Consider the following 70,288-nt stretch of genomic DNA (forward strand, 5'->3'; position numbering starts at 1 on the left):
CTGGGGCTCTAAGGACTTGCAGGGTCCTAGTTGCTGCCAGCTTTAATTTAGGGAAATCCAGCACAGTTTGCAAATTCCTCGCTTGGCACTGCCCTGCCTGCCAGGCCAAGTGGCCACAAAGGAAGGCCATTTTCCATGGGAAAAATGTCCTTTACCCAGGGTCTGGGTATCAGATGAAAGGTGGCATCTGGGGCTCTAAGGACTTGCAGGGTCCTAGTTGCTGCCAGCTTTAATTTAGGGAAATCCAGCACAGTTTGCAAATTCCTCGCTTGGCACTGCCCTGCCTGCCAGGCCAAGTGGCCACAAAGGAAGGCCATTTTCCATGGGAAAAATGTCCTTTACCCAGGGTCTGGGTATCAGATGAAAGGTGGCCTCTGGGGCTCTAAGGACTTACAGGGTCCGAGTTGCCGCCAGCTTTAGGTTTGGAAAAATCCAGCAAAGATTGCATCACTCTAGCTCTGCTGCCCACTTTCTGCAAGGGTGATTGGCTGCAAACCGAGGCCATTTCCCATGGGAAAAAGAAGTCCTTTCCCCACGGTCTGCAAATCAAATGAAAGGTGGCCTTTGGGGCTCTAAGGACATGCAGGGTATATCTTACTGGCAGCTTTAGATTGGAGAAATCCAGCAAAGATTGCAAATTTCTTGCTGGGCACCACCCTATTGGCCAGGGCAAGAGGCCAGAAATGGAGGCCATTTTCCATGGGGAAAATGAAGTCATTGGCCCAGGGTCTGGGTATCAGATGAAAGGTGGCATCTGGGGCTCAAAGCACTTGCAGGGACCGAGTTGCTGCCAGCTTTACTTTTATGGAAATCCAGGAGAATTTTCAAATTTCCTGCTTGGCACCCCACTTTCTGCCAGGGCAAGTGGCCGCACAGGGATACTTTTTGTATGGGAAAAAGAAGTAATTTCCCCATGATTTGGGTATCAGCAGAGCGGTGATGTTTGGGGCCCTAAGGAGCTGCAGGCTCCTCGTTGCCAGCAGCTTTAGTTTTGGAGAAAATCAGCCAAGTTTGCAAATTTCAGACAGGGAACGAAGCAGATGGCCAGGGCGAGTGGCCCCAAACTGACCCCATTTTCCACAGGGAAAAGAAGTCATGTCCCCAGGGTCTGGGTATCAGATGAAAGGTGGCATCTGGGGCTCTAAGGACTTGCAGGGTCCTAGTTGCTGCCAGCTTTACTTTTAGGGAAATCCAGCACAGTTTGCAAATTTCTCGCTTGGCACTGCCCTGCCTGCCAGGCCAAGTGGCCACAAATGGAGGCCATTTTCCATGGGGAAAATGAAGTCATTGGCCCAGGGTCTGGGTATCAGATGAAAGGTGGCATCTGGGGCTCTACGGACTTGCAGGGTCTGAGTTGCTGCCAGCTTTACTTTATGGAAATCCAGCAGAATTTTCAAATTTCCTGCTCGGCACCCCACTTTCTGCCAGGGCAAGCGGCCACACAGGGATACTATTTGTATGGGAAAAAGAAGTAATTTCCCCATGATCTGGGTATCAGCAGAGCGGTGATGTTTGGGGCCCTAAGGAGCTGCAGGCTCCTCGTTGCCAGCAGCTTTAGTTTTGGAGAAAATCAGCCAAGTTTGCAAATTTCAGACAGGGAACGAAGCAGATGGCCAGGGCGAGTGGCCCCAAACTGACCCCATTTTCCACAGGGAAAAGAAGTCTTCTCCCCAGGGTCTGGGTATCAGATGAAAGGTGGCATCTGGGGCTCAAAGGACTTGCAGGGTCCTAGTTGCTGCCAGCTTTACTTTACGGAAATCCAGCAGAATTTTCAAATTTCCTGCTCGGCACCCCACTTTCTGCCAGGGCAAGCGGCCGCACAGGGATACTATTTGTATGGGAAAAAGAAGTAATTTCCCCATGATTTGGGTATCAGCAGAGCGGTTATGTTTGGGGCCCTAAGGAGCTGCAGGCTCCTCGTTGCCAGCAGCTTTAGTTTTGGAGAAAATCGGCCAAGTTTGCAAATTTCAGACAGGGAACGAAGCAGATGGCCAGGGCGAGTGGCCCCAAACTGACCCCATGTTCCATGGGGAAAAGAAGTCATGTCCCCAGGGTCTGGGTATCAGATGAAAGGTGGCATCTGGGGCTCTAAGGACTTGCAGGGTCCTAGTTGCTGCCAGCTTTAATTTAGGGAAATCCAGCACAGTTTGCAAATTTCTCGCTTGGCACTGCCCTGCCTGCCAGGCCAAGTGGCCACAAAGGAAGGCCATTTTCCATGGGAAAAATGTCCTTTACCCAGGGTCTGGGTATCAGATGAAAGGTGGCCTCTGGGGCTCTAAGGACTTACAGGGTCCGAGTTGCCGCCAGCTTTAGGTTTGGAAAAATCCAGCAAAGATTGCATCACTCTAGCTCTGCTGCCCACTTTCTGCAAGGGTGATTGGCTGCAAACCGAGGCCATTTCCCATGGGAGAAAGAAGTCCTTTCCCCACGGTCTGCAAATCAAATGAAAGGTGGCCTTTGGGGCTCTAAGGACATGCAGGGTATATCTTACTGGCAGCTTTAGATTGGAGAAATCCAGCAAAGATTGCAAATTTCTTGCTGGGCACCACCCTATTGGCCAGGGCAAGAGGCCAGAAATGGAGGCCATTTTCCATGGGGAAAATGAAGTCATTGGCCCAGGGTCTGGGTATCAGATGAAAGGTGGCATCTGGGGCTCTAAGGACTTGCAGGGACCGAGTTGCTGCCAGCTTTACTTTTATGGAAATCCAGGAGAATTGTCAAATTTCCTGCTCGGCACCCCACTTTCTGCCAGGGCAAGTGGCCGCACAGGGATCCTTTTTGTATGGGAAAAAGAAGTAATTTCCCCATGATTTGGGTATCAGCAGAGAGGTGATGTTTGGGGCCCTAAGGAGCTGCAGGCTCCTCGTTGCCAGCAGCTTTAGTTTTGGAGAAAATCAGCCAAGTTTGCAAATTTCAGACAGGGAACGAAGCAGATGGCCAGGGCGAGTGGCCCCAAACTGACCCCATGTTCCATGGGGAAAAGAAGTCATGTCCCCAGGGTCTGGGTATCAGATGAAAGGTGGCATCTGGGGCTCTAAGGACTTGCAGGGTCCTAGTTGCTGCCAGCTTTAATTTAGGGAAACCCAGCACAGTTTGCAAATTTCTCGCTTGGCACTGCCCTGCCTGCCAGGCCAAGTGGCCACAAATGGAGGCCATTTTCCATGGGGAAAATGAAGTCATTGGCCCAGGGTCTGGGTATCAGATGAAAGGTGGCCTCTGGGGCTCTAAGGACTTACAGGGTCCGAGTTGCCGCCAGCTTTAGGTTTGGAAAAATCCAGCAAAGATTGCATCATTCTAGCTCTGCTGCCCACTTTCTGCAAGGGTGATTGGCTGCAAACCGAGGCCATTTCCCATGGGAAAAAGAAGTCCTTTCCCCACGGTCTGCAAATCAAATGAAAGGTGGCCTTTGGGGCTCTAAGGACTTGCAGGGTACTTTTTACTGGCAGCTTTAGATTTGGAGAAATCCGGCAAAGATTGCAAATTTCTTGCTGGGCACCACCCTATTGGCCAGGGCGAGAGGCCACAAATGGAGGCCATTTTCCATGGGGAAAATGAAGTCATTGGCCCAGGGTCTGGGTATCAGATGAAAGGTGGCATCTGGGGCTCTACGGACTTGCAGGGTCCTAGTTGCTGCCAGCTTTAGTTTTGGAAGAATCCAGCACAGTTTGCAAATTTCTCGCTTAGCACTGCCCTGCCTGCCAGGCCAAGTGGCCACAAATGAAGGCCATTTCCCATGGGAAAAATGTCCTTTACCCAGGGTCGCAGTAATATATTCAAGGTGGCCTTTCAGGCTCTAAGGACTTACAGGGTCCCAGTTGCTGCCAGCTTTAGGTTTGGAAAAAAACAGCAAAGATTGCATCACTCTAGCTTGGCTGCCCACTTTCTGCCAGCGTGAGTGGCTGCAAACGGAGGCCATATGCCATGGGAAAAAGAAGTCCGTTCCCCACGGTCTGCCAATCCAATGAAATGTGGCCTTTGGGGCTCTAAGGACATGCAGGGTACTTCTTACTGGCAGCTTTAGATTTGGAGAAATCCAGCAAAGGTTGCAAATTTCTTGGTGGGCACCACCCTATTGGCCAGGGCGAGAGGCCACAAATGGAGGCCATTTTCCATGGGGAAAATGAAGTCATTGGCCCAGGGTCTGGGTATCAGAAGAAAGGTGGCATCTGGGGCTCTACGGACTTGCAGGGTCCTAGTTGCTGCCAGCTGTACTTTTATGGAAATCCAGGAGAATTTTCAAATTTCCTGCTTGGCACCCCACTTTCTGCCAGGGCAAGTGGCCGCACAGGGATACTTTTTGTATGGGAAAAAGAAGTAATTTCCCCATGATTTGGGTATCAGCAGAGCGGTGATGTTTGGGGCCCTAAGGAGCTGCAGGCTCCTCGTTGCCAGCAGCTTTAGTTTTGGAGAAAATCAGCCAAGTTTGCAAATTTCAGACAGGGAACGAAGCAGATGGCCAGGGCGAGTGGCCCCAAACTGACCCCATGTTCCATGGGGAAAAGAAGTCATGTCCCCAGGGTCTGGGTATCAGATGAAAGGTGGCATCTGGGGCTCTAAGGACTTGCAGGGTCCTAGTTGCTGCCAGCTTTAATTTAGGGAAATCCAGCACAGTTTGCAAATTCCTCGCTTGGCACTGCCCTGCCTGCCAGGCCAAGTGGCCACAAAGGAAGGCCATTTTCCATGGGAAAAATGTCCTTTACCCAGGGTCTGGGTATCAGATGAAAGGTGGCATCTGGGGCTCTAAGGACTTACAGGGTCCGAGTTGCCGCCAGCTTTAGGTTTGGAAAAATCCAGCAAAGATTGCATCACTCTAGCTCTGCTGCCCACTTTCTGCAAGGGTGATTGGCTGCAAACCGAGGCCATTTCCCATGGGAAAAAGAAGTCCTTTCCCCACGGTCTGCAAATCAAATGAAAGGTGGCCTTTGGGGCTCTAAGGACATGCAGGGTATATCTTACTGGCAGCTTTAGATTGGAGAAATCCAGCAAAGATTGCAAATTTCTTGGTGGGCACCACCCTATTGGCCAGGGCAAGAGGCCAGAAATGGAGGCCATTTTCCATGGGGAAAATGAAGTCATTGGCCCAGGGTCTGGGTATCAGATGAAAGGTGGCATCTGGGGCTCAAAGCACTTGCAGGGACCGAGTTGCTGCCAGCTTTACTTTTATGGAAATCCAGGAGAATTTTCAAATTTCCTGCTTGGCACCCCACTTTCTGCCAGGGCAAGTGGCCGCACAGGGATACTTTTTGTATGGGAAAAAGAAGTAATTTCCCCATGATTTGGGTATCAGCAGAGCGGTGATGTTTGGGGCCCTAAGGAGCTGCAGGCTCCTCGTTGCCAGCAGCTTTAGTTTTGGAGAAAATCAGCCAAGTTTGCAAATTTCAGACAGGGAACGAAGCAGATGGCCAGGGCGAGTGGCCCCAAACTGACCCCATGTTCCATGGGGAAAAGAAGTCATGTCCCCAGGGTCTGGGTATCAGATGAAAGGTGGCATCTGGGGCTCTAAGGACTTGCAGGGTCCTAGTTGCTGCCAGCTTTAATTTAGGGAAATCCAGCACAGTTTGCAAATTTCTCGCTTGGCACTGCCCTGCCTGCCAGGCCAAGTGGCCACAAAGGAAGGCCATTTTCCATGGGAAAAATGTCCTTTACCCAGGGTCTGGGTATCAGATGAAAGGTGGCCTCTGGGGCTCTAAGGACTTACAGGGTCCGAGTTGCCGCCAGCTTTAGGTTTAGAAAAATCCAGCAAAGATTGCATCATTCTAGCTCTGCTGCCCACTTTCTGCAAGGGTGATTGGCTGCAAACCGAGGCCATTTGCCATGGGAAAAAGAAGTCCTTTCCCCACGGTCTGCAAATCAAATGAAAGGTGGCCTTTGGGGCTCTAAGGACATGCAGGGTATATCTTACTGGCAGCTTTAGATTTGGAGAAATCTGGCAAAGATTGCAAATTTCTTGCTGGGCACCACCCTATTGGCCAGGGCGAGAGGCCACAAATGGAGGCCATTTTCCATGGGGAAAATGAAGTCATTGGCCCAGGGTCTGGGTATCAGATGAAAGGTGGCATCTGGGGCTCTAAGCACTTGCAGGGTCCTAGTTGCTGCCAGCTTTAGTTTTGGAAGAATCCAGCACAGTTTGCAAATTTCTCGCTTAGCACTGCCCTGCCTGCCAGGCCAAGTGGCCACAAATGAAGGCCATTTCCCATGGGAAAAATGTCCTTTACCCAGGGTCGCAGTAATATATTCAAGGTGGCCTTTCAGGCTCTAAGGACTTACAGGGTCCCAGTTGCTGCCAGCTTTAGGTTTGGAAAAAAACAGCAAAGATTGCATCACTCTAGCTTGGCTGCCCACTTTCTGCCAGCGTGAGTGGCTGCAAACGGAGGCCATATGCCATGGGAAAAAGAAGTCCGTTCCCCACGGTCTGCCAATCCAATGAAATGTGGCCTTTGGGGCTCTAAGGACATGCAGGGTACTTCTTACTGGCAGCTTTAGATTTGGAGAAATCCAGCAAAGGTTGCAAATTTCTTGGTGGGCACCACCCTATTGGCCAGGGCGAGAGGCCACAAATGGAGGCCATTTTCCATGGGGAAAATGAAGTCATTGGCCCAGGGTCTGGGTATCAGATGAAAGGTGGCATCTGGGGCTCTACGGACTTGCAGGGTCCTAGTTGCTGCCAGCTGTACTTTTATGGAAATCCAGGAGAATTGTCAAATTTCCTGCTCGGCACCCCACTTTCTGCCAGGGCAAGTGGCCGCACAGGGATACTATTTGTATGGGAAAAAGAAGTAATTTCCCCATGATTTGGGTATCAGCAGAGCGGTTATGTTTGGGGCCCTAAGGAGCTGCAGGCTCCTCGTTGCCAGCAGCTTTAGTTTTGGAGAAAATCAGCCAAGTTTGCAAATTTCAGACAGGGAACGAAGCAGATGGCCAGGGCGAGTGGCCCCAAACTGACCCCATGTTCCATGGGGAAAAGAAGTCATGTCCCCAGGGTCTGGGTATCAGATGAAAGGTGGCATCTGGGGCTCTAAGGACTTGCAGGGTCCTAGTTGCTGCCAGCTTTAATTTAGGGAAATCCAGCACAGTTTGCAAATTCCTCGCTTGGCACTGCCCTGCCTGCCAGGCCAAGTGGCCACAAAGGAAGGCCATTTTCCATGGGAAAAATGTCCTTTACCCAGGGTCTGGGTATCAGATGAAAGGTGGCATCTGGGGCTCTAAGGACTTACAGGGTCCGAGTTGCCGCCAGCTTTAGGTTTGGAAAAATCCAGCAAAGATTGCATCACTCTAGCTCTGCTGCCCACTTTCTGCAAGGGTGATTGGCTGCAAACCGAGGCCATTTCCCATGGGAAAAAGAAGTCCTTTCCCCACGGTCTGCAAATCAAATGAAAGGTGGCCTTTGGGGCTCTAAGGACATGCAGGGTATATCTTACTGGCAGCTTTAGATTTGGAGAAATCCGGCAAAGATTGCAAATTTCTTGCTGGGCACCACCCTATTGGCCAGGGCGAGAGGCCACAAATGGAGGCCATTTTCCATGGGGAAAATGAAGTCATTGGCCCAGGGTCTGGGTATCAGATGAAAGGTGGCATCTGGGGCTCTAAGCACTTGCAGGGTCCTAGTTGCTGCCAGCTTTAGTTTTGGAAGAATCCAGCACAGTTTGCAAATTTCTCGCTTAGCACTGCCCTGCCTGCCAGGCCAAGTGGCCACAAATGAAGGCCATTTCCCATGGGAAAAATGTCCTTTACCCAGGGTCGCAGTAATATATTCAAGGTGGCCTTTCAGGCTCTAAGGACTTACAGGGTCCCAGTTGCTGCCAGCTTTAGGTTTGGAAAAAAACAGCAAAGATTGCATCACTCTAGCTTGGCTGCCCACTTTCTGCCAGCGTGAGTGGCTGCAAACGGAGGCCATATGCCATGGGAAAAAGAAGTCTGTTCCCCACGGTCTGCCAATCCAATGAAATGTGGCCTTTGGGGCTCTAAGGACATGCAGGGTACTTCTTACTGGCAGCTTTAGATTTGGAGAAATCCAGCAAAGGTTGCAAATTTCTTGGTGGGCACCACCCTATTGGCCAGGGCGAGAGGCCACAAATGGAGGCCATTTTCCATGGGGAAAATGAAGTCATTGGCCCAGGGTCTGGGTATCAGATGAAAGGTGGCATCTGGGGCTCTACGGACTTGCAGGGTCTGAGTTGCTGCCAGCTTTACTTTATGGAAATCCAGCAGAATTTTCAAATTTCCTGCTCGGCACCCCACTTTCTGCCAGGGCAAGCGGCCACACAGGGATACTATTTGTATGGGAAAAAGAAGTAATTTCCCCATGATCTGGGTATCAGCAGAGCGGTGATGTTTGGGGCCCTAAGGAGCTGCAGGCTCCTCGTTGCCAGCAGCTTTAGTTTTGGAGAAAATCAGCCAAGTTTGCAAATTTCAGACAGGGAACGAAGCAGATGGCCAGGGCGAGTGGCCCCAAACTGACCCCATTTTCCACAGGGAAAAGAAGTCTTCTCCCCAGGGTCTGGGTATCAGATGAAAGGTGGCATCTGGGGCTCAAAGGACTTGCAGGGTCCTAGTTGCTGCCAGCTTTACTTTACGGAAATCCAGCAGAATTTTCAAATTTCCTGCTCGGCACCCCACTTTCTGCCAGGGCAAGCGGCCGCACAGGGATACTATTTGTATGGGAAAAAGAAGTAATTTCCCCATGATTTGGGTATCAGCAGAGCGGTTATGTTTGGGGCCCTAAGGAGCTGCAGGCTCCTCGTTGCCAGCAGCTTTAGTTTTGGAGAAAATTGGCCAAGTTTGCAAATTTCAGACAGGGAACGAAGCAGATGGCCAGGGCGAGTGGCCCCAAACTGACCCCATGTTCCATGGGGAAAAGAAGTCATGTCCCCAGGGTCTGGGTATCAGATGAAAGGTGGCATCTGGGGCTCTAAGGACTTGCAGGGTCCTAGTTGCTGCCAGCTTTAATTTAGGGAAATCCAGCACAGTTTGCAAATTTCTCGCTTGGCACTGCCCTGCCTGCCAGGCCAAGTGGCCACAAAGGAAGGCCATTTTCCATGGGAAAAATGTCCTTTACCCAGGGTCTGGGTATCAGATGAAAGGTGGCCTCTGGGGCTCTAAGGACTTACAGGGTCCGAGTTGCCGCCAGCTTTAGGTTTGGAAAAATCCAGCAAAGATTGCATCACTCTAGCTCTGCTGCCCACTTTCTGCAAGGGTGATTGGCTGCAAACCGAGGCCATTTCCCATGGGAGAAAGAAGTCCTTTCCCCACGGTCTGCAAATCAAATGAAAGGTGGCCTTTGGGGCTCTAAGGACATGCAGGGTATATCTTACTGGCAGCTTTAGATTGGAGAAATCCAGCAAAGATTGCAAATTTCTTGCTGGGCACCACCCTATTGGCCAGGGCAAGAGGCCAGAAATGGAGGCCATTTTCCATGGGGAAAATGAAGTCATTGGCCCAGGGTCTGGGTATCAGATGAAAGGTGGCATCTGGGGCTCTAAGGACTTGCAGGGACCGAGTTGCTGCCAGCTTTACTTTTATGGAAATCCAGGAGAATTGTCAAATTTCCTGCTCGGCACCCCACTTTCTGCCAGGGCAAGTGGCCGCACAGGGATCCTTTTTGTATGGGAAAAAGAAGTAATTTCCCCATGATTTGGGTATCAGCAGAGAGGTGATGTTTGGGGCCCTAAGGAGCTGCAGGCTCCTCGTTGCCAGCAGCTTTAGTTTTGGAGAAAATCAGCCAAGTTTGCAAATTTCAGACAGGGAACGAAGCAGATGGCCAGGGCGAGTGGCCCCAAACTGACCCCATGTTCCATGGGGAAAAGAAGTCATGTCCCCAGGGTCTGGGTATCAGATGAAAGGTGGCATCTGGGGCTCTAAGGACTTGCAGGGTCCTAGTTGCTGCCAGCTTTAATTTAGGGAAACCCAGCACAGTTTGCAAATTTCTCGCTTGGCCCTGCCCTGCCTGCCAGGCCAAGTGGCCACAAATGGAGGCCATTTTCCATGGGGAAAATGAAGTCATTGGCCCAGGGTCTGGGTATCAGATGAAAGGTGGCCTCTGGGGCTCTAAGGACTTACAGGGTCTGAGTTGCCGCCAGCTTTAGGTTTGGAAAAATCCAGCAAAGATTGCATCATTCTAGCTCTGCTGCCCACTTTCTGCAAGGGTGATTGGCTGCAAACCGAGGCCATTTCCCATGGGAAAAAGAAGTCCTTTCCCCACGGTCTGCAAATCAAATGAAAGGTGGCCTTTGGGGCTCTAAGGACTTGCAGGGTACTTTTTACTGGCAGCTTTAGATTTGGAGAAATCCGGCAAAGATTGCAAATTTCTTGCTGGGCACCACCCTATTGGCCAGGGCGAGAGGCCACAAATGGAGGCCATTTTCCATGGGGAAAATGAAGTCATTGGCCCAGGGTCTGGGTATCAGATGAAAGGTGGCATCTGGGGCTCTAAGCACTTGCAGGGTCCTAGTTGCTGCCAGCTTTAGTTTTGGAAGAATCCAGCACAGTTTGCAAATTTCTCGCTTAGCACTGCCCTGCCTGCCAGGCCAAGTGGCCACAAATGAAGGCCATTTCCCATGGGAAAAATGTCCTTTACCCAGGGTCGCAGTAATATATTCAAGGTGGCCTTTCAGGCTCTAAGGACTTACAGGGTCCCAGTTGCTGCCAGCTTTAGGTTTGGAAAAAAACAGCAAAGATTGCATCACTCTAGCTTGGCTGCCCACTTTCTGCCAGCGTGAGTGGCTGCAAACGGAGGCCATATGCCATGGGAAAAAGAAGTCTGTTCCCCACGGTCTGCCAATCCAATGAAATGTGGCCTTTGGGGCTCTAAGGACATGCAGGGTACTTCTTACTGGCAGCTTTAGATTTGGAGAAATCCAGCAAAGGTTGCAAATTTCTTGGTGGGCACCACCCTATTGGCCAGGGCGAGAGGCCACAAATGGAGGCCATTTTCCATGGGGAAAATGAAGTCATTGGCCCAGGGTCTGGGTATCAGAAGAAAGGTGGCATCTGGGGCTCTACGGACTTGCAGGGTCCTAGTTGCTGCCAGCTGTACTTTTATGGAAATCCAGGAGAATTGTCAAATTTCCTGCTCGGCACCCCACTTTCTGCCAGGGCAAGTGGCCGCACAGGGATACTATTTGTATGGGGAAAAAGAAGTAATTTCCCCGTCATCTGGGTATCAGCAGAGCGGTGATGTTTGGGGCCCTAAGGAGCTGCAGGCTCCTCGTTGCCAGCAGCTTTAGTTTTGGAGAAAATCAGCCAAGTTTGCAAATTTCAGACAGGGAACGAAGCAGATGGCCAGGGCGAGTGGCCCCAAACTGACCCCATTTTCCACAGGGAAAAGAAGTCATGTCCCCAGGGTCTGGGTATCAGATGAAAGGTGGCATCTGGGGCTCTAAGGACTTGCAGGGTCCTAGTTGCTGCCAGCTTTACTTTTAGGGAAATCCAGCACAGTTTGCAAATTTCTCGCTTGGCACTGCCCTGCCTGCCAGGCCAAGTGGCCACAAATGGAGGCCATTTTCCATGGGGAAAATGAAGTCATTGGCCCAGGGTCTGGGTATCAGATGAAAGGTGGCATCTGGGGCTCTACGGACTTGCAGGGTCTGAGTTGCCGCCAGCTTTAGGTTTGGAAAAATCCAGCAAAGATTGCATCACTCTAGCTCTGCTGCCCACTTTCTGCAAGGGTGATTGGCTGCAAACCGAGGCCATTTCCCATGGGAAAAAGAAGTCCTTTCCCCACGGTCTGCAAATCAAATGAAAGGTGGCCTTTGGGGCTCTAAGGACATGCAGGGTACTTCTTACTGGCAGCTTTAGATTGGAGAAATCCAGCAAAGATTGCAAATTTCTTGCTGGGCACCACCCTATTGGCCAGGGCAAGAGGCCAGAAATGGAGGCCATTTTCCATGGGGAAAATGAAGTCATTGGCCCAGGGTCTGGGTATCAGATGAAAGGTGGCATCTGGGGCTCAAAGCACTTGCAGGGACCGAGTTGCTGCCAGCTTTACTTTTATGGAAATCCAGGAGAATTTTCAAATTTCCTGCTTGGCACCCCACTTTCTGCCAGGGCAAGTGGCCGCACAGGGATACTTTTTGTATGGGAAAAAGAAGTAATTTCCCCATGATTTGGGTATCAGCAGAGCGGTGGTGTTTGGGGCCCTAAGGAGCTGCAGGCTCCTCGTTGCCAGCAGCTTTAGTTTTGGAGAAAATCAGCCAAGTTTGCAAATTTCAGACAGGGAACGAAGCAGATGGCCAGGGCGAGTGGCCCCAAACTGACCCCATGTTCCATGGGGAAAAGAAGTCATGTCCCCAGGGTCTGGGTATCAGATGAAAGGTGGCATCTGGGGCTCTAAGGACTTGCAGGGTCCTAGTTGCTGCCAGCTTTAATTTAGGGAAATCCAGCACAGTTTGCAAATTTCTCGCTTGGCACTGCCCTGCCTGCCAGGCCAAGTGGCCACAAAGGAAGGCCATTTTCCATGGGAAAAATGTCCTTTACCCAGGGTCTGGGTATCAGATGAAAGGTGGCCTCTGGGGCTCTAAGGACTTACAGGGTCCGAGTTGCCGCCAGCTTTAGGTTTAGAAAAATCCAGCAAAGATTGCATCATTCTAGCTCTGCTGCCCACTTTCTGCAAGGGTGATTGGCTGCAAACCGAGGCCATTTGCCATGGGAAAAAGAAGTCCTTTCCCCACGGTCTGCAAATCAAATGAAAGGTGGCCTTTGGGGCTCTAAGGACATGCAGGGTATATCTTACTGGCAGCTTTAGATTTGGAGACATCTGGCAAAGATTGCAAATTTCTTGCTGGGCACCACCCTATTGGCCAGGGCGAGAGGCCACAAATGGAGGCCATTTTCCATGGGGAAAATGAAGTCATTGGCCCAGGGTCTGGGTATCAGATGAAAGGTGGCATCTGGGGCTCTAAGCACTTGCAGGGTCCTAGTTGCTGCCAGCTTTAGTTTTGGAAGAATCCAGCACAGTTTGCAAATTTCTCGCTTAGCACTGCCCTGCCTGCCAGGCCAAGTGGCCACAAATGAAGGCCATTTCCCATGGGAAAAATGTCCTTTACCCAGGGTCGCAGTAATATATTCAAGGTGGCCTTTCAGGCTCTAAGGACTTACAGGGTCCCAGTTGCTGCCAGCTTTAGGTTTGGAAAAAAACAGCAAAGATTGCATCACTCTAGCTTGGCTGCCCACTTTCTGCCAGCGTGAGTGGCTGCAAACGGAGGCCATATGCCATGGGAAAAAGAAGTCCGTTCCCCACGGTCTGCCAATCCAATGAAATGTGGCCTTTGGGGCTCTAAGGACATGCAGGGTACTTCTTACTGGCAGCTTTAGATTTGGAGAAATCCAGCAAAGGTTGCAAATTTCTTGGTGGGCACCACCCTATTGGCCAGGGCGAGAGGCCACAAATGGAGGCCATTTTCCATGGGGAAAATGAAGTCATTGGCCCAGGGTCTGGGTATCAGATGAAAGGTGGCATCTGGGGCTCTACGGACTTGCAGGGTCCTAGTTGCTGCCAGCTGTACTTTTATGGAAATCCAGGAGAATTGTCAAATTTCCTGCTCGGCACCCCACTTTCTGCCAGGGCAAGTGGCCGCACAGGGATACTATTTGTATGGGAAAAAGAAGTAATTTCCCCATGATTTGGGTATCAGCAGAGCGGTTATGTTTGGGGCCCTAAGGAGCTGCAGGCTCCTCGTTGCCAGCAGCTTTAGTTTTGGAGAAAATCAGCCAAGTTTGCAAATTTCAGACAGGGAACGAAGCAGATGGCCAGGGCGAGTGGCCCCAAACTGACCCCATGTTCCATGGGGAAAAGAAGTCATGTCCCCAGGGTCTGGGTATCAGATGAAAGGTGGCATCTGGGGCTCTAAGGACTTGCAGGGTCCTAGTTGCTGCCAGCTTTAATTTAGGGAAATCCAGCACAGTTTGCAAATTCCTCGCTTGGCACTGCCCTGCCTGCCAGGCCAAGTGGCCACAAAGGAAGGCCATTTTCCATGGGAAAAATGTCCTTTACCCAGGGTCTGGGTATCAGATGAAAGGTGGCATCTGGGGCTCTAAGGACTTACAGGGTCCCAGTTGCTGCCAGCTTTAGGTTTGGAAAAATCCAGCAAAGATTGCATCACTCTAGCTCTGCTGCCCACTTTCTGCAAGGGTGATTGGCTGCAAACCGAGGCCATTTCCCATGGGAAAAAGAAGTCCTTTCCCCACGGTCTGCAAATCAAATGAAAGGTGGCCTTTGGGGCTCTAAGGACATGCAGGGTATATCTTACTGGCAGCTTTAGATTGGAGAAATCCAGCAAAGATTGCAAATTTCTTGCTGGGCACCACCCTATTGGCCAGGGCAAGAGGCCAGAAATGGAGGCCATTTTCCATGGGGAAAATGAAGTCATTGGCCCAGGGTCTGGGTATCAGATGAAAGGTGGCATCTGGGGCTCAAAGCACTTGCAGGGACCGAGTTGCTGCCAGCTTTACTTTTATGGAAATCCAGGAGAATTTTCAAATTTCCTGCTTGGCACCCCACTTTCTGCCAGGGCAAGTGGCCGCACAGGGATACTTTTTGTATGGGAAAAAGAAGTAATTTCCCCATGATTTGGGTATCAGCAGAGCGGTGGTGTTTGGGGCCCTAAGGAGCTGCAGGCTCCTCGTTGCCAGCAGCTTTAGTTTTGGAGAAAATCAGCCAAATTTGCAAATTTCAGACAGGGAACGAAGCAGATGGCCAGGGCGAGTGGCCCCAAACTGACCCCATGTTCCATTGGGAAAAGAAGTCATGTCCCCAGGGTCTGGGTATCAGATGAAAGGTGGCATCTGGGGCTCTAAGGACTTGCAGGGTCCTAGTTGCTGCCAGCTTTAATTTAGGGAAATCCAGCACAGTTTGCAAATTTCTCGCTTGGCACTGCCCTGCCTGCCAGGCCAAGTGGCCACAAATGGAGGCCATTTTCCATGGGGAAAATGAAGTCATTGGCCCAGGGTCTGGGTATCAGATGAAAGGTGGCCTCTGGGGCTCTAAGGACTTACAGGGTCCGAGTTGCCGCCAGCTTTAGGTTTGGAAAAATCCAGCAAAGATTGCATCATTCTAGCTCTGCTGCCCACTTTCTGCAAGGGTGATTGGCTGCAAACCGAGGCCATTTCCCATGGGAAAAAGAAGTCCTTTCCCCACGGTCTGCAAATCAAATGAAAGGTGGCCTTTGGGGCTCTAAGGACTTGCAGGGTACTTCTTACTGGCAGCTTTAGATTTGGAGAAATCTGGCAAAGATTGCAAATTTCTTGCTGGGCACCACCCTATTGGCCAGGGCGAGAGGCCACTAATGGAGGCCATTTTCCATGGGGAAAATGAAGTCATTGGCCCAGGGTCTGGGTATCAGATGAAAGGTGGCATCTGGGGCTCTTCGGACTTGCAGGGTCCTAGTTGCTGCCAGCTTTAGTTTTGGAAGAATCCAGCACAGTTTGCAAATTTCTCGCTTAGCACTGCCCTGCCTGCCAGGCCAAGTGGCCACAAATGAAGGCCATTTCCCATGGGAAAAATGTCCTTTACCCAGGGTCGCAGTAATATATTCAAGGTGGCCTTTCAGGCTCTAAGGACTTACAGGGTCCCAGTTGCTGCCAGCTTTAGGTTTGGAAAAAAACAGCAAAGATTGCATCACTCTAGCTTGGCTGCCCACTTTCTGCCAGCGTGAGTGGCTGCAAACGGAGGCCATATGCCATGGGAAAAAGAAGTCCGTTCCCCACGGTCTGCCAATCCAATGAAATGTGGCCTTTGGGGCTCTAAGGACATGCAGGGTACTTCTTACTGGCAGCTTTAGATTTGGAGAAATCCAGCAAAGGTTGCAAATTTCTTGGTGGGCACCACCCTATTGGCCAGGGCGAGAGGCCACAAATGGAGGCCATTTTCCATGGGGAAAATGAAGTCATTGGCCCAGGGTCTGGGTATCAGATGAAAGGTGGCATCTGGGGCTCTACGGACTTGCAGGGTCCTAGTTGCTGCCAGCTGTACTTTTATGGAAATCCAGGAGAATTGTCAAATTTCCTGCTCGGCACCCCACTTTCTGCCAGGGCAAGTGGCCGCACAGGGATACTATTTGTATGGGAAAAAGAAGTAATTTCCCCATGATTTGGGTATCAGCAGAGCGGTTATGTTTGGGGCCCTAAGGAGCTGCAGGCTCCTCGTTGCCAGCAGCTTTAGTTTTGGAGAAAATCGGCCAAGTTTGCAAATTTCAGACAGGGAACGAAGCAGATGGCCAGGGCGAGTGGCCCCAAACTGACCCCATGTTCCATGGGGAAAAGAAGTCATGTCCCCAGGGTCTGGGTATCAGATGAAAGGTGGCATCTGGGGCTCTAAGGACTTGCAGGGTCCTAGTTGCTGCCAGCTTTAATTTAGGGAAATCCAGCACAGTTTGCAAATTTCTCGCTTGGCACTGCCCTGCCTGCCAGGCCAAGTGGCCACAAAGGAAGGCCATTTTCCATGGGAAAAATGTCCTTTACCCAGGGTCTGGGTATCAGATGAAAGGTGGCATCTGGGGCTCTAAGGACTTACAGGGTCCGAGTTGCCGCCAGCTTTAGGTTTGGAAAAATCCAGCAAAGATTGCATCACTCTAGCTCTGCTGCCCACTTTCTGCAAGGGTGATTGGCTGCAAACCGAGGCCATTTCCCATGGGAGAAAGAAGTCCTTTCCCCACGGTCTGCAAATCAAATGAAAGGTGGCCTTTGGGGCTCTAAGGACATGCAGGGTATATCTTACTGGCAGCTTTAGATTGGAGAAATCCAGCAAAGATTGCAAATTTCTTGCTGGGCACCACCCTATTGGCCAGGGCGAGAGGCCACAAATGGAGGCCATTTTCCATGGGGAAAATGAAGTCATTGGCCCAGGGTCTGGGTATCAGATGAAAGGTGGCATCTGGGGCTCAAAGCACTTGCAGGGACCGAGTTGCTGCCAGCTTTACTTTTATGGAAATCCAGGAGAATTTTCAAATTTCCTGCTTGGCACCCCACTTTCTGCCAGGGCAAGTGGCCGCACAGGGATACTTTTTGTATGGGAAAAAGAAGTAATTTCCCCATGATTTGGGTATCAGCAGAGCGGTGGTGTTTGGGGCCCTAAGGAGCTGCAGGCTCCTCGTTGCCAGCAGCTTTAGTTTTGGAGAAAATCAGCCAAATTTGCAAATTTCAGACAGGGAACGAAGCAGATGGCCAGGGCGAGTGGCCCCAAACTGACCCCATGTTCCATGGGGAAAAGAAGTCATGTCCCCAGGGTCTGGGTATCAGATGAAAGGTGGCATCTGGGGCTCTAAGGACTTGCAGGGTCCTAGTTGCTGCCAGCTTTAATTTAGGGAAATCCAGCACAGTTTGCAAATTTCTCGCTTGGCACTGCCCTGCCTGCCAGGCCAAGTGGCCACAAATGGAGGCCATTTTCCATGGGGAAAATGAAGTCATTGGCCCAGGGTCTGGGTATCAGATGAAAGGTGGCCTCTGGGGCTCTAAGGACTTACAGGGTCCGAGTTGCCGCCAGCTTTAGGTTTGGAAAAATCCAGCAAAGATTGCATCATTCTAGCTCTGCTGCCCACTTTCTGCAAGGGTGATTGGCTGCAAACCGAGGCCATTTCCCATGGGAAAAAGAAGTCCTTTCCCCACGGTCTGCAAATCAAATGAAAGGTGGCCTTTGGGGCTCTAAGGACTTGCAGGGTACTTCTTACTGGCAGCTTTAGATTTGGAGAAATCTGGCAAAGATTGCAAATTTCTTGCTGGGCACCACCCTATTGGCCAGGGCGAGAGGCCACTAATGGAGGCCATTTTCCATGGGGAAAATGAAGTCATTGGCCCAGGGTCTGGGTATCAGATGAAAGGTGGCATCTGGGGCTCTACGGACTTGCAGGGTCCTAGTTGCTGCCAGCTTTAGTTTTGGAAGAATCCAGCACAGTTTGCAAATTTCTCGCTTAGCACTGCCCTGCCTGCCAGGCCAAGTGGCCACAAATGAAGGCCATTTCCCATGGGAAAAATGTCCTTTACCCAGGGTCGCAGTAATATATTCAAGGTGGCCTTTCAGGCTCTAAGGACTTACAGGGTCCCAGTTGCTGCCAGCTTTAGGTTTGGAAAAAAACAGCAAAGATTGCATCACTCTAGCTTGGCTGCCCACTTTCTGCCAGCGTGAGTGGCTGCAAACGGAGGCCATATGCCATGGGAAAAAGAAGTCCATTCCCCACGGTCTGCCAATCCAATGAAATGTGGCCTTTGGGGCTCTAAGGACATGCAGGGTACTTCTTACTGGCAGCTTTAGATTTGGAGAAATCCAGCAAAGATTGCAAATTTCTTGCTGGGCACCACCCTATTGGCCAGGGCGAGAGGCCAGAAATGGAGGCCATTTTCCATGGGGAAAATGAAGTCATTGGCCCAGGGTCTGGGTATCAGATGAAAGGTGGCATCTGGGGCTCTTCGGACTTGCAGGGTCCTAGTTGCTGCCAGCTTTAGTTTTGGAAGAATCCAGCACAGTTTGCAAATTTCTCGCTTAGCACTGCCCTGCCTGCCAGGCCAAGTGGCCACAAATGAAGGCCATTTCCCATGGGAAAAATGTCCTTTACCCAGGGTCGCAGTAATATATTCAAGGTGGCCTTTCAGGCTCTAAGGACTTACAGGGTCCCAGTTGCTGCCAGCTTTAGGTTTGGAAAAAAACAGCAAAGATTGCATCACTCTAGCTTGGCTGCCCACTTTCTGCCAGCGTGAGTGGCTGCAAACGGAGGCCATATGCCATGGGAAAAAGAAGTCCATTCCCCACGGTCTGCCAATCCAATGAAATGTGGCCTTTGGGGCTCTAAGGACATGCAGGGTACTTCTTACTGGCAGCTTTAGATTTGGAGAAATCCAGCAAAGATTGCAAATTTCTTGCTGGGCACCACCCTATTGGCAAGGGCGAGAGGCCAGAAATGGAGGCCATTTTCCATGGGGAAAATGAAGTCATTGGCCCAGGGTCTGGGTATCAGATGAAAGGTGGCATCTGGGGCTCTACGGACTTGCAGGGTCCTAGTTGCTGCCAGCTTTACTTTTAGGGAAATCCAGCACAGTTTGCAAATTTCTCGCTTGGCACTGCCCTGCCTGCCAGGCCAAGTGGCCACAAATGGAGGCCATTTTCCATGGGGAAAATGAAGTCATTGGCCCAGGGTCTGGGTATCAGATGAAAGGTGGCATCTGGGGCTCTACGGACTTGCAGGGTCTGAGTTGCTGCCAGCTTTACTTTATGGAAATCCAGCAGAATTTTCAAATTTCCTGCTCGGCACCCCACTTTCTGCCAGGGCAAGCGGCCACACAGGGATACTATTTGTATGGGAAAAAGAAGTAATTTCCCCATGATCTGGGTATCAGCAGAGCGGTGATGTTTGGGGCCCTAAGGAGCTGCAGGCTCCTCGTTGCCAGCAGCTTTAGTTTTGGAGAAAATCGGCCAAGTTTGCAAATTTCAGACAGGGAACGAAGCAGATGGCCAGGGCGAGTGGCCCCAAACTGACCCCATTTTCCACAGGGAAAAGAAGTCTTCTCCCCAGGGTCTGGGTATCAGATGAAAGGTGGCATCTGGGGCTCAAAGGACTTGCAGGGTCCTAGTTGCTGCCAGCTTTACTTTACGGAAATCCAGCAGAATTTTCAAATTTCCTGCTCGGCACCCCACTTTCTGCCAGGGCAAGCGGCCGCACAGGGATACTATTTGTATGGGAAAAAGAAGTAATTTCCCCATGATTTGGGTATCAGCAGAGCGGTTATGTTTGGGGCCCTAAGGAGCTGCAGGCTCCTCGTTGCCAGCAGCTTTAGTTTTGGAGAAAATCGGCCAAGTTTGCAAATTTCAGACAGGGAACGAAGCAGATGGCCAGGGCGAGTGGCCCCAAACTGACCCCATGTTCCATGGGGAAAAGAAGTCATGTCCCCAGGGTCTGGGTATCAGATGAAAGGTGGCATCTGGGGCTCTAAGGACTTGCAGGGTCCTAGTTGCTGCCAGCTTTAATTTAGGGAAATCCAGCACAGTTTGCAAATTTCTCGCTTGGCACTGCCCTGCCTGCCAGGCCAAGTGGCCACAAAGGAAGGCCATTTTCCATGGGAAAAATGTCCTTTACCCAGGGTCTGGGTATCAGATGAAAGGTGGCCTCTGGGGCTCTAAGGACTTACAGGGTCCGAGTTGCCGCCAGCTTTAGGTTTGGAAAAATCCAGCAAAGATTGCATCACTCTAGCTCTGCTGCCCACTTTCTGCAAGGGTGATTGGCTGCAAACCGAGGCCATTTCCCATGGGAGAAAGAAGTCCTTTCCCCACGGTCTGCAAATCAAATGAAAGGTGGCCTTTGGGGCTCTAAGGACATGCAGGGTATATCTTACTGGCAGCTTTAGATTGGAGAAATCCAGCAAAGATTGCAAATTTCTTGCTGGGCACCACCCTATTGGCCAGGGCAAGAGGCCAGAAATGGAGGCCATTTTCCATGGGGAAAATGAAGTCATTGGCCCAGGGTCTGGGTATCAGATGAAAGGTGGCATCTGGGGCTCAAAGCACTTGCAGGGACCGAGTTGCTGCCAGCTTTACTTTTATGGAAATCCAGGAGAATTTTCAAATTTCCTGCTCGGCACCCCACTTTCTGCCAGGGCAAGTGGCCGCACAGGGATACTATTTGTATGGGGAAAAAGAAGTAATTTCCCCGTCATCTGGGTATCAGCAGAGCGGTGATGTTTGGGGCCCTAAGGAGCTGCAGGCTCCTCGTTGCCAGCAGCTTTAGTTTTAGAGAAAATCAGCCAAGTTTGCAAATTTCAGACAGGGAACGAAGCAGATGGCCAGGGCGAGTGGCCCCAAACTGACCCCATTTTCCACAGGGAAAAGAAGTCATGTCCCCAGGGTCTGGGTATCAGATGAAAGGTGGCATCTGGGGCTCTAAGGACTTGCAGGGTCCGAGTTGCCGCCAGCTTTAGGTTTAGAAAAATCCAGCAAAGATTGCATCATTCTAGCTCTGCTGCCCACTTTCTGCAAGGGTGATTGGCTGCAAACCGAGGCCATTTCCCATGGGAAAAAGAAGTCCTTTCCCCACGGTCTGCAAATCAAATGAAAGGTGGCCTTTGGGGCTCTAAGGACATGCAGGGTATATCTTACTGGCAGCTTTAGATTTGGAGAAATCTGGCAAAGATTGCAAATTTCTTGCTGGGCACCACCCTATTGGCCAGGGCGAGAGGCCACTAATGGAGGCCATTTTCCATGGGGAAAATGAAGTCATTGGCCCAGGGTCTGGGTATCAGATGAAAGGTGGCATCTGGGGCTCTAAGCACTTGCAGGGTCCTAGTTGCTGCCAGCTTTAGTTTTGGAAGAATCCAGCACAGTTTGCAAATTTCTCGCTTAGCACTGCCCTGCCTGCCAGGCCAAGTGGCCACAAATGAAGGCCATTTCCCATGGGAAAAATGTCCTTTACCCAGGGTCGCAGTAATATATTCAAGGTGGCCTTTCAGGCTCTAAGGACTTACAGGGTCCCAGTTGCTGCCAGCTTTAGGTTTGGAAAAAAACAGCAAAGATTGCATCACTCTAGCTTGGCTGCCCACTTTCTGCCAGCGTGAGTGGCTGCAAACGGAGGCCATATGCCATGGGAAAAAGAAGTCCGTTCCCCACGGTCTGCCAATCCAATGAAATGTGGCCTTTGGGGCTCTAAGGACATGCAGGGTACTTCTTACTGGCAGCTTTAGATTTGGAGAAATCCAGCAAAGGTTGCAAATTTCTTGGTGGGCACCACCCTATTGGCCAGGGCGAGAGGCCACAAATGGAGGCCATTTTCCATGGGGAAAATGAAGTCATTGGCCCAGGGTCTGGGTATCAGATGAAAGGTGGCATCTGGGGCTCTACGGACTTGCAGGGTCCTAGTTGCTGCCAGCTGTACTTTTATGGAAATCCAGGAGAATTGTCAAATTTCCTGCTCGGCACCCCACTTTCTGCCAGGGCAAGTGGCCGCACAGGGATACTATTTGTATGGGAAAAAGAAGTAATTTCCCCATGATTTGGGTATCAGCAGAGCGGTTATGTTTGGGGCCCTAAGGAGCTGCAGGCTCCTCGTTGCCAGCAGCTTTAGTTTTGGAGAAAATCGGCCAAGTTTGCAAATTTCAGACAGGGAACGAAGCAGATGGCCAGGGCGAGTGGCCCCAAACTGACCCCATGTTCCATGGGGAAAAGAAGTCATGTCCCCAGGGTCTGGGTATCAGATGAAAGGTGGCATCTGGGGCTCTAAGGACTTGCAGGGTCCTAGTTGCTGCCAGCTTTAATTTAGGGAAATCCAGCACAGTTTGCAAATTCCTCGCTTGGCACTGCCCTGCCTGCCAGGCCAAGTGGCCACAAAGGAAGGCCATTTTCCATGGGAAAAATGTCCTTTAATCAGGGTCTGGGTATCAGATGAAAGGTGGCATCTGGGGCTCTAAGGACTTACAGGGTCCGAGTTGCCGCCAGCTTTAGGTTTGGAAAAATCCAGCAAAGATTGCATCACTCTAGCTCTGCTGCCCACTTTCTGCAAGGGTGATTGGCTGCAAACCGAGGCCATTTCCCATGGGAGAAAGAAGTCCTTTCCCCACGGTCTGCAAATCAAATGAAAGGTGGCCTTTGGGGCTCTAAGGACATGCAGGGTATATCTTACTGGCAGCTTTAGATTGGAGAAATCCAGCAAAGATTGCAAATTTCTTGCTGGGCACCACCCTATTGGCCAGGGCAAGAGGCCAGAAATGGAGGCCATTTTCCATGGGGAAAATGAAGTCATTGGCCCAGGGTCTGGGTATCAGATGAAAGGTGGCATCTGGGGCTCAAAGCACTTGCAGGGACCGAGTTGCTGCCAGCTTTACTTTTATGGAAATCCAGGAGAATTTTCAAATTTCCTGCTTGGCACCCCACTTTCTGCCAGGGCAAGTGGCCGCACAGGGATACTTTTTGTATGGGAAAAAGAAGTAATTTCCCCATGATTTGGGTATCAGCAGAGCGGTGGTGTTTGGGGCCCTAAGGAGCTGCAGGCTCCTCGTTGCCAGCAGCTTTAGTTTTGGAGAAAATCAGCCAAATTTGCAAATTTCAGACAGGGAACGAAGCAGATGGCCAGGGCGAGTGGCCCCAAACTGACCCCATGTTCCATTGGGAAAAGAAGTCATGTCCCCAGGGTCTGGGTATCAGATGAAAGGTGGCATCTGGGGCTCTAAGGACTTGCAGGGTCCTAGTTGCTGCCAGCTTTAATTTAGGGAAATCCAGCACAGTTTGCAAATTTCTCGCTTGGCACTGCCCTGCCTGCCAGGCCAAGTGGCCACAAATGGAGGCCATTTTCCATGGGGAAAATGAAGTCATTGGCCCAGGGTCTGGGTATCAGATGAAAGGTGGCCTCTGGGGCTCTAAGGACTTACAGGGTCCGAGTTGCCGCCAGCTTTAGGTTTGGAAAAATCCAGCAAAGATTGCATCATTCTAGCTCTGCTGCCCACTTTCTGCAAGGGTGATTGGCTGCAAACCGAGGCCATTTCCCATGGGAAAAAGAAGTCCTTTCCCCACGGTCTGCAAATCAAATGAAAGGTGGCCTTTGGGGCTCTAAGGACTTGCAGGGTACTTCTTACTGGCAGCTTTAGATTTGGAGAAATCTGGCAAAGATTGCAAATTTCTTGCTGGGCACCACCCTATTGGCCAGGGCGAGAGGCCACTAATGGAGGCCATTTTCCATGGGGAAAATGAAGTCATTGGCCCAGGGTCTGGGTATCAGATGAAAGGTGGCATCTGGGGCTCTACGGACTTGCAGGGTCCTAGTTGCTGCCAGCTTTAGTTTTGGAAGAATCCAGCACAGTTTGCAAATTTCTCGCTTAGCACTGCCCTGCCTGCCAGGCCAAGTGGCCACAAATGAAGCCATTTCCCATGGGAAAAATGTCCTTTACCCAGGGTCGCAGTAATATATTCAAGGTGGCCTTTCAGGCTCTAAGGACTTACAGGGTCCCAGTTGCTGCCAGCTTTAGGTTTGGAAAAAAACAGCAAAGATTGCATCACTCTAGCTTGGCTGCCCACTTTCTGCCAGCGTGAGTGGCTGCAAACGGAGGCCATATGCCATGGGAAAAAGAAGTCCATTCCCCACGGTCTGCCAATCCAATGAAATGTGGCCTTTGGGGCTCTAAGGACATGCAGGGTACTTCTTACTGGCAGCTTTAGATTTGGAGAAATCCAGCAAAGATTGCAAATTTCTTGCTGGGCACCACCCTATTGGCCAGGGCGAGAGGCCAGAAATGGAGGCCATTTTCCATGGGGAAAATGAAGTCATTGGCCCAGGGTCTGGGTATCAGATGAAAGGTGGCATCTGGGGCTCTACGGACTTGCAGGGTCCTAGTTGCTGCCAGCTTTACTTTTATGGAAATCCAGGAGAATTTTCAAATTTCCTGCTCGGCACCCCACTTTCTGCCAGGGCAAGTGGCCGCACAGGGATACTATTTGTATGGGGAAAAAGAAGTAATTTCCCCGTCATCTGGGTATCAGCAGAGCGGTGATGTTTGGGGCCCTAAGGAGCTGCAGGCTCCTCGTTGCCAGCAGCTTTAGTTTTGGAGAAAATCAGCCAAGTTTGCAAATTTCAGACAGGGAACGAAGCAGATGGCCAGGGCGAGTGGCCCCAAACTGACCCCATGTTCCATGGGGAAAAGAAGTCATGTCCCCAGGGTCTGGGTATCAGATGAAAGGTGGCATCTGGGGCTCTAAGGACTTGCAGGGTCCTAGTTGCTGCCAGCTTTAATTTAGGGAAACCCAGCACAGTTTGCAAATTTCTCGCTTGGCCCTGCCCTGCCTGCCAGGCCAAGTGGCCACAAATGGAGGCCATTTTCCATGGGGAAAATGAAGTCATTGGCCCAGGGTCTGGGTATCAGATGAAAGGTGGCATCTGGGGCTCTACGGACTTGCAGGGTCTGAGTTGCTGCCAGCTTTACTTTATGGAAATCCAGCAGAATTTTCAAATTTCCTGCTCGGCACCCCACTTTCTGCCAGGGCAAGCGGCCACACAGGGATACTATTTGTATGGGAAAAAGAAGTAATTTCCCCATGATCTGGGTATCAGCAGAGCGGTGATGTTTGGGGCCCTAAGGAGCTGCAGGCTCCTCGTTGCCCGCAGCTTTAGTTTTGGAGAAAATCGGCCAAGTTTGCAAATTTCAGACAGGGAACGAAGCAGATGGCCAGGGCGAGTGGCCCCAAACTGACCCCATTTTCCACAGGGAAAAGAAGTCTTCTCCCCAGGGTCTGGGTATCAGATGAAAGGTGGCATCTGGGGCTCAAAGGACTTGCAGGGTCCTAGTTGCTGCCAGCTTTACTTTACGGAAATCCAGCAGAATTTTCAAATTTCCTGCTCGGCACCCCACTTTCTGCCAGGGCAAGCGGCCGCACAGGGATACTATTTGTATGGGAAAAAGAAGTAATTTCCCCATGATTTGGGTATCAGCAGAGCGGTTATGTTTGGGGCCCTAAGGAGCTGCAGGCTCCTCGTTGCCAGCAGCTTTAGTTTTGGAGAAAATCGGCCAAGTTTGCAAATTTCAGACAGGGAACGAAGCAGATGGCCAGGGCGAGTGGCCCCAAACTGACCCCATGTTCCATGGGGAAAAGAAGTCATGTCCCCAGGGTCTGGGTATCAGATGAAAGGTGGCATCTGGGGCTCTAAGGACTTGCAGGGTCCTAGTTGCTGCCAGCTTTAATTTAGGGAAATCCAGCACAGTTTGCAAATTTCTCGCTTGGCACTGCCCTGCCTGCCAGGCCAAGTGGCCACAAAGGAAGGCCATTTTCCATGGGAAAAATGTCCTTTACCCAGGGTCTGGGTATCAGATGAAAGGTGGCCTCTGGGGCTCTAAGGACTTACAGGGTCCGAGTTGCCGCCAGCTTTAGGTTTGGAAAAATCCAGCAAAGATTGCATCACTCTAGCTCTGCTGCCCACTTTCTGCAAGGGTGATTGGCTGCAAACCGAGGCCATTTCCCATGGGAAAAAGAAGTCCTTTCCCCACGGTCTGCAAATCAAATGAAAGGTGGCCTTTGGGGCTCTAAGGACATGCAGGGTACTTCTTACTGGCAGCTTTAGATTGGAGAAATCCAGCAAAGATTGCAAATTTCTTGCTGGGCACCACCCTATTGGCCAGGGCAAGAGGCCAGAAATGGAGGCCATTTTCCATGGGGAAAATGAAGTCATTGGCCCAGGGTCTGGGTATCAGATGAAAGGTGGCATCTGGGGCTCAAAGCACTTGCAGGGACCGAGTTGCTGCCAGCTTTACTTTTATGGAAATCCAGGAGAATTTTCAAATTTCCTGCTTGGCACCCCACTTTCTGCCAGGGCAAGTGGCCGCACAGGGATACTTTTTGTATGGGAAAAAGAAGTAATTTCCCCATGATTTGGGTATCAGCAGAGCGGTGGTGTTTGGGGCCCTAAGGAGCTGCAGGCTCCTCGTTGCCAGCAGCTTTAGTTTTGGAGAAAATCAGCCAAGTTTGCAAATTTCAGACAGGGAACGAAGCAGATGGCCAGGGCGAGTGGCCCCAAACTGACCCCATGTTCCATGGGGAAAAGAAGTCATGTCCCCAGGGTCTGGGTATCAGATGAAAGGTGGCATCTGGGGCTCTAAGGACTTGCAGGGTCCTAGTTGCTGCCAGCTTTAATTTAGGGAAATCCAGCACAGTTTGCAAATTTCTCGCTTGGCACTGCCCTGCCTGCCAGGCCAAGTGGCCACAAAGGAAGGCCATTTTCCATGGGAAAAATGTCCTTTACCCAGGGTCTGGGTATCAGATGAAAGGTGGCCTCTGGGGCTCTAAGGACTTACAGGGTCCGAGTTGCCGCCAGCTTTAGGTTTAGAAAAATCCAGCAAAGATTGCATCATTCTAGCTCTGCTGCCCACTTTCTGCAAGGGTGATTGGCTGCAAACCGAGGCCATTTGCCATGGGAAAAAGAAGTCCTTTCCCCACGGTCTGCAAATCAAATGAAAGGTGGCCTTTGGGGCTCTAAGGACATGCAGGGTATATCTTACTGGCAGCTTTAGATTTGGAGAAATCTGGCAAAGATTGCAAATTTCTTGCTGGGCACCACCCTATTGGCCAGGGCGAGAGGCCACAAATGGAGGCCATTTTCCATGGGGAAAATGAAGTCATTGGCCCAGGGTCTGGGTATCAGATGAAAGGTGGCATCTGGGGCTCTAAGCACTTGCAGGGTCCTAGTTGCTGCCAGCTTTAGTTTTGGAAGAATCCAGCACAGTTTGCAAATTTCTCGCTTAGCACTGCCCTGCCTGCCAGGCCAAGTGGCCACAAATGAAGGCCATTTCCCATGGGAAAAATGTCCTTTACCCAGGGTCGCAGTAATATATTCAAGGTGGCCTTTCAGGCTCTAAGGACTTACAGGGTCCCAGTTGCTGCCAGCTTTAGGTTTGGAAAAAAACAGCAAAGATTGCATCACTCTAGCTTGGCTGCCCACTTTCTGCCAGCGTGAGTGGCTGCAAACGGAGGCCATATGCCATGGGAAAAAGAAGTCCGTTCCCCACGGTCTGCCAATCCAATGAAATGTGGCCTTTGGGGCTCTAAGGACATGCAGGGTACTTCTTACTGGCAGCTTTAGATTTGGAGAAATCCAGCAAAGGTTGCAAATTTCTTGGTGGGCACCACCCTATTGGCCAGGGCGAGAGGCCACAAATGGAGGCCATTTTCCATGGGGAAAATGAAGTCATTGGCCCAGGGTCTGGGTATCAGATGAAAGGTGGCATCTGGGGCTCTACGGACTTGCAGGGTCCTAGTTGCTGCCAGCTGTACTTTTATGGAAATCCAGGAGAATTGTCAAATTTCCTGCTCGGCACCCCACTTTCTGCCAGGGCAAGTGGCCGCACAGGGATACTATTTGTATGGGAAAAAGAAGTAATTTCCCCATGATTTGGGTATCAGCAGAGCGGTTATGTTTGGGGCCCTAAGGAGCTGCAGGCTCCTCGTTGCCAGCAGCTTTAGTTTTGGAGAAAATCAGCCAAGTTTGCAAATTTCAGACAGGGAACGAAGCAGATGGCCAGGGCGAGTGGCCCCAAACTGACCCCATGTTCCATGGGGAAAAGAAGTCATGTCCCCAGGGTCTGGGTATCAGATGAAAGGTGGCATCTGGGGCTCTAAGGACTTGCAGGGTCCTAGTTGCTGCCAGCTTTAATTTAGGGAAATCCAGCACAGTTTGCAAATTCCTCGCTTGGCACTGCCCTGCCTGCCAGGCCAAGTGGCCACAAAGGAAGGCCATTTTCCATGGGAAAAATGTCCTTTACCCAGGGTCTGGGTATCAGATGAAAGGTGGCCTCTGGGGCTCTAAGGACTTACAGGGTCCGAGTTGCCGCCAGCTTTAGGTTTAGAAAAATCCAGCAAAGATTGCATCACTCGAGCTCTGCTGCCCACTTTCTGCAAGGGTGATTGGCTGCAAACCGAGGCCATTTCCCATGGGAAAAAGAAGTCCTTTCCCCACGGTCTGCAAATCAAATGAAAGGTGGCCTTTGGGGCTCTAAGGACATGCAGGGTATATCTTACTGGCAGCTTTAGATTGGAGAAATCCAGCAAAGATTGCAAATTTCTTGCTGGGCACCACCCTATTGGCCAGGGCAAGAGGCCAGAAATGGAGGCCATTTTCCATGGGGAAAATGAAGTCATTGGCCCAGGGTCTGGGTATCAGATGAAAGGTGGCATCTGGGGCTCAAAGCACTTGCAGGGACCGAGTTGCTGCCAGCTTTACTTTTATGGAAATCCAGGAGAATTTTCAAATTTCCTGCTTGGCACCCCACTTTCTGCCAGGGCAAGTGGCCGCACAGGGATACTTTTTGTATGGGAAAAAGAAGTAATTTCCCCATGATTTGGGTATCAGCAGAGCGGTGGTGTTTGGGGCCCTAAGGAGCTGCAGGCTCCTCGTTGCCAGCAGCTTTAGTTTTGGAGAAAATCAGCCAAATTTGCAAATTTCAGACAGGGAACGAAGCAGATGGCCAGGGCGAGTGGCCCCAAACTGACCCCATGTTCCATTGGGAAAAGAAGTCATGTCCCCAGGGTCTGGGTATCAGATGAAAGGTGGCATCTGGGGCTCTAAGGACTTGCAGGGTCCTAGTTGCTGCCAGCTTTAATTTAGGGAAATCCAGCACAGTTTGCAAATTTCTCGCTTGGCACTGCCCTGCCTGCCAGGCCAAGTGGCCACAAATGGAGGCCATTTTCCATGGGGAAAATGAAGTCATTGGCCCAGGGTCTGGGTATCAGATGAAAGGTGGCCTCTGGGGCTCTAAGGACTTACAGGGTCCGAGTTGCCGCCAGCTTTAGGTTTGGAAAAATCCAGCAAAGATTGCATCATTCTAGCTCTGCTGCCCACTTTCTGCAAGGGTGATTGGCTGCAAACCGAGGCCATTTCCCATGGGAAAAAGAAGTCCTTTCCCCACGGTCTGCAAATCAAATGAAAGGTGGCCTTTGGGGCTCTAAGGACTTGCAGGGTACTTCTTAATGGCAGCTTTAGATTTGGAGAAATCTGGCAAAGATTGCAAATTTCTTGCTGGGCACCACCCTATTGGCCAGGGCGAGAGGCCACTAATGGAGGCCATTTTCCATGGGGAAAATGAAGTCATTGGCCCAGGGTCTGGGTATCAGATGAAAGGTGGCATCTGGGGCTCTACGGACTTGCAGGGTCCTAGTTGCTGCCAGCTTTAGTTTTGGAAGAATCCAGCACAGTTTGCAAATTTCTCGCTTAGCACTGCCCTGCCTGCCAGGCCAAGTGGCCACAAATGAAGGCCATTTCCCATGGGAAAAATGTCCTTTACCCAGGGTCGCAGTAATATATTCAAGGTGGCCTTTCAGGCTCTAAGGACTTACAGGGTCCCAGTTGCTGCCAGCTTTAGGTTTGGAAAAAAACAGCAAAGATTGCATCACTCTAGCTTGGCTGCCCACTTTCTGCCAGCGTGAGTGGCTGCAAACGGAGGCCATATGCCATGGGAAAAAGAAGTCCATTCCCCACGGTCTGCCAATCCAATGAAATGTGGCCTTTGGGGCTCTAAGGACATGCAGGGTACTTCTTACTGGCAGCTTTAGATTTGGAGAAATCCAGCAAAGATTGCAAATTTCTTGCTGGGCACCACCCTATTGGCCAGGGCGAGAGGCCAGAAATGGAGGCCATTTTCCATGGGGAAAATGAAGTCATTGGCCCAGGGTCTGGGTATCAGATGAAAGGTGGCATCTGGGGCTCTACGGACTTGCAGGGTCCTAGTTGCTGCCAGCTTTACTTTTAGGGAAATCCAGCACAGTTTGCAAATTTCTCGCTTGGCACTGCCCTGCCTGCCAGGCCAAGTGGCCACAAATGGAGGCCATTTTCCATGGGGAAAATGAAGTCATTGGCCCAGGGTCTGGGTATCAGATGAAAGGTGGCATCTGGGGCTCTACGGACTTGCAGGGTCTGAGTTGCTGCCAGCTTTACTTTATGGAAATCCAGCAGAATTTTCAAATTTCCTGCTCGGCACCCCACTTTCTGCCAGGGCAAGCGGCCACACAGGGATACTATTTGTATGGGAAAAAGAAGTAATTTCCCCATGATCTGGGTATCAGCAGAGCGGTGATGTTTGGGGCCCTAAGGAGCTGCAGGCTCCTCGTTGCCAGCAGCTTTAGTTTTGGAGAAAATCGGCCAAGTTTGCAAATTTCAGACAGGGAACGAAGCAGATGGCCAGGGCGAGTGGCCCCAAACTGACCCCATTTTCCACAGGGAAAAGAAGTCTTCTCCCCAGGGTCTGGGTATCAGATGAAAGGTGGCATCTGGGGCTCAAAGGACTTGCAGGGTCCTAGTTGCTGCCAGCTTTACTTTACGGAAATCCAGCAGAATTTTCAAATTTCCTGCTCGGCACCCCACTTTCTGCCAGGGCAAGCGGCCGCACAGGGATACTATTTGTATGGGAAAAAGAAGTAATTTCCCCATGATTTGGGTATCAGCAGAGCGGTTATGTTTGGGGCCCTAAGGAGCTGCAGGCTCCTCGTTGCCAGCAGCTTTAGTTTTGGAGAAAATCGGCCAAGTTTGCAAATTTCAGACAGGGAACGAAGCAGATGGCCAGGGCGAGTGGCCCCAAACTGACCCCATGTTCCATGGGGAAAAGAAGTCATGTCCCCAGGGTCTGGGTATCAGATGAAAGGTGGCATCTGGGGCTCTAAGGACTTGCAGGGTCCTAGTTGCTGCCAGCTTTAATTTAGGGAAATCCAGCACAGTTTGCAAATTTCTCGCTTGGCACTGCCCTGCCTGCCAGGCCAAGTGGCCACAAAGGAAGGCCATTTTCCATGGGAAAAATGTCCTTTACCCAGGGTCTGGGTATCAGATGAAAGGTGGCATCTGGGGCTCTAAGGACTTACAGGGTCCGAGTTGCCGCCAGCTTTAGGTTTGGAAAAATCCAGCAAAGATTGCATCACTCTAGCTCTGCTGCCCACTTTCTGCAAGGGTGATTGGCTGCAAACCGAGGCCATTTCCCATGGGAGAAAGAAGTCCTTTCCCCACGGTCTGCAAATCAAATGAAAGGTGGCCTTTGGGGCTCTAAGGACATGCAGGGTATATCTTACTGGCAGCTTTAGATTGGAGAAATCCAGCAAAGATTGCAAATTTCTTGCTGGGCACCACCCTATTGGCCAGGGCAAGAGGCCAGAAATGGAGGCCATTTTCCATGGGGAAAATGAAGTCATTGGCCCAGGGTCTGGGTATCAGATGAAAGGTGGCATCTGGGGCTCAAAGCACTTGCAGGGACCGAGTTGCTGCCAGCTTTACTTTTATGGAAATCCAGGAGAATTTTCAAATTTCCTGCTCGGCACCCCACTTTCTGCCAGGGCAAGTGGCCGCACAGGGATACTATTTGTATGGGGAAAAAGAAGTAATTTCCCCGTCATCTGGGTATCAGCAGAGCGGTGATGTTTGGGGCCCTAAGGAGCTGCAGGCTCCTCGTTGCCAGCAGCTTTAGTTTTGGAGAAAATCAGCCAAGTTTGCAAATTTCAGACAGGGAACGAAGCAGATGGCCAGGGCGAGTGGCCCCAAACTGACCCCATTTTCCACAGGGAAAAGAAGTCATGTCCCCAGGGTCTGGGTATCAGATGAAAGGTGGCATCTGGGGCTCTAAGGACTTGCAGGGTCCGAGTTGCCGCCAGCTTTAGGTTTAGAAAAATCCAGCAAAGATTGCATCATTCTAGCTCTGCTGCCCACTTTCTGCAAGGGTGATTGGCTGCAAACCGAGGCCATTTGCCATGGGAAAAAGAAGTCCTTTCCCCACGGTCTGCAAATCAAATGAAAGGTGGCCTTTGGGGCTCTAAGGACATGCAGGGTATATCTTACTGGCAGCTTTAGATTTGGAGAAATCTGGCAAAGATTGCAAATTTCTTGCTGGGCACCACCCTATTGGCCAGGGCGAGAGGCCACAAATGGAGGCCATTTTCCATGGGGAAAATGAAGTCATTGGCCCAGGGTCTGGGTATCAGATGAAAGGTGGCATCTGGGGCTCTAAGCACTTGCAGGGTCCTAGTTGCTGCCAGCTTTAGTTTTGGAAGAATCCAGCACAGTTTGCAAATTTCTCGCTTAGCACTGCCCTGCCTGCCAGGCCAAGTGGCCACAAATGAAGGCCATTTCCCATGGGAAAAATGTCCTTTACCCAGGGTCGCAGTAATATATTCAAGGTGGCCTTTCAGGCTCTAAGGACTTACAGGGTCCCAGTTGCTGCCAGCTTTAGGTTTGGAAAAAAACAGCAAAGATTGCATCACTCTAGCTTGGCTGCCCACTTTCTGCCAGCGTGAGTGGCTGCAAACGGAGGCCATATGCCATGGGAAAAAGAAGTCCGTTCCCCACGGTCTGCCAATCCAATGAAATGTGGCCTTTGGGGCTCTAAGGACATGCAGGGTACTTCTTACTGGCAGCTTTAGATTTGGAGAAATCCAGCAAAGGTTGCAAATTTCTTGGTGGGCACCACCCTATTGGCCAGGGCGAGAGGCCACAAATGGAGGCCATTTTCCATGGGGAAAATGAAGTCATTGGCCCAGGGTCTGGGTATCAGATGAAAGGTGGCATCTGGGGCTCTACGGACTTGCAGGGTCCTAGTTGCTGCCAGCTGTACTTTTATGGAAATCCAGGAGAATTGTCAAATTTCCTGCTCGGCACCCCACTTTCTGCCAGGGCAAGTGGCCGCACAGGGATACTATTTGTATGGGAAAAAGAAGTAATTTCCCCATGATTTGGGTATCAGCAGAGCGGTTATGTTTGGGGCCCTAAGGAGCTGCAGGCTCCTCGTTGCCAGCAGCTTTAGTTTTGGAGAAAATCAGCCAAGTTTGCAAATTTCAGACAGGGAACGAAGCAGATGGCCAGGGCGAGTGGCCCCAAACTGACCCCATGTTCCATGGGGAAAAGAAGTCATGTCCCCAGGGTCTGGGTATCAGATGAAAGGTGGCATCTGGGGCTCTAAGCACTTGCAGGGTCCTAGTTGCTGCCAGCTTTAATTTAGGGAAATCCAGCACAGTTTGCAAATTTCTCGCTTGGCACTGCCCTGCCTGCCAGGCCAAGTGGCCACAAAGGAAGGCCATTTTCCATGGGAAAAATGTCCTTTACCCAGGGTCTGGGTATCAGATGAAAGGTGGCATCTGGGGCTCTAAGGACTTACAGGGTCCGAGTTGCCGCCAGCTTTAGGTTTGGAAAAATCCAGCAAAGATTGCATCACTCTAGCTCTGCTGCCCACTTTCTGCAAGGGTGATTGGCTGCAAACCGAGGCCATTTCCCATGGGAGAAAGAAGTCCTTTCCCCACGGTCTGCAAATCAAATGAAAGGTGGCCTTTGGGGCTCTAAGGACATGCAGGGTATATCTTACTGGCAGCTTTAGATTGGAGAAATCCAGCAAAGATTGCAAATTTCTTGCTGGGCACCACCCTATTGGCCAGGGCAAGAGGCCAGAAATGGAGGCCATTTTCCATGGGGAAAATGAAGTCATTGGCCCAGGGTCTGGGTATCAGATGAAAGGTGGCATCTGGGGCTCAAAGCACTTGCAGGGACCGAGTTGCTGCCAGCTTTACTTTTATGGAAATCCAGGAGAATTTTCAAATTTCCTGCTTGGCACCCCACTTTCTGCCAGGGCAAGTGGCCGCACAGGGATACTTTTTGTATGGGAAAAAGAAGTAATTTCCCCATGATTTGGGTATCAGCAGAGCGGTGGTGTTTGGGGCCCTAAGGAGCTGCAGGCTCCTCGTTGCCAGCAGCTTTAGTTTTGGAGAAAATCAGCCAAATTTGCAAATTTCAGACAGGGAACGAAGCAGATGGCCAGGGCGAGTGGCCCCAAACTGACCCCATGTTCCATTGGGAAAAGAAGTCATGTCCCCAGGGTCTGGGTATCAGATGAAAGGTGGCATCTGGGGCTCTAAGGACTTGCAGGGTCCTAGTTGCTGCCAGCTTTAATTTAGGGAAATCCAGCACAGTTTGCAAATTTCTCGCTTGGCACTGCCCTGCCTGCCAGGCCAAGTGGCCACAAATGGAGGCCATTTTCCATGGGGAAAATGAAGTCATTGGCCCAGGGTCTGGGTATCAGATGAAAGGTGGCCTCTGGGGCTCTAAGGACTTACAGGGTCCGAGTTGCCGCCAGCTTTAGGTTTGGAAAAATCCAGCAAAGATTGCATCATTCTAGCTCTGCTGCCCACTTTCTGCAAGGGTGATTGGCTGCAAACCGAGGCCATTTCCCATGGGAAAAAGAAGTCCTTTCCCCACGGTCTGCAAATCAAATGAAAGGTGGCCTTTGGGGCTCTAAGGACTTGCAGGGTACTTCTTACTGGCAGCTTTAGATTTGGAGAAATCTGGCAAAGATTGCAAATTTCTTGCTGGGCACCACCCTATTGGCCAGGGCGAGAGGCCACTAATGGAGGCCATTTTCCATGGGGAAAATGAAGTCATTGGCCCAGGGTCTGGGTATCAGATGAAAGGTGGCATCTGGGGCTCTAAGCACTTGCAGGGTCCTAGTTGCTGCCAGCTTTAGTTTTGGAAGAATCCAGCACAGTTTGCAAATTTCTCGCTTAGCACTGCCCTGCCTGCCAGGCCAAGTGGCCACAAATGAAGGCCATTTCCCATGGGAAAAATGTCCTTTACCCAGGGTCGCAGTAATATATTCAAGGTGGCCTTTCAGGCTCTAAGGACTTACAGGGTCCCAGTTGCTGCCAGCTTTAGGTTTGGAAAAAAACAGCAAAGATTGCATCACTCTAGCTTGGCTGCCCACTTTCTGCCAGCGTGAGTGGCTGCAAACGGAGGCCATATGCCATGGGAAAAAGAAGTCCATTCCCCACGGTCTGCCAATCCAATGAAATGTGGCCTTTGGGGCTCTAAGGACATGCAGGGTACTTCTTACTGGCAGCTTTAGATTTGGAGAAATCCAGCAAAGATTGCAAATTTCTTGCTGGGCACCACCCTATTGGCCAGGGCGAGAGGCCAGAAATGGAGGCCATTTTCCATGGGGAAAATGAAGTCATTGGCCCAGGGTCTGGGTATCAGATGAAAGGTGGCATCTGGGGCTCTACGGACTTGCAGGGTCCTAGTTGCTGCCAGCTTTACTTTTAGGGAAATCCAGCACAGTTTGCAAATTTCTCGCTTGGCACTGCCCTGCCTGCCAGGCCAAGTGGCCACAAATGGAGGCCATTTTCCATGGGGAAAATGAAGTCATTGGCCCAGGGTCTGGGTATCAGATGAAAGGTGGCATCTGGGGCTCTACGGACTTGCAGGGTCTGAGTTGCTGCCAGCTTTACTTTATGGAAATCCAGCAGAATTTTCAAATTTCCTGCTCGGCACCCCACTTTCTGCCAGGGCAAGCGGCCACACAGGGATACTATTTGTATGGGAAAAAGAAGTAATTTCCCCATGATCTGGGTATCAGCAGAGCGGTGATGTTTGGGGCCCTAAGGAGCTGCAGGCTCCTCGTTGCCAGCAGCTTTAGTTTTGGAGAAAATCGGCCAAGTTTGCAAATTTCAGACAGGGAACGAAGCAGATGGCCAGGGCGAGTGGCCCCAAACTGACCCCATTTTCCACAGGGAAAAGAAGTCTTCTCCCCAGGGTCTGGGTATCAGATGAAAGGTGGCATCTGGGGCTCAAAGGACTTGCAGGGTCCTAGTTGCTGCCAGCTTTACTTTACGGAAATCCAGCAGAATTTTCAAATTTCCTGCTCGGCACCCCACTTTCTGCCAGGGCAAGCGGCCGCACAGGGATACTATTTGTATGGGAAAAAGAAGTAATTTCCCCATGATTTGGGTATCAGCAGAGCGGTTATGTTTGGGGCCCTAAGGAGCTGCAGGCTCCTCGTTGCCAGCAGCTTTAGTTTTGGAGAAAATCGGCCAAGTTTGCAAATTTCAGACAGGGAACGAAGCAGATGGCCAGGGCGAGTGGCCCCAAACTGACCCCATGTTCCATGGGGAAAAGAAGTCATGTCCCCAGGGTCTGGGTATCAGATGAAAGGTGGCATCTGGGGCTCTAAGGACTTGCAGGGTCCTAGTTGCTGCCAGCTTTAATTTAGGGAAATCCAGCACAGTTTGCAAATTTCTCGCTTGGCACTGCCCTGCCTGCCAGGCCAAGTGGCCACAAAGGAAGGCCATTTTCCATGGGAAAAATGTCCTTTACCCAGGGTCTGGGTATCAGATGAAAGGTGGCATCTGGGGCTCTAAGGACTTACAGGGTCCGAGTTGCCGCCAGCTTTAGGTTTGGAAAAATCCAGCAAAGATTGCATCACTCTAGCTCTGCTGCCCACTTTCTGCAAGGGTGATTGGCTGCAAACCGAGGCCATTTCCCATGGGAGAAAGAAGTCCTTTCCCCACGGTCTGCAAATCAAATGAAAGGTGGCCTTTGGGGCTCTAAGGACATGCAGGGTATATCTTACTGGCAGCTTTAGATTGGAGAAATCCAGCAAAGATTGCAAATTTCTTGCTGGGCACCACCCTATTGGCCAGGGCAAGAGGCCAGAAATGGAGGCCATTTTCCATGGGGAAAATGAAGTCATTGGCCCAGGGTCTGGGTATCAGATGAAAGGTGGCATCTGGGGCTCAAAGCACTTGCAGGGACCGAGTTGCTGCCAGCTTTACTTTTATGGAAATCCAGGAGAATTTTCAAATTTCCTGCTCGGCACCCCACTTTCTGCCAGGGCAAGTGGCCGCACAGGGATACTATTTGTATGGGGAAAAAGAAGTAATTTCCCCGTCATCTGGGTATCAGCAGAGCGGTGATGTTTGGGGCCCTAAGGAGCTGCAGGCTCCTCGTTGCCAGCAGCTTTAGTTTTGGAGAAAATCAGCCAAGTTTGCAAATTTCAGACAGGGAACGAAGCAGATGGCCAGGGCGAGTGGCCCCAAACTGACCCCATTTTCCACAGGGAAAAGAAGTCATGTCCCCAGGGTCTGGGTATCAGATGAAAGGTGGCATCTGGGGCTCTAAGGACTTGCAGGGTCCGAGTTGCCGCCAGCTTTAGGTTTAGAAAAATCCAGCAAAGATTGCATCATTCTAGCTCTGCTGCCCACTTTCTGCAAGGGTGATTGGCTGCAAACCGAGGCCATTTGCCATGGGAAAAAGAAGTCCTTTCCCCACGGTCTGCAAATCAAATGAAAGGTGGCCTTTGGGGCTCTAAGGACATGCAGGGTATATCTTACTGGCAGCTTTAGATTTGGAGAAATCTGGCAAAGATTGCAAATTTCTTGCTGGGCACCACCCTATTGGCCAGGGCGAGAGGCCACAAATGGAGGCCATTTTCCATGGGGAAAATGAAGTCATTGGCCCAGGGTCTGGGTATCAGATGAAAGGTGGCATCTGGGGCTCTAAGCACTTGCAGGGTCCTAGTTGCTGCCAGCTTTAGTTTTGGAAGAATCCAGCACAGTTTGCAAATTTCTCGCTTAGCACTGCCCTGCCTGCCAGGCCAAGTGGCCACAAATGAAGGCCATTTCCCATGGGAAAAATGTCCTTTACCCAGGGTCGCAGTAATATATTCAAGGTGGCCTTTCAGGCTCTAAGGACTTACAGGGTCCCAGTTGCTGCCAGCTTTAGGTTTGGAAAAAAACAGCAAAGATTGCATCACTCTAGCTTGGCTGCCCACTTTCTGCCAGCGTGAGTGGCTGCAAACGGAGGCCATATGCCATGGGAAAAAGAAGTCCGTTCCCCACGGTCTGCCAATCCAATGAAATGTGGCCTTTGGGGCTCTAAGGACATGCAGGGTACTTCTTACTGGCAGCTTTAGATTTGGAGAAATCCAGCAAAGGTTGCAAATTTCTTGGTGGGCACCACCCTATTGGCCAGGGCGAGAGGCCACAAATGGAGGCCATTTTCCATGGGGAAAATGAAGTCATTGGCCCAGGGTCTGGGTATCAGATGAAAGGTGGCATCTGGGGCTCTACGGACTTGCAGGGTCCTAGTTGCTGCCAGCTGTACTTTTATGGAAATCCAGGAGAATTGTCAAATTTCCTGCTCGGCACCCCACTTTCTGCCAGGGCAAGTGGCCGCACAGGGATACTATTTGTATGGGAAAAAGAAGTAATTTCCCCATGATTTGGGTATCAGCAGAGCGGTTATGTTTGGGGCCCTAAGGAGCTGCAGGCTCCTCGTTGCCAGCAGCTTTAGTTTTGGAGAAAATCAGCCAAGTTTGCAAATTTCAGACAGGGAACGAAGCAGATGGCCAGGGCGAGTGGCCCCAAACTGACCCCATGTTCCATGGGGAAAAGAAGTCATGTCCCCAGGGTCTGGGTATCAGATGAAAGGTGGCATCTGGGGCTCTAAGCACTTGCAGGGTCCTAGTTGCTGCCAGCTTTAATTTAGGGAAATCCAGCACAGTTTGCAAATTTCTCGCTTGGCACTGCCCTGCCTGCCAGGCCAAGTGGCCACAAAGGAAGGCCATTTTCCATGGGAAAAATGTCCTTTACCCAGGGTCTGGGTATCAGATGAAAGGTGGCATCTGGGGCTCTAAGGACTTACAGGGTCCGAGTTGCCGCCAGCTTTAGGTTTGGAAAAATCCAGCAAAGATTGCATCACTCTAGCTCTGCTGCCCACTTTCTGCAAGGGTGATTGGCTGCAAACCGAGGCCATTTCCCATGGGAGAAAGAAGTCCTTTCCCCACGGTCTGCAAATCAAATGAAAGGTGGCCTTTGGGGCTCTAAGGACATGCAGGGTATATCTTACTGGCAGCTTTAGATTGGAGAAATCCAGCAAAGATTGCAAATTTCTTGCTGGGCACCACCCTATTGGCCAGGGCAAGAGGCCAGAAATGGAGGCCATTTTCCATGGGGAAAATGAAGTCATTGGCCCAGGGTCTGGGTATCAGATGAAAGGTGGCATCTGGGGCTCAAAGCACTTGCAGGGACCGAGTTGCTGCCAGCTTTACTTTTATGGAAATCCAGGAGAATTTTCAAATTTCCTGCTTGGCACCCCACTTTCTGCCAGGGCAAGTGGCCGCACAGGGATACTTTTTGTATGGGAAAAAGAAGTAATTTCCCCATGATTTGGGTATCAGCAGAGCGGTGGTGTTTGGGGCCCTAAGGAGCTGCAGGCTCCTCGTTGCCAGCAGCTTTAGTTTTGGAGAAAATCAGCCAAATTTGCAAATTTCAGACAGGGAACGAAGCAGATGGCCAGGGCGAGTGGCCCCAAACTGACCCCATGTTCCATTGGGAAAAGAAGTCATGTCCCCAGGGTCTGGGTATCAGATGAAAGGTGGCATCTGGGGCTCTAAGGACTTGCAGGGTCCTAGTTGCTGCCAGCTTTAATTTAGGGAAATCCAGCACAGTTTGCAAATTTCTCGCTTGGCACTGCCCTGCCTGCCAGGCCAAGTGGCCACAAATGGAGGCCATTTTCCATGGGGAAAATGAAGTCATTGGCCCAGGGTCTGGGTATCAGATGAAAGGTGGCCTCTGGGGCTCTAAGGACTTACAGGGTCCGAGTTGCCGCCAGCTTTAGGTTTGGAAAAATCCAGCAAAGATTGCATCATTCTAGCTCTGCTGCCCACTTTCTGCAAGGGTGATTGGCTGCAAACCGAGGCCATTTCCCATGGGAAAAAGAAGTCCTTTCCCCACGGTCTGCAAATCAAATGAAAGGTGGCCTTTGGGGCTCTAAGGACTTGCAGGGTACTTCTTACTGGCAGCTTTAGATTTGGAGAAATCTGGCAAAGATTGCAAATTTCTTGCTGGGCACCACCCTATTGGCCAGGGCGAGAGGCCACTAATGGAGGCCATTTTCCATGGGGAAAATGAAGTCATTGGCCCAGGGTCTGGGTATCAGATGAAAGGTGGCATCTGGGGCTCTAAGCACTTGCAGGGTCCTAGTTGCTGCCAGCTTTAGTTTTGGAAGAATCCAGCACAGTTTGCAAATTTCTCGCTTAGCACTGCCCTGCCTGCCAGGCCAAGTGGCCACAAATGAAGGCCATTTCCCATGGGAAAAATGTCCTTTACCCAGGGTCGCAGTAATATATTCAAGGTGGCCTTTCAGGCTCTAAGGACTTACAGGGTCCCAGTTGCTGCCAGCTTTAGGTTTGGAAAAAAACAGCAAAGATTGCATCACTCTAGCTTGGCTGCCCACTTTCTGCCAGCGTGAGTGGCTGCAAACGGAGGCCATATGCCATGGGAAAAAGAAGTCCATTCCCCACGGTCTGCCAATCCAATGAAATGTGGCCTTTGGGGCTCTAAGGACATGCAGGGTACTTCTTACTGGCAGCTTTAGATTTGGAGAAATCCAGCAAAGATTGCAAATTTCTTGCTGGGCACCACCCTATTGGCCAGGGCGAGAGGCCAGAAATGGAGGCCATTTTCCATGGGGAAAATGAAGTCATTGGCCCAGGGTCTGGGTATCAGATGAAAGGTGGCATCTGGGGCTCTACGGACTTGCAGGGTCCTAGTTGCTGCCAGCTTTACTTTTATGGAAATCCAGGAGAATTTTCAAATTTCCTGCTCGGCACCCCACTTTCTGCCAGGGCAAGTGGCCGCACAGGGATACTATTTGTATGGGGAAAAAGAAGTAATTTCCCCGTCATCTGGGTATCAGCAGAGCGGTGATGTTTGGGGCCCTAAGGAGCTGCAGGCTCCTCGTTGCCAGCAGCTTTAGTTTTGGAGAAAATCAGCCAAGTTTGCAAATTTCAGACAGGGAACGAAGCAGATGGCCAGGGCGAGTGGCCCCAAACTGACCCCATGTTCCATGGGGAAAAGAAGTCATGTCCCCAGGGTCTGGGTATCAGATGAAAGGTGGCATCTGGGGCTCTAAGGACTTGCAGGGTCCTAGTTGCTGCCAGCTTTAATTTAGGGAAACCCAGCACAGTTTGCAAATTTCTCGCTTGGCCCTGCCCTGCCTGCCAGGCCAAGTGGCCACAAATGGAGGCCATTTTCCATGGGGAAAATGAAGTCATTGGCCCAGGGTCTGGGTATCAGATGAAAGGTGGCATCTGGGGCTCTACGGACTTGCAGGGTCTGAGTTGCTGCCAGCTTTACTTTATGGAAATCCAGCACAGTTTGCAAATTTCTCGCTTGGCACTGCCCTGCCTGCCAGGCCAAGTGGCCACAAAGGAAGGCCATTTTCCATGGGAAAAATGTCCTTTACCCAGGGTCTGGGTATCAGATGAAAGGTGGCATCTGGGGCTCTAAGGACTTGCAGGGTCCTAGTTGCTGCCAGCTTTAATTTAGGGAAATCCAGCACAGTTTGCAAATTTCTCGCTTGGCACTGCCCTGCCTGCCAGGCCAAGTGGCCACAAAGGAAGGCCATTTTCCATGGGAAAAATGTCCTTTACCCAGGGTCTGGGTATCAGATGAAAGGTGGCCTCTGGGGCTCTAAGGACTTACAGGGTCCGAGTTGCCGCCAGCTTTAGGTTTAGAAAAATCCAGCAAAGATTGCATCACTCGAGCTCTGCTGCCCACTTTCTGCAAGGGTGATTGGCTGCAAACCGAGGCCATTTCCCATGGGAAAAAGAAGTCCTTTCCCCACGGTCTGCAAATCAAATGAAAGGTGGCCTTTGGGGCTCTAAGGACATGCAGGGTATATCTTACTGGCAGCTTTAGATTGGAGAAATCCAGCAAAGATTGCAAATTTCTTGCTGGGCACCACCCTATTGGCCAGGGCAAGAGGCCAGAAATGGAGGCCATTTTCCATGGGGAAAATGAAGTCATTGGCCCAGGGTCTGGGTATCAGATGAAAGGTGGCATCTGGGGCTCAAAGCACTTGCAGGGACCGAGTTGCTGCCAGCTTTACTTTTATGGAAATCCAGGAGAATTTTCAAATTTCCTGCTCGGCACCCCACTTTCTGCCAGGGCAAGTGGCCGCACAGGGATACTATTTGTATGGGGAAAAAGAAGTAATTTCCCCGTCATCTGGGTATCAGCAGAGCGGTGATGTTTGGGGCCCTAAGGAGCTGCAGGCTCCTCGTTGCCAGCAGCTTTAGTTTTGGAGAAAATCAGCCAAGTTTGCAAATTTCAGACAGGGAACGAAGCAGATGGCCAGGGCGAGTGGCCCCAAACTGACCCCATTTTCCACAGGGAAAAGAAGTCATGTCCCCAGGGTCTGGGTATCAGATGAAAGGTGGCATCTGGGGCTCTAAGAACTTGCAGGGTCCGAGTTGCCGCCAGCTTTAGGTTTAGAAAAATCCAGCAAAGATTGCATCATTCTAGCTCTGCTGCCCACTTTCTGCAAGGGTGATTGGCTGCAAACCGAGGCCATTTCCCATGGGAAAAAGAAGTCCTTTCCCCACGGTCTGCAAATCAAATGAAAGGTGGCCTTTGGGGCTCTAAGGACATGCAGGGTATATCTTACTGGCAGCTTTAGATTTGGAGAAATCTGGCAAAGATTGCAAATTTCTTGCTGGGCACCACCCTATTGGCCAGGGCGAGAGGCCACAAATGGAGGCCATTTTCCATGGGGAAAATGAAGTCATTGGCCCAGGGTCTGGGTATCAGATGAAAGGTGGCATCTGGGGCTCTAAGCACTTGCAGGGTCCTAGTTGCTGCCAGCTTTAGTTTTGGAAGAATCCAGCACAGTTTGCAAATTTCTCGCTTAGCACTGCCCTGCCTGCCAGGCCAAGTGGCCACAAATGAAGGCCATTTCCCATGGGAAAAATGTCCTTTACCCAGGGTCGCAGTAATATATTCAAGGTGGCCTTTCAGGCTCTAAGGACTTACAGGGTCCCAGTTGCTGCCAGCTTTAGGTTTGGAAAAAAACAGCAAAGATTGCATCACTCTAGCTTGGCTGCCCACTTTCTGCCAGCGTGAGTGGCTGCAAACGGAGGCCATATGCCATGGGAAAAAGAAGTCCGTTCCCCACGGTCTGCCAATCCAATGAAATGTGGCCTTTGGGGCTCTAAGGACATGCAGGGTACTTCTTACTGGCAGCTTTAGATTTGGAGAAATCCAGCAAAGGTTGCAAATTTCTTGGTGGGCACCACCCTATTGGCCAGGGCGAGAGGCCACAAATGGAGGCCATTTTCCATGGGGAAAATGAAGTCATTGGCCCAGGGTCTGGGTATCAGATGAAAGGTGGCATCTGGGGCTCTACGGACTTGCAGGGTCCTAGTTGCTGCCAGCTGTACTTTTATGGAAATCCAGGAGAATTGTCAAATTTCCTGCTCGGCACCCCACTTTCTGCCAGGGCAAGTGGCCGCACAGGGATACTATTTGTATGGGAAAAAGAAGTAATTTCCCCATGATTTGGGTATCAGCAGAGCGGTTATGTTTGGGGCCCTAAGGAGCTGCAGGCTCCTCGTTGCCAGCAGCTTTAGTTTTGGAGAAAATCAGCCAAGTTTGCAAATTTCAGACAGGGAACGAAGCAGATGGCCAGGGCGAGTGGCCCCAAACTGACCCCATGTTCCATGGGGAAAAGAAGTCATGTCCCCAGGGTCTGGGTATCAGATGAAAGGTGGCATCTGGGGCTCTAAGGACTTGCAGGGTCCTAGTTGCTGCCAGCTTTAATTTAGGGAAATCCAGCACAGTTTGCAAATTTCTCGCTTGGCACTGCCCTGCCTGCCAGGCCAAGTGGCCACAAAGGAAGGCCATTTTCCATGGGAAAAATGTCCTTTACCCAGGGTCTGGGTATCAGATGAAAGGTGGCATCTGGGGCTCTAAGGACTTACAGGGTCCGAGTTGCCGCCAGCTTTAGGTTTGGAAAAATCCAGCAAAGATTGCATCACTCTAGCTCTGCTGCCCACTTTCTGCAAGGGTGATTGGCTGCAAACCGAGGCCATTTCCCATGGGAGAAAGAAGTCCTTTCCCCACGGTCTGCAAATCAAATGAAAGGTGGCCTTTGGGGCTCTAAGGACATGCAGGGTATATCTTACTGGCAGCTTTAGATTGGAGAAATCCAGCAAAGATTGCAAATTTCTTGCTGGGCACCACCCTATTGGCCAGGGCGAGAGGCCAGAAATGGAGGCCATTTTCCATGGGGAAAATGAAGTCATTGGCCCAGGGTCTGGGTATCAGATGAAAGGTGGCATCTGGGGCTCAAAGCACTTGCAGGGACCGAGTTGCTGCCAGCTTTACTTTTATGGAAATCCAGGAGAATTTTCAAATTTCCTGCTTGGCACCCCACTTTCTGCCAGGGCAAGTGGCCGCACAGGGATACTTTTTGTATGGGAAAAAGAAGTAATTTCCCCATGATTTGGGTATCAGCAGAGCGGTGGTGGTTGGGGCCCTAAGGAGCTGCAGGCTCCTCGTTGCCAGCAGCTTTAGTTTTGGAGAAAATCAGCCAAATTTGCAAATTTCAGACAGGGAACGAAGCAGATGGCCAGGGCGAGTGGCCCCAAACTGACCCCATGTTCCATTGGGAAAAGAAGTCATGTCCCCAGGGTCTGGGTATCAGATGAAAGGTGGCATCTGGGGCTCTAAGGACTTGCAGGGTCCTAGTTGCTGCCAGCTTTAATTTAGGGAAATCCAGCACAGTTTGCAAATTTCTCGCTTGGCACTGCCCTGCCTGCCAGGCCAAGTGGCCAGAAATGGAGGCCATTTTCCATGGGGAAAATGAAGTCATTGGCCCAGGGTCTGGGTATCAGATGAAAGGTGGCCTCTGGGGCTCTAAGGACTTACAGGGTCCGAGTTGCCGCCAGCTTTAGGTTTGGAAAAATCCAGCAAAGATTGCATCATTCTAGCTCTGCTGCCCACTTTCTGCAAGGGTGATTGGCTGCAAACCGAGGCCATTTCCCATGGGAAAAAGAAGTCCTTTCCCCACGGTCTGCAAATCAAATGAAAGGTGGCCTTTGGGGCTCTAAGGACTTGCAGGGTACTTCTTACTGGCAGCTTTAGATTTGGAGAAATCTGGCAAAGATTGCAAATTTCTTGCTGGGCACCACCCTATTGGCCAGGGCGAGAGGCCACTAATGGAGGCCATTTTCCATGGGGAAAATGAAGTCATTGGCCCAGGGTCTGGGTATCAGATGAAAGGTGGCATCTGGGGCTCTACGGACTTGCAGGGTCCTAGTTGCTGCCAGCTTTAGTTTTGGAAGAATCCAGCACAGTTTGCAAATTTCTCGCTTAGCACTGCCCTGCCTGCCAGGCCAAGTGGCCACAAATGAAGGCCATTTCCCATGGGAAAAATGTCCTTTACCCAGGGTCGCAGTAATATATTCAAGGTGGCCTTTCAGGCTCTAAGGACTTACAGGGTCCCAGTTGCTGCCAGCTTTAGGTTTGGAAAAAAACAGCAAAGATTGCATCACTCTAGCTTGGCTGCCCACTTTCTGCCAGCGTGAGTGGCTGCAAACGGAGGCCATATGCCATGGGAAAAAGAAGTCCATTCCCCACGGTCTGCCAATCCAATGAAATGTGGCCTTTGGGGCTCTAAGGACATGCAGGGTACTTCTTACTGGCAGCTTTAGATTTGGAGAAATCCAGCAAAGATTGCAAATTTCTTGCTGGGCACCACCCTATTGGCCAGGGCGAGAGGCCACAAATGGAGGCCATTTTCCATGGGGAAAATGAAGTCATTGGCCCAGGGTCTGGGTATCAGATGAAAGGTGGCATCTGGGGCTCTACGGACTTGCAGGGTCCTAGTTGCTGCCAGCTTTACTTTTATGGAAATCCAGGAGAATTTTCAAATTTCCTGCTCGGCACCCCACTTTCTGCCAGGGCAAGTGGCCGCACAGGGATACTATTTGTATGGGGAAAAAGAAGTAATTTCCCCGTCATCTGGGTATCAGCAGAGCGGTGATGTTTGGGGCCCTAAGGAGCTGCAGGCTCCTCGTTGCCAGCAGCTTTAGTTTTGTAGAAAATCAGCCAAGTTTGCAAATTTCAGACAGGGAACGAAGCAGATGGCCAGGGCGAGTGGCCCCAAACTGACCCCATGTTCCATGGGGAAAAGAAGTCATGTCCCCAGGGTCTGGGTATCAGATGAAAGGTGGCATCTGGGGCTCTAAGGACTTGCAGGGTCCTAGTTGCTGCCAGCTTTAATTTAGGGAAACCCAGCACAGTTTGCAAATTTCTCGCTTGGCCCTGCCCTGCCTGCCAGGCCAAGTGGCCACAAATGGAGGCCATTTTCCATGGGGAAAATGAAGTCATTGGCCCAGGGTCTGGGTATCAGATGAAAGGTGGCATCTGGGGCTCTACGGACTTGCAGGGTCTGAGTTGCTGCCAGCTTTACTTTATGGAAATCCAGCACAGTTTGCAAATTTCTCGCTTGGCACTGCCCTGCCTGCCAGGCCAAGTGGCCACAAAGGAAGGCCATTTTCCATGGGAAAAATGTCCTTTACCCAGGGTCTGGGTATCAGATGAAAGGTGGCATCTGGGGCCCTAAGGAGCTGCAGGCTCCTCGTTGCCCGCAGCTTTAGTTTTGGAGAAAATCGGCCAAGTTTGCAAATTTCAGACAGGGAACGAAGCAGATGGCCAGGGCGAGTGGCCCCAAACTGACCCCATTTTCCACAGGGAAAAGAAGTCTTCTCCCCAGGGTCTGGGTATCAGATGAAAGGTGGCATCTGGGGCTCAAAGGACTTGCAGGGTCCTAGTTGCTGCCAGCTTTACTTTACGGAAATCCAGCAGAATTTTCAAATTTCCTGCTCGGCACCCCACTTTCTGCCAGGGCAAGCGGCCGCACAGGGATACTATTTGTATGGGAAAAAGAAGTAATTTCCCCATGATTTGGGTATCAGCAGAGCGGTTATGTTTGGGGCCCTAAGGAGCTGCAGGCTCCTCGTTGCCAGCAGCTTTAGTTTTGGAGAAAATCGGCCAAGTTTGCAAATTTCAGACAGGGAACGAAGCAGATGGCCAGGGCGAGTGGCCCCAAACTGACCCCATGTTCCATGGGGAAAAGAAGTCATGTCCCCAGGGTCTGGGTATCAGATGAAAGGTGGCATCTGGGGCTCTAAGGACTTGCAGGGTCCTAGTTGCTGCCAGCTTTAATTTAGGGAAATCCAGCACAGTTTGCAAATTTCTCGCTTGGCACTGCCCTGCCTGCCAGGCCAAGTGGCCACAAAGGAAGGCCATTTTCCATGGGAAAAACGTCCTTTACCCAGGGTCTGGGTATCAGATGAAAGGTGGCATCTGGGGCTCTAAGGACTTACAGGGTCCGAGTTGCCGCCAGCTTTAGGTTTGGAAAAATCCAGCAAAGATTGCATCACTCTAGCTCTGCTGCCCACTTTCTGCAAGGGTGATTGGCTGCAAACCGAGGCCATTTCCCATGGGAGAAAGAAGTCCTTTCCCCACGGTCTGCAAATCAAATGAAAGGTGGCCTTTGGGGCTCTAAGGACATGCAGGGTATATCTTACTGGCAGCTTTAGATTGGAGAAATCCAGTAAAGATTGCAAATTCCTTGCTGGGCACCACCCTATTGGCCAGGGCAAGAGGCCAGAAATGGAGGCCATTTTCCATGGGGAAAATGAAGTCATTGGCCCAGGGTCTGGGTATCAGATGAAAGGTGGCATCTGGGGCTCAAAGCACTTGCAGGGACCGAGTTGCTGCCAGCTTTACTTTTATGGAAATCCAGGAGAATTTTCAAATTTCCTGCTCGGCACCCCACTTTCTGCCAGGGCAAGTGGCCGCACAGGGATACTTTTTGTATGGGAAAAAGAAGTAATTTCCCCATGATTTGGGTATCAGCAGAGAGGTGATGTTTGGGGCCCTAAGGAGCTGCAGGCTCCTCGTTGCCAGCAGCTTTAGTTTTGGAGAAAATCAGCCAAGTTTGCAAATTTCAGACAGGGAACGAAGCAGATGGCCAGGGCGAGTGGCCCCAAACTGACCCCATGTTCCATGGGGAAAAGAAGTCATGTCCCCAGGGTCTGGGTATCAGATGAAAGGTGGCATCTGGGGCTCTAAGGACTTGCAGGGTCCTAGTTGCTGCCAGCTTTAATTTAGGGAAACCCAGCACAGTTTGCAAATTTCTCGCTTGGCCCTGCCCTGCCTGCCAGGCCAAGTGGCCACAAATGGAGGCCATTTTCCATGGGGAAAATGAAGTCATTGGCCCAGGGTCTGGGTATCAGATGAAAGGTGGCCTCTGGGGCTCTAAGGACTTACAGGGTCCGAGTTGCCGCCAGCTTTAGGTTTGGAAAAATCCAGCAAAGATTGCATCATTCTAGCTCTGCTGCCCACTTTCTGCAAGGGTGATTGGCTGCAAACCGAGGCCATTTCCCATGGGAAAAAGAAGTCCTTTCCCCACGGTCTGCAAATCAAATGAAAGGTGGCCTTTGGGGCTCTAAGGACTTGCAGGGTACTTCTTACTGGCAGCTTTAGATTTGGAGAAATCCGGCAAAGATTGCAAATTTCTTGGTGGGCACCACCCTATTGGCCAGGGCGAGAGGCCACAAATGGAGGCCATTTTCCATGGGGAAAATGAAGTCATTGGCCCAGGGTCTGGGTATCAGATGAAAGGTGGCATCTGGGGCTCTACGGACTTGCAGGGTCCTAGTTGCTGCCAGCTTTAGTTTTGGAAGAATCCAGCACAGTTTGCAAATTTCTCGCTTAGCACTGCCCTGCCTGCCAGGCCAAGTGGCCACAAATGAAGGCCATTTCCCATGGGAAAAATGTCCTTTACCCAGGGTCGCAGCAATATATTCAAGGTGGCCTTTCAGGCTCTAAGGACTTACAGGGTCCCAGTTGCTGCCAGCTTTAGGTTTGGAAAAAAACAGCAAAGATTGCATCACTCTAGCTTGGCTGCCCACTTTCTGCCAGCGTGAGTGGCTGCAAACGGAGGCCATATGCCATGGGAAAAAGAAGTCCGTTCCCCACGGTCTGCCAATCCAATGAAATGTGGCCTTTGGGGCTCTAAGGACATGCAGGGTACTTCTTACTGGCAGCTTTAGATTTGGAGAAATCCAGCAAAGGTTGCAAATTTCTTGGTGGGCACCACCCTATTGGCCAGGGCGAGAGGCCACAAATGGAGGCCATTTTCCATGGGGAAAATGAAGTCATTGGCCCAGGGTCTGGGTATCAGATGAAAGGTGGCATCTGGGGCTCAAAGCACTTGCAGGGACCGAGTTGCTGCCAGCTTTACTTTTATGGAAATCCAGGAGAATTTTCAAATTTCCTGCTTGGCACCCCACTTTCTGCCAGGGCAAGTGGCCGCACAGGGATACTTTTTGTATGGGAAAAAGAAGTAATTTCCCCATGATTTGGGTATCAGCAGAGAGGTGATGTTTGGGGCCCTAAGGAGCTGCAGGCTCCTCGTTGCCAGCAGCTTTAGTTTTGGAGAAAATCAGCCAAGTTTGCAAATTTCAGACAGGGAACGAAGCAGATGGCCAGGGCGAGTGGCCCCAAACTGACCCCATGTTCCATGGGGAAAAGAAGTCATGTCCCCAGGGTCTGGGTATCAGATGAAAGGTGGCATCTGGGGCTCTAAGGACTTGCAGGGTCCTAGTTGCTGCCAGCTTTAATTTAGGGAAACCCAGCACAGTTTGCAAATTTCTCGCTTGGCCCTGCCCTGCCTGCCAGGCCAAGTGGCCACAAATGGAGGCCATTTTCCATGGGGAAAATGAAGTCATTGGCCCAGGGTCTGGGTATCAGATGAAAGGTGGCCTCTGGGGCTCTAAGGACTTACAGGGTCCGAGTTGCCGCCAGCTTTAGGTTTGGAAAAATCCAGCAAAGATTGCATCATTCTAGCTCTGCTGCCCACTTTCTGCAAGGGTGATTGGCTGCAAACCGAGGCCATTTCCCATGGGAAAAAGAAGTCCTTTCCCCACGGTCTGCAAATCAAATGAAAGGTGGCCTTTGGGGCTCTAAGGACTTGCAGGGTACTTCTTACTGGCAGCTTTAGATTTGGAGAAATCCGGCAAAGATTGCAAATTTCTTGGTGGGCACCACCCTATTGGCCAGGGCGAGAGGCCACAAATGGAGGCCATTTTCCATGGGGAAAATGAAGTCATTGGCCCAGGGTCTGGGTATCAGATGAAAGGTGGCATCTGGGGCTCTACGGACTTGCAGGGTCCTAGTTGCTGCCAGCTTTAGTTTTGGAAGAATCCAGCACAGTTTGCAAATTTCTCGCTTAGCACTGCCCTGCCTGCCAGGCCAAGTGGCCACAAATGAAGGCCATTTCCCATGGGAAAAATGTCCTTTACCCAGGGTCGCAGCAATATATTCAAGGTGGCCTTTCAGGCTCTAAGGACTTACAGGGTCCCAGTTGCTGCCAGCTTTAGGTTTGGAAAAAAACAGCAAAGATTGCATCACTCTAGCTTGGCTGCCCACTTTCTGCCAGCGTGAGTGGCTGCAAACGGAGGCCATATGCCATGGGAAAAAGAAGTCCGTTCCCCACGGTCTGCCAATCCAATGAAATGTGGCCTTTGGGGCTCTAAGGACATGCAGGGTACTTCTTACTGGCAGCTTTAGATTTGGAGAAATCCAGCAAAGGTTGCAAATTTCTTGGTGGGCACCACCCTATTGGCCAGGGCGAGAGGCCACAAATGGAGGCCATTTTCCATGGGGAAAATGAAGTCATTGGCCCAGGGTCTGGGTATCAGATGAAAGGTGGCATCTGGGGCTCAAAGCACTTGCAGGGACCGAGTTGCTGCCAGCTTTACTTTTATGGAAATCCAGGAGAATTTTCAAATTTCCTGCTTGGCACCCCACTTTCTGCCAGGGCAAGTGGCCGCACAGGGATACTTTTTGTATGGGAAAAAGAAGTAATTTCCCCATGATTTGGGTATCAGCAGAGAGGTGATGTTTGGGGCCCTAAGGAGCTGCAGGCTCCTCGTTGCCAGCAGCTTTAGTTTTGGAGAAAATCAGCCAAGTTTGCAAATTTCAGACAGGGAACGAAGCAGATGGCCAGGGCGAGTGGCCCCAAACTGACCCCATGTTCCATTGGGAAAAGAAGTCATGTCCCCAGGGTCTGGGTATCAGATGAAAGGTGGCCTCTGGGGCTCTAAGGACTTGCAGGGTCCTAGTTGCTGCCAGCTTTAATTTAGGGAAATCCAGCACAGTTTGCAAATTTCTCGCTTGGCACTGCCCTGCCTGCCAGGCCAAGTGGCCACAAATGGAGGCCATTTTCCATGGGGAAAATGAAGTCATTGGCCCAGGGTCTGGGTATCAGATGAAAGGTGGCCTCTGGGGCTCTAAGGACTTACAGGGTCCGAGTTGCCGCCAGCTTTAGGTTTGGAAAAATCCAGCAAAGATTGCATCATTCTAGCTCTGCTGCCCACTTTCTGCAAGGGTGATTGGCTGCAAACCGAGGCCATTTCCCATGGGAAAAAGAAGTCCTTTCCCCACGGTCTGCAAATCAAATGAAAGGTGGCCTTTGGGGCTCTAAGGACTTGCAGGGTACTTCTTACTGGCAGCTTTAGATTTGGAGAAATCTGGCAAAGATTGCAAATTTCTTGCTGGGCACCACCCTATTGGCCAGGGCGAGAGGCCACAAATGCAGGCCATTTTCCATGGGGAAAATGAAGGCATTGGCCCAGGGTCTGGGTATCAGATGAAAGGTGGCATCTGGGGCTCTACGGACTTGCAGGGTCCTAGTTGCTGCCAGCTTTAGTTTTGGAAGAATCCAGCACAGTTTGCAAATTTCTCGCTTAGCACTGCCCTGCCTGCCAGGCCAAGTGGCCACAAATGAAGGCCATTTCCCATGGGAAAAATGTCCTTTACCCAGGGTCGCAGTAATATATTCAAGGTGGCCTTTCAGGCTCTAAGGACTTACAGGGTCCCAGTTGCTGCCAGCTTTAGGTTTGGAAAAAAACAGCAAAGATTGCATCACTCTAGCTTGGCTGCCCACTTTCTGCCAGCGTGAGTGGCTGCAAACGGAGGCCATATGCCATGGGAAAAAGAAGTCCATTCCCCACGGTCTGCCAATCCAATGAAATGTGGCCTTTGGGGCTCTAAGGACATGCAGGGTACTTCTTACTGGCAGCTTTAGATTTGGAGAAATCCAGCAAAGGTTGCAAATTACTTGGTGGGCACCACCCTATTGGCCAGGGCGAGAGGCCACAAATGGAGGCCATTTTCCATGGGGAAAATGAAGTCATTGGCCCAGGGTCTGGGTATCAGATGAAAGGTGGCATCTGGGGCTCTAAGGACTTGCAGGGTCCTAGTTGCTGCCAGCTTTACTTTTAGGGAAATCCAGCACAGTTTGCAAATTTCTCGCTTGGCACTGCCCTGCCTGCCAGGCCAAGTGGCCACAAATGGAGGCCATTTTCCACGGGGAAAATGAAGTCATTGGCCCAGGGTCTGGGTATCAGATGAAAGGTGGCATCTGGGGCTCTACGGACTTGCAGGGTCTGAGTTGCTGCCAGCTTTACTTTATGGAAATCCAGCAGAATTTTCAAATTTCCTGCTCGGCACCCCACTTTCTGCCAGGGCAAGCGGCCTCACAGGGATACTATTTGTATGGGAAAAAGAAGTAATTTCCCCGTCATCTGTGTATCAGCAGAGCGGTGATGTTTGGGGCCCTAAGGAGCTGCAGGCTCCTCGTTGCCAGCAGCTTTAGTTTTGGAGAAAATCGGCCAAGTTTGCAAATTTCAGACAGGGAACGAAGCAGATGGCCAGGGCGAGTGGCCCCAAACTGACCCCATTTTCCACAGGGAAAAGAAGTCATGTCCCCAGGGTCTGGGTATCAGATGAAAGGTGGCATCTGGGGCTCTACGGACTTGCAGGGTCCTAGTTGCTGCCAGCTTTACTTTACGGAAATCCAGCAGAATTTTCAAATTTCCTGCTCGGCACCCCACTTTCTGCCAGGGCAAGCGGCCGCACAGGGATACTATTTGTATGGGAAAAAGAAGTAATTTCCCCATGATTTGGGTATCAGCAGAGCGGTTATGTTTGGGGCCCTAAGGAGCTGCAGGCTCCTCATTGCCAGCAGCTTTAGTTTTGGAGAAAATCAGCCAAGTTTGCAAATTTCAGACAGGGAACGAAGCAGATGGCCAGGGCGAGTGGCCCCAAACTGACCCCATGTTCCATGGGGAAAAGAAGTCATGTCCCCAGGGTCTGGGTATCAGATGAAAGGTGGCATCTGGGGCTCTAAGGACTTGCAGGGTCCTAGTTGCTGCCAGCTTTAATTTAGGGAAATCCAGCACAGTTTGCAAATTTCTCGCTTGGCACTGCCCTGCCTGCCAGGCCAAGTGGCCACAAAGGAAGGCCATTTTCCATGGGAAAAATGTCCTTTACCCAGGGTCTGGGTATCAGATGAAAGGTGGCATCTGGGGCTCTAAGGACTTACAGGGTCCGAGTTGCCGCCAGCTTTAGGTTTGGAAAAATCCAGCAAAGATTGCATCACTCTAGCTCTGCTGCCCACTTTCTGCAAGGGTGATTGGCTGCAAACCGAGGCCATTTCCCATGGGAGAAAGAAGTCCTTTCCCCACGGTCTGCAAATCAAATGAAAGGTGGCCTTTGGGGCTCTAAGGACATGCAGGGTATATCTTACTGGCAGCTTTAGATTTGGAGAAATCCAGCAAAGATTGCAAATTTCTTGCTGGGCACCACCCTATTGGCCAGGGCAAGAGGCCAGAAATGGAGGCCATTTTCCATGGGGAAAATGAAGTCATTGGCCCAGGGTCTGGGTATCAGATGAAAGGTGGCATCTGGGGCTCTAAGGACTTGCAGGGTCCTAGTTGCTGCCAGCTTTACTTTTATGGAAATCCAGGAGAATTTTCAAATTTCCTGCTCGGCACCCCACTTTCTGCCAGGGCAAGTGGCCGCACAGGGATACTTTTTGTATAGGAAAAAGAAGTAATTTCCCCATGATTTGGGTATCAGCAGAGCGGTGGTGTTTGGGGCCCTAAGGAGCTGCAGGCTCCTCGTTGCCAGCAGCTTTAGTTTTGGAGAAAATCAGCCAAATTTGCAAATTTCAGACAGGGAACGAAGCAGATGGCCAGGGCGAGTGGCCCCAAACTGACCCCATGTTCCATTGGGAAAAGAAGTCATGTCCCCAGGGTCTGGGTATCAGATGAAAGGTGGCATCTGGGGCTCTAAGGACTTGCAGGGTCCTAGTTGCTGCCAGCTTTAATTTAGGGAAATCCAGCACAGTTTGCAAATTTCTCGCTTGGCCCTGCCCTGCCTGCCAGGCAAAGTGGCCACAAATGGAGGCCATTTTCCATGGGGAAAATGAAGTCATTGGCCCAGGGTCTGGGTATCAGATGAAAGGTGGCCTCTGGGGCTCTAAGGACTTACAGGGTCCGAGTTGCCGCCAGCTTTAGGTTTGGAAAAATCCAGCAAAGATTGCATCACTCTAGCTCTGCTGCCCACTTTCTGCAAGGGTGATTGGCTGCAAACCGAGGCCATTTCCCATGGGAGAAAGAAGTCCTTTCCCCACGGTCTGCAAATCAAAAGAACGGTGGCATCTGGGGCTCTAAGGACTTGCAGGGTACTTCTTACTGGCAGCTTTCGATTTGGAGAAATCCAGCAAAGATTGCAAATTTCTTGCTGGGCACCACCCTATTGGCCAGGGCGAGAGGCCACAAATGGAGGCCATTTTCCATGGGGAAAATGAAGTCATTGGCCCAGGGTCTGGGTATCAGATGAAAGGTGGCATCTGGGGCTCTACGGACTTGCAGGGTCCTAGTTGCTGCCAGCTTTAGTTTTGGAAGAATCCAGCACAGTTTGCAAATTCCTCGCTTGGCACTGCCCTGCCTGCCAGGCCAAGTGGGCACAATTGAAGGCCATCTCCCATGGGAAAAATGTCCTTTACCCAGGGTCGCAGTAATATATTCAAGGTGGCCTTTCAGGCTCTAAGGACTTGCAGGGTCCCAGTTGCTGCCAGCTTTAGGTTTGGAAAAATCCAGCAAAGATTGCATCACTCTAGCTCTGCTGCCCACTTTCTGCCAGCGTGAGTGGCTGCAAACGGAGGCCATATGCCATGGGAAAAAGAAGTCCTTTCCCCACGGTCTGCAAATCCAATGAAAGGTGGCCTTTGGGGCCCTAAGGAATTGCAGGGTACTTCTTACGGGCAGCTTTAGATTTGGAGAAATCCAGCAAAAATTGCAAATTTCTTGGTGGGCACAACCGTATTGGCCAGGGCGAGTGGCCCCAAACTGACCCCATTTTCCACAGGGAAAAGAAGTCTTGACCCCAGGGTCTGGGTATCAGATGAAAGGTGGCATCTGGGGCTCTACGGACTTGCAGGGTCCTAGTTGCTGCCAGCTTTACTTTATGGAAATCCAGCAGAATTTTCAAATTTCCTGCTCGGCACCCCACTTTCTGCCAGGGCAAGCGGCCTCACAGGGATACTATTTGTATGGGAAAAAGAAGTAATTTCCCCATGATCTGGGTATCAGCAGAGCGGTGATGTTTGGGGCCCTAAGGAGCTGCAGGCTCCTCGTTGCCAGCAGCTTTAGTTTTGGAGATAATCGGCCAAGTTTGCAAATTTCAGACAGGGAACGAAGCAGATGGCCAGGGCGAGTGGCCCCAAACTGACCCCATTTTCCACAGGGAAAAGAAGTCTTCTCCCCAGGGTCTGGGTATCAGATGAAAGGTGGCATCTGGGGCTCTAAGGACTTGCAGGGTCCTAGTTGCTGCCAGCTTTACTTTACGGAAATCCAGCAGAATTTTCAAATTTCCTGCTCGGCACCCCACTTTCTGCCAGGGCAAGCGGCCGCACAGGGATACTATTTGTATGGGAAAAAGAAGTAATTTCCCCATGATTTGGGTATCAGCAGAGCGGTTATGTTTGGGGCCCAAAGGAGCTGCAGGCTCCTCGTTGCCAGCAGCTTTAGTTTTGGAGAAAATCAGCCAAATTTTCAAATTTCAGACAGGGAACAAAGCAGACGGCCAGGGCGAGTGGCCCCAAACTGACCCCATTTTCCACAGGGAAAAGAAGTCATGTCCCCAGGGTCTGGGTATCAGATGAAAGGTGGCATCTGGGGCTCTAAGCACTTGCAGGGTCCTAGTTGCTGCCAGCTTTAATTTAGGGAAATCCAGCACAGTTTGCAAATTTCTCGCTTGGCACTGCCCTGCCTGCCAGGCCAAGTGGCCACAAAGGAAGGCCATTTTCCATGGGAAAAATGTCCTTTACCCAGGGTCTGGGTATCAGATGAAAGGTGGCATCTGGGGCTCTAAGGACTTACAGGGTCCGAGTTGCCGCCAGCTTTAGGTTTGGAAAAATCCAGCAAAGATTGCATCACTCTAGCTCTGCTGCCCACTTTCTGCAAGGGTGATTGGCTGCAAACCGAGGCCATTTCCCATGGGAAAAAGAAGTCCTTTCCCCACGGTCTGCAAATCAAATGAAAGGTGGCCTTTGGGGCTCTAAGGACTTGCAGGGTACTTCTTACTGGCAGCTTTCGATTTGGAGAAATCTGGCAAAGATTGCAAATTTCTTGCTGGGCACCACCCTATTGGCCAGGGCGAGAGGCCACAAATGGAGGCCATTTTCCATGGGGAAAATGAAGTCATTGGCCCAGGGTCTGGGTATCAGATGAAAGGTGGCATCTGGGGCTCTACGGACTTGCAGGGTCCTAGTTGCTGCCAGCTTTAGTTTTGGAAGAATCCAGCACAGTTTGCAAATTTCTCGCTTAGCACTGCCCTGCCTGCCAGGCCAAGTGGCCACAAATGAAGGCCATTTCCCATGGGAAAAATGTCCTTTACCCAGGGTCGCAGTAATATATTCAAGGTGGCCTTTCAGGCTCTAAGGACTTACAGGGTCCCAGTTGCTGCCAGCTTTAGGTTTGGAAAAAACCAGCAAAGATTGCATCACTCTAGCTTGGCTGCCCACTTTCTGCCAGCGTGAGTGGCTGCAAACGGAGGCCATATGCCATGGGAAAAAGAAGTCCATTCCCCACGGTCTGCCAATCCAATGAAATGTGGCCTTTGGGGCTCTAAGGACATGCAGGGTACTTCTTACTGGCAGCTTTAGATTTGGAGAAATCCATCAAAGGTTGCAAATTTCTTGGTGGGCACCACCCTATTGGCCAGGGCGAGAGGCCACAAATGGAGGCCATTTTCCATGGGGAAAATGAAGTCATTGGCCCAGGGTCTGGGTATCAGATGAAAGGTGGCATCTGGGGCTCTACGGACTTGCAGGGTCCTAGTTGCTGCCAGCTTTACTTTAATGGAAATCCAGGAGAATTTTCAAATTTTCTGCTCGGCACCCCACTTTCTGCCAGGGCAAGTGGCCGCACAGGGATACTATTTGTATGGGAAAAAGAAGTAATTTCCCCGTCATCTGTGTATCAGCAGAGCGGTGATGTTTGGGGCCCTAAGGAGCTGCAGGCTCCTCGTTGCCAGCAGCTTTAGTTTTGGAGAAAATCAGCCAAGTTTGCAAATTTCAGACAGGGAACGAAGCAGATGGCCAGGGCGAGTGGCCCCAAACTGACCCCATTTTCCACAGGGAAAAGAAGTCTTCTCCCCAGGGTCTGGGTATCAGATGAAAGGTGGCATCTGGGGCTCTACGGACTTGCAGGGTCCTAGTTGCTGCCATCTTTACTTTACGGAAATCCAGCAGAATTTTCAAATTTCCTGCTCGGCACCCCACTTTCTGCCAGGGCAAGCGGCCGCACAGGGATACTATTTGTATGGGAAAAAGAAGTAATTTCCCCATGATTTGGGTATCAGCAGAGCGGTTATGTTTGGGGCCCTAAGGAGCTGCAGGCTCCTCGTTGCCAGCAGCTTTAGTTTTGGAGAAAATCAGCCAAGTTTGCAAATTTCAGACAGGGAACGAAGCAGATGGCCAGGGCGAGTGGCCCCAAACTGACCCCATTTTCCATGGGGAAAAGAAGTCATGTCCCCAGGGTCTGGGTATCAGATGAAAGGTGGCATCTGGGGCTCTACGGACTTGCAGGGTCCTAGTTGCTGCCAGCTTTAATTTAGGGAAATCCAGCACAGTTTGCAAATTTCTCGCTTGGCACTGCCCTGCCTGCCAGGCCAAGTGGCCACAAAGGAAGGCCATTTTCCATGGGAAAAATGTCCTTTACCCAGGGTCTGGGTATCAGATGAAAGGTGGCCTCTGGGGCTCTAAGGACTTAAAGGGTCCGAGTTGCCGCCAGCTTTAGGTTTGGAAAAATCCAGCAAAGATTGCATCACTCTAGCTCTGCTGCCCACTTTCTGCAAGGGTGATTGGCTGCAAACCGAGGCCATTTCCCATGGGAGAAAGAAGTCCTTTCCCCACGGTCTGCAAATCAAATGAAAGGTGGCCTTTGGGGCTCTAAGGACATGCAGGGTATATCTTACTGGCAGCTTTAGATTTGGAGAAATCCAGCAAAGATTGCAAATTTCTTGCTGGGCACCACCCTATTGGCCAGGGCAAGAGGCCAGAAATGGAGGCCATTTTCCATGGGGAAAATGAAGTCATTGGCCCAGGGTCTGGGTATCAGATGAAAGGTGGCATCTGGGGCTCTAAGGACTTGCAGGGTCCTAGTTGCTGCCAGCTTTAGGTTTGGAGAAATCCAGCAGAATTTTCAAATTTCCTGCTTTACACCTTACTTTCTGCCAGGGCAAGTTGCAGCAAAGGGATACTATTTCTATGGGAAAAAGAAGTAATTTCCCCATCATGTGGGTATCAGCAGAGAGGTGAAATTTGGGGCTCTAAGGAGCTGCAGGCTCCTCGTTGCCAGCAGGTTTAGTTTTGGAGAAAATCAGCCAAGTTTGCAAATTTCAGACAGGGAATGAAGCAGATGGCCGGGGCGAGTGGCCCCAAACTGACCCCATTTTCCATGGGGAAAAGAAGTCATGTCCCCAGGGTCTGGGTAGAAGATGAAAGGTGGCATCTGGGGCTCTAAGGACTTGCAGGGTCCTAGTTGCTGCCAGCATTGGGTTTGGAGAAATCCAGCAAAGATTGCATCACTCTAGCTTGGCTCCCCACTTTCTGCCATGGTGAGTGGCTGCAAACACAGGCCATTTCCCATGGGAAAAAGAAGTCCTTTCCCCACGGTCTGCAAATGAAATGCAAGGTGGCCTTTGGGGCTCTAAGGACATGGAGGGTACTTCTTACTGGCAGCTTTCGATTTGGAGAAATCCAGCAAAGATTGCAAATTTCTTGCTGGGCACCACCCTATTAGCCAGGGCGAGAGGCAAGAAATGGAGGCCATTTTCCATGGGGAAAATGAAGTCATTGGCCCAGGGTCTGGGTATCAGATGAAAGGTGGCATCTGGGGCTCTAAGGACTTGCAGGGTCCTAGTTGCTGCCAGCTTTAGGTTTGGAGAAATCCAGCAGAATTTTCAAATTTCCTGCTTGGCACCCTACTTTCTGCCAGGGCAAGTTGCAGCAAAGGGATACTATTTCTATGGGAAAAAGAAGTAATTTCCCCATCATGTGGGTATCAGCAGAGAGGTGAAATTTGGGGCTCTAAGGAGCTGCAGGCTCCTCGTTGCCAGCAGGTTTAGTTTTGGAGAAAATCAGCCAAGTTTGCAAATTTCAGACAGGGAATGAAGCAGATGGCCGGGGCGAGTGGCCCCAAACTGACCCCATTTTCCATGGGGAAAAGAAGTCATGTCCCCAGGGTCTGGGTATAAGATGAAAGGTGGCATCTGGGGCTCTAAGGACTTGCAGGGTCCTAGTTGCTGCCAGCATTGGGTTTGGAGAAATCCAGCAAAGATTGCATCACTCTAGCTTGGCTCCCCGCTTTCTGCCATGGTGAGTGGGTGCAAACACAGGCCATTTCCCATGGGAAAAAGAAGTCCTTTCCCCACGGTCTGCAAATCCAATGAAAGGTGGCCTTTGGGGCTCTAAGGACTTGCAGGGTACTTCTTATTGGCAGCTTTCGATTTGGAGAAATCTAGCAAAGATTGCAAATTTCTTGCTGGGCACCCCCCTATTGGCCAGGGCGAGAGGCCAGAAATGGAGGCCATTTTCCATGAGGAAAATGAAGTCATTGGCCCAGGCTCTGGGTATCAGATGAAAGGTGGCATCTGGGGCTCTAAGGACTTGCAGGGTCCTAGTTGCTGGCAGCTTTATGTTTGGAAGAATCCAGCACAGTTTGCAAATTTCTCGCTAGGCACAGCCTGCCTGCCAGGCCAAGTGGCCACAAATGAAAGGCATTTTCCATGGGAAAAATGTCCTTAACCCAGGGTCTCAGTAATATGTTCAAGGTGGCCTTTCAGGCTCTAAGGACTTTCAGGCTCCTGGTTGCTGCCAACTTTAGGTTTGGAAGAATCCAGCAAAGATTGTATCACTCTAGCTTGGCTCCCCACTTTCTGCCATGGTGAGTGGCTGCAAACACAGGCCATTTCCCATGGGAAAAAGAAGTCCTTTCCCCACGGTCTGCAAATCAAATGCAAGGTGGCCTTTGGGGCTCTAAGGACATGCAGGGTACTTCTTACTGGCAGCTTTCGATTTGGAGAAATCCAGCAAAGATTGCAAATTTCTTGCTGGGCACCACCCTATTAGCCAGGGCGAGAGGCAATAAATGGAGGCCATTTTCCATGGGGAAAATGAAGTCATTGGCCCAGGGTCTGGGTATCAGATGAAAGGTGGCATCTGGGGCTCTAAGGACTTGCAGGGTCCTAGTTGCTGCCAGCTTTAGGTTTGGAGAAATCCAGCAGAATTTTCAAATTTCCTGCTTGGCACCCTACTTTCTGCCAGGGCAAGTTGCAGCAAAGGGATACTATTTCTATGGGAAAAAGAAGTAATTTCCCCATCATGTGGGTATCAGCAGAGAGGTGAAATTTGGGGCTCTAAGGAGCTGCAGGCTCCTCGTTGCCAGCAGGTTTAGTTTTGGAGAAAATCAGCCAAGTTTGCAAATTTCAGACAGGGAATGAAGCAGATGGCCGGGGCGAGTGGCCCCAAACTGACCCCATTTTCCATGGGGAAAAGAAGTCATGTCCCCAGGGTCTGGGTATAAGATGAAAGGTGGCATCTGGGGCTCTAAGGACTTGCAGGGTCCTAGTTGCTGCCAGCATTGGGTTTGGAGAAATCCAGCAAAGATTGCATCACTCTAGCTTGGCTCCCCACTTTCTGCCATGGTGAGTGGGTGCAAACACAGGCCATTTCCCATGGGAAAAAGAAGTCCTTTCCCCACGGTCTGCAAATGAAATGCAAGGTGGCCTTTGGGGCTCTAAGGACTTGCAGGGTACTTCTTACTGGCAGCTTTCGATTTGGAGAAATCCAGCAAAGATTGCAAATTTCTTGCTGGGCACCACCCTACTGGCCAGGGCGAGAGGCCAGAAATGGAGGCCATTTTCCTTGGGGAAAATGAAGTCATTGGCCCAGGGTCTGGGTATCAGATGAAAGGTGGCATCTGGGGCTCTAAGGACTTGCAGGGTCCTAGTTGCTGGCAGCTTTATGTTTGGAAGAATCCAGCACAGTTTGCAAATTTCTCGCTAGGCACAGCCTGCCTGCCAGGCCAAGTGGCCAGAAATGAAGGGCATTTTCCATGGGAAAAATGTCCTTAACCCAGGGTCTCAGTAATATGTTCAAGGTGGCCTTTCAGGCTCTAAGGACTTTCAGGCTCCTGGTTGCTGCCAACTTTAGGTTTGGAAGAATCCAGCAAAGATTGTATCACTCTAGCTTGGCTCCCCACTTTCTGCCATGGTGAGTGGCTGCAAACACAGGCCATTTCCCATGGGAAAAAGAAGTCCTTTCCCCACGGTCTGCAAATCAAATGCAAGGTGGCCTTTGGGGCTCTAAGGACATGCAGGGTACTTCTTACTGGCAGCTTTCGATTTGGAGAAATCCAGCAAAGATTGCAAATTTCTTGCTGGGCACCACCCTATTAGCCAGGGCGAGAGGCAATAAATGGAGGCCATTTTCCATGGGGAAAATGAAGTCATTGGCCCAGGGTCTGGGTATCAGATGAAAGGTGGCATCTGGGGCTCTAAGGACTTGCAGGGTCCTAGTTGCTGCCAGCTTTAGGTTTGGAGAAATCCAGCAGAATTTTCAAATTTCCTGCTTGGCACCCTACTTTCTGCCAGGGCAAGTTGCAGCAAAGGGATACTATTTCTATGGGAAAAAGAAGTAATTTCCCCATCATGTGGGTATCAGCAGAGAGGTGAAATTTGGGGCTCTAAGGAGCTGCAGGCTCCTCGTTGCCAGCAGGTTTAGTTTTGGAGAAAATCAGCCAAGTTTGCAAATTTCAGACAGGGAATGAAGCAGATGGCCGGGGCGAGTGGCCCCAAACTGACCCCATTTTCCATGGGGAAAAGAAGTCATGTCCCCAGGGTCTGGGTATAAGATGAAAGGTGGCATCTGGGGCTCTAAGGACTTGCAGGGTCCTAGTTGCTGCCAGCATTGGGTTTGGAGAAATCCAGCAAAGATTGCATCACTCTAGCTTGGCTCCCCACTTTCTGCCATGGTGAGTGGGTGCAAACACAGGCCATTTCCCATGGGAAAAAGAAGTCCTTTCCCCACGGTCTGCAAATGAAATGCAAGGTGGCCTTTGGGGCTCTAAGGACTTGCAGGGTACTTCTTACTGGCAGCTTTCGATTTGGAGAAATCCAGCAAAGATTGCAAATTTCTTGCTGGGCACCACCCTACTGGCCAGGGCGAGAGGCCAGAAATGGAGGCCATTTTCCTTGGGGAAAATGAAGTCATTGGCCCAGGGTCTGGGTATCAGATGAAAGGTGGCATCTGGGGCTCTAAGGACTTGCAGGGTCCTAGTTGCTGGCAGCTTTATGTTTGGAAGAATCCAGCACAGTTTGCAAATTTCTCGCTAGGCACAGCCTGCCTGCCAGGCCAAGTGGCCAGAAATGAAGGGCATTTTCCATGGGAAAAATGTCCTTAACCCAGGGTCTCAGTAATATGTTCAAGGTGGCCTTTCAGGCTCTAAGGACTTTCAGGCTCCTGGTTGCTGCCAACTTTAGGTTTGGAAGAATCCAGCAAAGATTGTATCACTCTAGCTTGGCTCCCCACTTTCTGCCATGGTGAGTGGCTGCAAACACAGGCCATTTCCCATGGGAAAAAGAAGTCCTTTCCCCACGGTCTGCAAATCAAATGCAAGGTGGCCTTTGGGGCTCTAAGGACATGCAGGGTACTTCTTACTGGCAGCTTTCGATTTGGAGAAATCCAGCAAAGATTGCAAATTTCTTGCTGGGCACCACCCTATTAGCCAGGGCGAGAGGCAAGAAATGGAGGCCATTTTCCATGGGGAAAATGAAGTCATTGGCCCAGGGTCTGGGTATCAGATGAAAGGTGGCATCTGGGGCTCTAAGGACTTGCAGGGTCCTAGTTGCTGCCAGCTTTAGGTTTGGAGAAATCCAGCAGAATTTTCAAATTTCCTGCTTGGCACCCTACTTTCTGCCAGGGCAAGTTGCAGCAAAGGGATACTATTTGTATGGGAAAAAGAAGTAATTTCCCCATCATGTGGGTATCAGCAGAGAGGTGAAATTTGGGGCTCTAAGGAGCTGCAGGCTCCTCGTTGCCAGCAGGTTTAGTTTTGGAGAAAATCAGCCAAGTTTGCAAATTTCAGACAGGGAATGAAGCAGATGGCCGGGGCGAGTGGCCCCAAACTGACCCCATTTTCCATGGGGAAAAGAAGTCATGTCCCCAGGGTCTGGGTATAAGATGAAAGGTGGCATCTGGGGCTCTAAGGACTTGCAGGGTCCTAGTTGCTGCCAGCATTGGGTTTGGAGAAATCCAGCAAAGATTGCATCACTCTAGCTTGGCTCCCCACTTTCTGCCATGGTGAGTGGCTGCAAACACAGGCCATTTCCCATGGGAAAAAGAAGTCCTTTCCCCACGGTCTGCAAATGAAATGCAAGGTGGCCTTTGGGGCTCTAAGGACTTGCAGGGTACTTCTTACTGGCAGCTTTCGATTTGGAGAAATCCAGCAAAGATTGCAAATTTCTTGCTGGGCACCACCCTACTGGCCAGGGCGAGAGCCCAGAAATGGAGGCCATTTTCCTTGGGGAAAATGAAGTCATTGGCCCAGGGTCTGGGTATCAGATGAAAGGTGGCATCTGGGGCTCTAAGGACTTGCAGGGTCCTAGTTGCTGGCAGCTTTATGTTTGGAAGAATCCAGCACAGTTTGCAAATTTCTCGCTAGGCACAGCCTGCCTGCCAGGCCAAGTGGCCAGAAATGAAGGGCATTTTCCATGGGAAAAATGTCCTTAACCCAGGGTCTCAGTAATATGTTCAAGGTGGCCTTTCAGGCTCTAAGGACTTTCAGGCTCCTGGTTGCTGCCAACTTTAGGTTTGGAAGAATCCAGCAAAGATTGTATCACTCTAGCTTGGCTCCCCACTTTCTGCCATGGTGAGTGGCTGCAAACACAGGCCATTTCCCATGGGAAAAAGAAGTCCTTTCCCCACGGTCTGCAAATCAAATGAAAGGTGGCCTTTGGGGCTCTAAGGACTTGCAGGGTACTTCTTATTGGCAGCTTTCGATTTGGAGAAATCCAGCAAAGATTGCAAATTTCTTGCTGGGCACCACCCTATTGGCCAGGGCGAGAGGCCAGAAATGGAGGCCATTTTCCATGAGGAAAATGAAGTCATTGGCCCAGGGTCTGGGTATCAGATGAAAGGTGGCATCTGGGGCTCTAAGGACTTGCAGAGTCCTAGTTGCTGGCAGCTTTATGTTTGGAAGAATCCAGCACAGTTTGCAAATTTCTCGTAAGCACTGCCCTGCCTGCCAGGCCAAATGGCCATAAATGAAGGGCATTTTCCATGGGAAAAATGTCCTTAACCCAGGGTCTCAGTAATATGTTCAAGGTGGCCTTTCAGGCTCTAAGGACTTTCAGGGTCCTAGTTGCTGCCAACGTTAGGTTTGGAAGAATCCAGCAAAGATTGCATCACTCTAGCTTGGCTCCCCACTTTCTGCCATGGTGAGTGGCTGCAAACACAGGCCATTTCCCATGGGAAAAAGAAGTCCTTTCCCCACGGTCTGCAAATGAAATGCAAGGTGGCCTTTGGGGCTCTAAGGACATGCAGGGTACTTCTTACTGGCAGCTTTCGATTTGGAGAAATCCAGCAAAGATTGCAAATTTCTTGCTGGGCACCACCCTATTGGCCAGGGCGAGAGGCCAGAAATGGAGGCCATTTTCCATGGGGAAAATGAAGGCATTGGCCCAGGGTCTGGGTATAAGATGAAAGGTGGCCTTTGGGGCTCTAAGGACTTGCAGGGTCCTAGTTGCTGCCAGCTTTAGGTTTGGAGAAATCCAGCAGAATTTTCAAATTTCCTGCTTGGCACCCTACTTTCTGCCAGGGCAAGTTGCAGCACAGGGATACAATTTCTATGGGAAAAAGAAGTAATTTCCCCATCATGTGGGTATCAGCAGAGAGGTGAAATTTGGTGCTCTATGGAGCTGCAGGCTCCTCGTTGCCAGCAGGTTTAGTTTTGGAGAAAATCAGCCAAGTTTGCAAATTTCAGACAGGGAATGAAGCAGATGGCCGGGGCGAGTGGCCCCAAACTGACCCCATTTTCCATGGGGAAAAGAAGTCATGTCCCCAGGGTCTAGGTAGAAGATGAAAGGTGGCATCTGGGGCTCTAAGGACTTGCAGGGTCCTAGTTGCTGCCAGCATTGGGTTTGGAGAAATCCAGCAAAGATTGCATCACTCTAGCTTGGCTCCCCACTTTCTGCCATAGTGAGTGGCTGCAAACACAGGCCATTTCCCAATGGAAAAAGAAGTCCTTTCCCCACGGTCTGCAAATGAAATGCAAGGTGGCCTTTGGGGCTCTAAGGACATGCAGGGTACTTCTTACTGGCAGCTTTCGATTTGGAGAAATCAAGCAAAGATTGCAAATTTCTTGCTGGGCACCACCCTATTGGCCAGGGTGAGAGGCCAGAAATGGAGGCCATTTTCCTTGGGGAAAATGAAGTCATTGGCCCAGGGTCTGGGAATCAGATGAAAGGTGGCCTTTGGGGCTCTAAGGACTCTCAGGGTCCTAGTTGCTGCCAGCTTTAGGTTTGGAGAAATCCAGCAGAATTTTCAAATTTCCTGCTTGGCACCCTACTTTCTGCCAGGGCAAGTTGCAGCACAGGGATACTATTTCTATGGGAAAAAGAAGTAATTTCCCCATCATGTGGGTATCAGCAGAGAGGTGAAATTTGGGGCTCTAAGGAGCTGCAGGCTCCTCGTTGCCAGCAGGTTTAGTTTTGGAGAAAATCAGCCAAGTTTGCAAATTTCAGACAGGGAATGAAGCAGATGGCCGGGGCGAGTGGCCCCAAACTGACCCCATTTTCCATGGGGAAAAGAAGTCATGTCCCCAAGGTCTGGGTATAAGATGAAAGGTGGCATCTGGGGCTCTAAGGATTTGCAGGGTCCTAGTTGCTGCCAGCATTGGGTTTGGAGAAATCCAGCAAAGATTGCATCACTCTAGCTTGGCTCCCCACTTTCTGCCATGGTAAGTGGCTGCAAACACAGGCCATTTCCCATGGGAAAAAGAAGTCCTTTCCCCACGGTCTGCAAATCAAATGAAAGGTGGCCTTTGGGGCTCTAAGGACTTGCAGGGTCCTAGTTTCTGCCAGCGTTAGGTTTGGAGAAATCCAGCAAAGATTGCAAATTTCTTGCTGGGCACCACCCTATTGGCCAGGGCGAGAGGCCAGAAATGGAGGCCATTTTCCATGAGGAAAATGAAGTCATTGGCCCAGGCTCTGGGTATCAGATGAAAGGTGGCATCTGGGGCTCTAAGGACTTGCAGGGTCCTAGTTGCTGGCAGCTTTATGTTTGGAAGAATCCAGCACAGTTTGCAAATTTCTCGCTAGGCACTGCCCGGCCTGCCAGGGCAAATGGCCAGAAATGAAGGGCATTTTCCATGGGAAAAATGTCCTTAACCCAGGGTCTCAGTAATATGTTCAAGGTGGCCTTTCAGGCTCTAAGGACTTTCAGGGTCCTAGTTGCTGCCAACTTTAGGTTTGGAAGAATCCAGCAAAGATTGTATCACTCTAGCTTGGCTCCCCACTTTCTGCCATGGTGAGTGGCTGCAAACACAGGCCATTTCCCATGGGAAAAAGAAGTCCTTTCCCCACGGTCTGCAAATCAAATGCAAGGTGGCCTTTGGGGCTCTAAGGACATGCAGGGTACTTCTTACTGGCAGCTTTCGATTTGGAGAAATCCAGCAAAGATTGCAAATTTCTTGCTGGGCACCACCCTCTTGGCCAGGGCGAGAGGCCAGAAATGGAGGCCATTTTCCATGGGGAAAATGAAGTCATTGGCCCAGGGTCTGGGTATCAGATGAAAGGCGGCATCTGGGGCTCTAAGGACTTGCAGGGTCCAAGTTGCTGCCAGCATTAGGTTTGGAGAAATCCAGCAAAGATTGCATCACTCTAGCTTGGCTCCCCACTTTCTGCCATGGTGAGTGGCTGCAAACACAGGCCATTTCCCATGGGAAAAAGAAGTCCTTTCCCCACGGTCTGCAAATCAAATGCAAGGTGGCCTTTGGGGCTCTAAGGACATGCAGGGTACTTCTTACTGGCAGCTTTCGATTTGGAGAAATCCAGCAAAGATTGCAAATTTCTTGCTGGGCACCACCCTATTGGCCAGGGCGAGAGGCCAGAAATGGAGGCCATTTTCCATGGGGAAAATGAAGTCATTGGCCCAGGGTCTGGGTATCAGATGAAAGGTGGCCTTTGGGGCTCTAAGGACTTGCAGGGTCCTAGTTGCTGCCAGCTTTAGGTTTGGAGAAATCCAGCAGAATTTTCAAATTTCCTGCTTGGCACCCTACTTTCTGCCAGGGCAAGTTGCAGCACAGGGATACAATTTCTATGGGAAAAAGAAGTAATTTCCCCATCATGTGGGTATCAGCAGAGAGGTGAAATTTGGTGCTCTAAGGAGCTGCAGGCTCCTCGTTGCCAGCAGGTTTAGTTTTGGAGAAAATCAGCCAAGTTTGCAAATTTCAGACAGGGAATGAAGCAGATGGCCGGGGCGAGTGGCCCCAAACTGACCCCATTTTCCATGGGGAAAAGAAGTCATGTCCCCAGGGTCTAGGTAGAAGATGAAAGGTGGCATCTGGGGCTCTAAGGACTTGCAGGGTCCTAGTTGCTGCCAGCATTGGGTTTGGAGAAATCCAGCAAAGATTGCATCACTCTAGCTTGGCCCCCCACTTTCTGCCATGGTGAGTGGCTGCAAACACAGGCCATTTCCCATGGGAAAAAGAAGTCCTTTCCCCACGGTCTGCAAATGAAATGCAAGGTGGCCTTTGGGGCTCTAAGGACTTGCAGGGTACTTCTTACTGGCAGCTTTCGATTTGGAGAAATCCAGCAAAGATTGCAAATTTCTTGCTGGGCACCACCCTACTGGCCAGGGCGAGAGCCCAGAAATGGAGGCCATTTTCCTTGGGGAAAATGAAGTCATTGGCCCAGGGTCTGGGTATCAGATGAAAGGTGGCATCTGGGGCTCTAAGGACTTGCAGGGTCCTAGTTGCTGGCAGCTTTATGTTTGGAAGAATCCAGCACAGTTTGCAAATTTCTCGCTAGGCACAGCCTGCCTGCCAGGCCAAGTGGCCAGAAATGAAGGGCATTTTCCATGGGAAAAATGTCCTTAACCCAGGGTCTCAGTAATATGTTCAAGGTGGCCTTTCAGGCTCTAAGGACTTTCAGGCTCCTGGTTGCTGCCAACTTTAGGTTTGGAAGAATCCAGCAAAGATTGTATCACTCTAGCTTGGCTCCCCACTTTCTGCCATGGTGAGTGGCTGCAAACACAGGCCATTTCCCATGGGAAAAAGAAGTCCTTTCCCCACGGTCTGCAAATCAAATGAAAGGTGGCCTTTGGGGCTCTAAGGACTTGCAGGGTACTTCTTATTGGCAGCTTTAGATTTGGAGAAGTCCAGCAAAGATTGCAAATTTCTTGCTGGGCACCACCCTATTGGCCAGGGCGAGAGGCCAGAAATGGAGGCCATTTTCCATGAGGAAAATGAAGTCATTGGCCCAGGGTCTGGGTATCAGATGAAAGGTGGCATCTGGGGCTCTAAGGACTTGCAGGGTCCTAGTTGCTGGCAGCTTTATGTTTGGAAGAATCCAGCACAGTTTGCAAATTTCTCGTAAGCACTGCCCTGCCTGCCAGGCCAAATGGCCATAAATGAAGGGCATTTTCCATGGGAAAAATGTCCTTAACCCAGGGTCTCAGTAATATGTTCAAGGTGGCCTTTCAGGCTCTAAGGACTTTCAGGGTCCTAGTTGCTGCCAACGTTAGGTTTGGAAGAATCCAGCAAAGATTGCATCACTCTAGCTTGGCTCCCCACTTTCTGCCATGGTGAGTGGCTGCAAACACAGGCCATTTCCCATGGGAAAAAGAAGTCCTTTCCCCACGGTCTGCAAATCAAATGCAAGGTGGCCTTTGGGGCTCTAAGGACATGCAGGGTACTTCTTACTGGCAGCTTTCGATTTGGAGAAATCTAGCAAAGATTGCAAATTTCTTGCTGGGCACCACCCTCTTGGCCAGGGCGAGAGGCCAGAAATGGAGGCCATTTTCCATGGGGAAAATGAAGTCATTGGCCCAGGGTCTGGGTATAAGATGAAAGGTGGCCTTTGGGGCTCTAAGGACTTGCAGGGTCCTAGTTGCTGCCAGCTTTAGGTTTGGAGAAATCCAGCAGAATTTTCAAATTTCCTGCTTGGCACCCTACTTTCTGCCAGGGCAAGTTGCAGCACAGGGATACAATTTCTATGGGAAAAAGAAGTAATTTCCCCATCATGTGGGTATCAGCAGAGAGGTGAAATTTGGTGCTCTAAGGAGCTGCAGGCTCCTCGTTGCCAGCAGGTTTAGTTTTGGAGAAAATCAGCCAAGTTTGCAAATTTCAGACAGGGAATGAAGCAGATGGCCGGGGCGAGTGGCCCCAAACTGACCCCATTTTCCATGGGGAAAAGAAGTCATGTCCCCAGGGTCTAGGTAGAAGATGAAAGGTGGCATCTGGGGCTCTAAGGACTTGCAGGGTCCAAGTTGCTGCCAGCATTAGGTTTGGAGAAATCCAGCAAAGATTGCATCACTCTAGCTTGGCTCCCCACTTTCTGCCATGGTGAGTGGCTGCAATCACAGGCCATTTCCCATGGGAAAAAGAAGTCCTTTCCCCACGGTCTGCAAATCAAATGCAAGGTGGCCTTTGGGGCTCTAAGGACATGCAGGGTACTTCTTACTGGCAGCTTTCGATTTGGAGAAATCCAGCAAAGATTGCAAATTTCTTGCTGGGCACCACCCTATTGGCCAGGGCGAGAGGCCAGAAATGGAGGCCATTTTCCATGGGG

This window comes from Agelaius phoeniceus, chromosome 26, assembly GCF_051311805.1.
Source record: "Agelaius phoeniceus isolate bAgePho1 chromosome 26, bAgePho1.hap1, whole genome shotgun sequence".
NCBI classification, from domain to species: Eukaryota; Metazoa; Chordata; class Aves; order Passeriformes; family Icteridae; genus Agelaius; species Agelaius phoeniceus.